Source organism: Lolium perenne, chromosome 3 (genome assembly GCF_019359855.2).
Source record: "Lolium perenne isolate Kyuss_39 chromosome 3, Kyuss_2.0, whole genome shotgun sequence".
Lineage (NCBI taxonomy): Eukaryota > Viridiplantae > Streptophyta > Magnoliopsida > Poales > Poaceae > Lolium > Lolium perenne.
In genome coordinates this window covers 328,971,366-329,043,454 of record NC_067246.2, presented here as the reverse complement: position 1 = coordinate 329,043,454, position 72,089 = coordinate 328,971,366, and the positions used below count along the sequence as shown (strand labels likewise).

The following is a 72,089-nucleotide window of genomic DNA, read 5'->3' as shown; positions in this document are numbered from 1 at the left end:
AACATGAACCACAACGTTGATACTAATGTTTTCGATAGAAGAGTAAATTGAATCTTCACTATAGTAGGAGAGACAGACACCCGCAAAGCCTCTTATGCAATACAAGTTGCATGTCGAACGAGGAACAAGTCTCATGAACGCGGTCATGTAAAGTTAGTCCGAGCCGCTTCATCCCACTATGCCACAAAGATGCAAAGTACTCAAACTAAAGATAACAAGAGCATCAACGCCCACAAACCATTGTGTTCTACTCGTGCAACCATCTATGCATAGACACGGCTCTGATACCACTGTAGGATAACGTTGCATAGAAAACAAAAATTTTCCTACCGCGAACACGCAATCCAAGCCAAGATGCAATCTAGAAGACGGTAGCAACGAGGGGGTATCGAGTCTCACCCTTGAAGAGATTCCAAAGCCTACAAGAGGAGGCTCTTGTTGCTGCGGTAGACGATCACTTGCCGCTTGCAAAAGCGCGTAGAAGATCTTGATCACGATCGGTTCCGGCGCCACGAACGGGCAGCACCTCCGTACTCGGTCACACGTTCGGTTGTTGATGAAGACGACGTCCACCTCCCCGTTCCAGCGGGCAGCGGAAGTAGTAGCTCCTCTTGAATCCGATAGCACGACGGCGTGGTGTCGGTGGCGGTGAAGAAGTCCGGCGGAGCTTCGCTAAGCTACGCGGGAGATATGGAGGAGAGGGGGGCGGCTAGGGTTTGGGAGGGGGTGGCCGGCCACTTCAATGGGGCGGCCAGCTTGTGGTCTTGGGGTGGCCGGCCCCCTCCCTTGGCCCCTCATTATATAGGTGGATCCCCAAGGGTTGGTGTCCAAGTCTTCGAATAAGACCCGAACCAAAAACCTTCCATAAGAGGGGGAAACCTAGCCCATCTAGGACTCCCACCAAAGGTGGGGTTTCCACCTCCCATATGGGGGGGTGGCCGGCCCCCTAAGGGGGAGTCCACTTGGGACTCCTCCCCCACTAGGGTTGGTCGGCCATGGAGGTGGAGTCCCATGTGGACTCCACCTTCCTTGGTGGTTTCTTCCGGACTTTTCTAGAACCTTCTAGAACCTTCCATAGAACCTTCCGCGACATTTTAATTCACATAAAATGACATCCTATATATGAATCTTATTTTCCGGACCATTCCGGAACTCCTCGTGATGTCCGGGATCTCATCCGGGACTCCGAACAAATATTCGAACTCCATTCCATATTCAAGTACTACCATTTCAACATCCAACTTTAAGTGTGTCACCCTACGGTTCGTGAACTATGCGGACATGGTTGAGTAGTCACTCCGACCAATAACCAATAGCGGGATCTGGAGATCCATAATGGCTCCCACATATTCAACGATGACATTAGTGATCGAATGAACCATTCACATACATTACCAATTCCCTTTGTCTCTTGATATTTTACTTGTCCGAGGTTTGATCTTCGGTATCACTCTATACCTTGTTCAACCTCGTCTCCTGACAAGTACTCTTTACTCGTACCGTGATATGTGGTCTCTTATGAACTCATTCATATGCTTGCAAGACATTTAGACGACATTCCACCGAGAGGGCCCAGAGTATATCTATCCGTCATCGGGATGGACAAATCCCACTGTTGATCCATATGCCTCAACTCATACTTTCCGGATACTTAATCCCACCTTTATAGCCACCCATTTACGCAGTGGTGTTTGGTGTAATCAAAGTACCTTTCCGGTATAAGTGATTTACATGATCTCATGGTCATAAGGACTAGGTAACTATGTATCGAAAGCTTATAGCAAATAACTTAATGACGAGATCTTTATGCTACGCTTAATTGGGTGTGTCCATTATATCATTCATACAATGACATAACCTTGTTATTAATAACATCCAATGTTCATGATTATGAAACTAATCATCCATTAATCAACAAGCTAGTTTAAGAGGCATACTAGAGACTTCTTGTTTGTCTACATATCACACATGTACTAATGTTTCGGTTAATACAATTCTAGCATGATATATAAACATTTATCATAAACATAAAGATATAAATAATAACCACTTTATTATTGCCTCTAGGGCATATCTCCTTCAGGAACCCCAAGAGGAAGGTGTGATGCGTACACCAGTAAGTTTCCCTCAGTAAGAAACCAAGGTTTATCGAACCAGTAGGAGCCAAGAAGCACGTTGAAGGTTGATGGCGGCGGAGTGTAGTGCGGCGCAACACTAGGGATTCCGGCGCCAACGTGGAACCTGCACAACACAACCAAATTACTTTGCCCCAACGTGACAGTGAGGTTGTCAATCTCACCGGCTTGCCTTAACAAAGGATTAGATGTATAGTGTGGAAGATGATGTTTGCAGAAAACAGTAGAACGAGTATTGCCGTAGATTGTATTCGATGTAAAAGAATGGACCGGGGTCCACAGTTCACTAGTGGTGTCTCTCCCATAAGAAATAGCATATTGTGTAAACAAATTACAGTTGGGCAATTGACAAATAAAGAGAGCATAACAATGCACATACATGTTATGATGAGTAGTGTGAGATTTAATTGGGCATTACGACAGAGTACATAGACCGCTATCCAGCATGCATCTATGCCTAAAAAGTCCACCTTCAGGTTATCATCCGAACCCCCTCCAGTATTAAGTTGCAAACAACAGACAATTGCATTAAGTATGGTGCATAATGTAATCAACAAATACATCCTTAGATATAGAATTGATGTTTTATCCCTAGTGGCAACAGCACATCCACAACCTTAGAGGTTGCTGTCACTCCCCCAGATTTAATGGAGGCATGAACCCACTATCGAGCATAAATACTCCCTCTTGGAGTTATAAGCAATGACTTGGCCAGAGCCTCTACTAGCAACGGAGAGCATGCAAGATCTTAAACAACACATAGATAATAGATTGATAATCAACATAGCATAGTATTCCTTATTCATCGGATCCCAACAAACGCACATGTAGCATTACAGATAGATGATCTTGATCATGTTAGGCAGCTCACAAGATCTAACAATGATAGCACAATGAGGAGAAGACGACCATCTAGCTACTACTATGGACCCATAGTCCAGGGGTGAACTACTCACACATCAATCCGGAGGCGACCATGGCGGTGTAGAGTCCTCCGGGAGATGATTCCCCTCTCCGGCAGGGTGCCGAAGGCGATCTCCTGAATCCCCCGAGATGGGATTGGCGGCGGCGGCGTCTCTGGAAGGTTTTCCGTATCGTGGCTCTCGGTACTGGGGCTATCTTCGACGAAGGCTTAAGTAGGCGGAAGGGCGGAGTCGGGGGGCTCACGGGGGCCCCACACGCTAGGGCCGCGCGGGCCCCCCTTGGGCTGCGCCGCCCTAGTGTGGCGGCGCCCCGTGGCCCCACTTCGTCTCTCCCTAGGTCTTCTGGAAGCTTCGTGGAAAAATAGGCCCCTGGGCGTTGATTTCGTCCAATTCCGAGAATATTTCCTTACTAGGATTTTTGAAACCAAAAACAGCAGAAAACAGCAACTGGCTCTTCGGCATCTCGTTAATAGGTTAGTGCCGGAAAAATGCATAATAATGACATATAATGTGTATAAAACATGTGAGTATCATCATAAAAGTAGCATGGAACATAAGAAATTATAGATACGTTTGAGACGTATCAGACAGTAGTTTTCCTTTCCAACATCCCAATTTGCTTTCAAACCAGGACTCCACTAGATACCAATCAGTTCCGAGTTTTCTGTAATGGATAGGAATACCTAGGTACCTAAAGGGTAAGGAACCATCGTCCCATCCAAATATCTGCTTATACTGATAAACCTCATCCTTTACCTTACCAAAACAAAAAATCTAAATTTTATGGAAGTTAATTTTAAGGCCCGAGAGCTCTTCAAACAGACACAGAATTAATTTTATATTAACAGCTTTTAAGAGGTCATGCTCCAAAAAAAAGGATTGTATCATCAGCATATTGTAATATAGAGATGCCACCCTCAAGAAGATGAGGAATAAGCCCCCAACTTGGCCATCATCTTTTGCTCGTTCAATTATGATGGCTAGCATATCCACTACAATATTAAAAAGCATTCGAGACAACGTATTTCCTTGCCTCAACCTTTTTTTGTCTGAAAATAATGACCAATGCTATCATTTACTTTTACTCCAACACTCCCCCCTTGAACAAATTTTAGAACTATTCTACACCATTATGGAATAAATCCCTTCATTCTCAAAGTCTGTTGTAAAAAGGCCATTTCACTTTGTCGTATGCCTTTTCAAAATAAATTTTAAACAAAACCCCATCCATTTTCTTAGTATGTAACTCATGAATGGTTTCATGAAGAATGACCAGCCCCTCTAAGATATTCCTCCCCGGCATAAAAGCGGACTGTGTAGGTTTTATAACTCTTGGGGCAAACCCCGTTATACGATTTGTACCCGCTTTAGTAAATATTTTGAAACAAACATTAAGTAGACAAATTGTTCTATATTGTTCTATTTGAACCGCATCCTCTTTCTTGGGTAATAATGTGATTATGCCAAAATTCAGCTTATAAAGAGGCAAGTCCCCATTACTAAACTGATGAAAAAGCACCATCAAGTCCTCTTTTATTACCACCAAAAATTTTGATAAAAAATCAGCTGGGAAACCGTCAGGACATGGAGCTTTATTATGCTCCATCTGTGATATCGCTTCATAAACCTTTTCCTCGGAAAAAGGAGATGTCAAAATGTCATTCTCGACATCTGATATCTGAGGAATGTCCTGCACCTCCTCTTCAACTAAAGAAATATTATTTCGCTGGTGCCCCAAACAATTTCTTATACAATTCAGTAATATATACCTTCAAATTATCCTCACCAACAATGGTTCCTTCTTGTTGCTTTAACTGGAAATTTTTATTTTTTTTGATGCTTCCCATTTGCAATCAAGTGGAAGTATCTCGTATTATTTCCCCCTTCTTGAACATGTTTAACTTTCGCTCGTTGAGCCCACTTAGACTCCTCGTCTTCTTAACTTATTTAGATTAGCATTTGCATGTTTTAGAACTTCTCTTTCCGACAAAGTAAAAATATTTGTTTCAGCTTTGACATCTAAATGCTCAATAATACCTAGTAGTACTTGTTTCTCTTTTTTATACTTCCCAGTTTGATTTTTTGCACAGCCTTTAAGAAATTTTCTTATGTGCCTAAGTTTATTCAAACAAACATCCATCGGATTCAATCCCACCATAACCGAATTCCATTCTATTTCAATCATATAAAAAAACATTCTTGTCGCAACCAATGCAATTCGAAGCAGAATTTTGGCTTATTATCAAGTGTGCTTTCACCCCTGAATCAATAAGAATCGGCGTATGATCGGAATTGTTGGAGATATGCCCAAGAGGCAATAATAAAAGTGGTTATTATATATCTTTGTGTTTATGATAAATGTTTATATACCATGCTATAATTGTATTAACCGAAACATTGATACATGTGTGTTATGTAAACAACAATGAGTCCCTAGTATGCCTCTTAACTAGCTTGTTGATTAATAGATGATTAGTTTCATAATCATGAACATTGGATGTTATTAATAACAAGGTTATATCATTATATGAATGATGTAATGGACACACCGAAATTAAGCGTAGCATAAGATCACGTCATTAAGTTATTTGCTATAAGCTTTCGATACATAGTTACCTAGTCCTTATGACCATGAGATCATGTAAATCACTTATACTGGAAAGGTACTTTGATTACATCAAACGCCACTGCGTAAATGGATGGTTATAAAGGTGGGATTAAGTATCCGGAAAGTATGAGTTGAGGCATATGGATCAACAGTGGGATATGTCCATCCCGATGAAGGATAGATATACTCTGGGCCCTCTCGGTGGAATGTCGTCTAATGTCTTGCAAGCATATGAATAAGTTCATAAGAGACCACATACCACGGTACGAGTAAAGAGTACTTGTCAGGAGACGAGGTTGAACAAGGTATAGAGTGATACCGATGATCAAACCTCGGACAAGTAAAATATCGCGTGACAAAGGGAATTGGTATCGTATGTGAATGGTTCATTCGATCACTAAAGTCATCGTTGAATATGTGGGAGCCATTATGGATCTCCAGATCCCGCTATTGGTTATTGGTCGGAGAGAGTTCTCAACCATGTCCACATAGTTCGCGAACCGTAGGGTGATACACTTAAGGTTTGATGTTGTAATAGTAGAACTTGAATATGGAATGGAGTTCGAAGTATTGTTCGAAGTCTCGGATGGGATCCCGGACATCACGAGGAGTTTCGGAATGGTCCGGAGAATAAGATTCATATATAGGAAGTCATATTCCAAGTTTGGAAATGATCCGGTGCATTTATGGAAGGTTCTAGAAGGTTCTAGAAAAGTCCGGAAGAAATCACTTTGGAAGGCGGAGTCCCGAAGGGACTCCACCACCCATGGCCGGCCAACCCTAGGGGTGGAGTCCCAGGTGGACTCCACCTAAGGTGGCCGGCCACCTCTCCCTCATGGAAGGGTGGGAGTCCCACTTGAGGTGGGAATCCCACCTTGGGTAGGTTTCCCTACACATGGAAGGTTTTGGGTTGGGGTCTTATTCGAAGACTTGTAGTCCAACACTTGGGGGTTCCACCTATATAATGAGGAGCAAGGGGAGGGGGCCGGCCACACCAAAGCCATTGTGGCCGCACCCCCCATAGTGGCCGGCCACCTCCCTCTCTCCCAAACCCTAGCCGCCCCCTCTCCTCCACCTCTCCCGCAACGCTTAGCAAAGCTCCGCCGGAGATCTCCATCGACACCGCCACCACGCCGTCGTGCTTCCGGATTCAAGGAGGAGCTACTACTTCCGCTGCTCGCTGGAACGGGGAGAAGGACGTCGTCTTCATCAACATCGAACGTGTGACCGAGTACGGAGGTGCTGCCCGATTGTGGCACCGAGATCAAGATCTTCTACGCGCTTTTGCAAGCCGCAAGTGATCGTCTACCGCAGCAACAAGAGCCTCATCTTGTAGGCTTTGGAATTCTTCAAGGGTGAGACTCGTTCATCCCCTCGTTGCTCCCGTCTTTTCTAGATTGCATCTTGGCTTGGATTGCGTTCTCGCGGTAGGAAATTTTTTGTTTTCTATGCAACGTATCCCTACAGGAATCCACCCATGTCAATGCACGAACAGTGACTAAGGGAAATTTTTGTTCCCAAAAGGTGGAAGCTAGAACTCTATCTAGCTTCTCATAAGTTGGTTCCTCTTGATGAATCGCCCACGTAAACCGTCTCCCCGATAGAGCAATTTCACACAGGTTCAAATGTTTAATGATTGCATTAAAAACAAAAGGCCAACGAGCCTTAAAATTATCATTATTTTTTTTCTTCTCGCTTCCGTATAATATTAAAATCACCACCTACCAATATATGTAATATTTCAGTCTCACAAGTTCTTACTAATTCCGCCAAAAATTGAGCTTTATGCGCGTCTTGGGCCTCCCCATAGACTGTCACTAGAATCCATTCAAATCCATCTGTTTTGCACTTAATATGGAGCTTTACACAAAAATCTCCAGTACTCACTTTTAACACCTCAGGAGTATCTGAATTGATTTCAACTATAATACCTCCAGATCGATCATGAGGTGGTAAACAGAACCAAGAGTAATTGTACCCCGCAGCAAGTTGATTCAAAAAAGGAATATAGAAATTAGATTTTGACAAACAAATGGTTAGCAGTATCACCAAAACCACCAGGATTCCAATTTATTCCTTTTAAATTATGCATTATGAAAACTGTTTTTTAAATTCTTCTCCTAGTACTTTTGCGAATATTATTGGTATCACATATTTTCCTGGTCCTAGTTTTCTTTTCCTTGACTACCGGCTTTAGATGTTCCAAATGATCATCTAATTCCAGTGGGATGCCATCATCCTCAATCAAATCCTCACACAAAGTAGATACTTTTGACATCACAAGAGTCGAAGGGCCTTCTTCCTTATTCACATTGTCATCCACATTTTTTTGCAAAATCGTTAAAATTCATTCCTCTTCTAACAATTTAATTCCTTTAATAAATTTTACTACGTCCTTTTAGATTGTCCTAAAGATATGCCTAAACGATCCGCCATATGAATAATTTCAGAATCCGGGATATACTTATATCTAAAAACCCATAAAACTTAGTATGGCAACAAAGAAGCTTGGGGATTTTGCAACTCCAAATCATGATTACTTGTGTGCACACATCACTCAGCGAGTTGTAGATGTGGAGAACTATGAAATTAAACCTCATATTCTAACTTTGGTCCAACAAAACCATTTTGGAGGTTCTGAGGATGCATGTATGCACTTGAATACTTTCACAAAGACATGTGATATGATGCTAATTAAGGATGTTAATCCAAATGTTGTATATATGCGCTTATTCCCTTTTCACTTAGAGGAAAAAGAAAAATAATGGTTGTTATCACTTCCTTCAGAAACTATTACTTCATGGGAATTTTTTCCAACATATTCATGAGTAAAAGTTTTCCACCTGCAAAAACTATGCAACTATGTTCTAACATCACATGTTCTAGAAAAGAAGATCATGAGACACTGACGCTCATGTGGGATAGGGTGAAGGAATCCTTAAGAAAATGTCCCAACCACAGGTTGGAAGAGTGGCTCATTCTACATTTATTTTAGCATGCTTTAAAACTGGATTCTGTGGCGCATGGGAGCTGCGCCACAGAAACGTCGCCACAAAAATAAGGTTTCTGTGGCGCACCTTCCCGTGCGCCACAGAATTAAGGTTTCTGTGGCGCACTTGTTCTTAGGTGCGCCACAGAAAAGCGTGCGCCACAGAATTGGTTTTTAGTGCGCCACAGAATTTGCTTGTATTATACACGATTTTGTTCTGCCTGCTATACACATGCAGTTTATAGACAGCAATACAGATACACAGGTTATATACAGCAACATTCAGATATAATATAAATATCATGTACATTGCACAGATATAACATAGACATCATCATCACATTACTTAGAACCCGATCGAGATACATATATAGTGGCAAGTGTCAAATGTTTTGCATACAACTCTTAATTCATACAAAATTCACAATTTCAAGATACAAAGTAGTCTTCATCCGGTTCCTCCTTTGCTCCGTCATCTCTACCCACCAGGCTCGCTTGCATCGGGGTCCTTCATCCAGTTCCTACTATGATGAAAATGGAAGAAAGTGAGACCAACAAGTCCGATGCACAAGAGAAATGGAATAAATGCCTCATACATTGTTGGTCAACACAAATATTAACATTCAGGGACGGTGTAAGTGAGACCAAGTCCGATGCACAAGAGATTGATATTTGTGCTATCTTACCAGGCTCACTTACGCCGCCCCCGAGTGTACGGTGACCAAACATTTTAATCATCGGCATTTTGAAAATCTCAAAGCAAATGGAATGACAAAATGGAATAAGTGCCTCATACATTGTTGGTCAACACAAATATTAACATTTAGGGATGGCGTAAGTGAGACCAAGTCCGATGCACAAGAGATTGATATTTGTGCTATCATACCAGGCTCACTTACGCCACCCCCGAGTGTACGGTGACCAAACATTTTAATCATCGGCATTTTGAAAATCTCAAAGCAAATGGAATGGCAAAATGGAATAAGTGCCTCATACATTGTTGGTCAACACAAATATTAACATTTAGGGATGGTGTAAGCGAGACCAAGTCCGATGCACAAGAGATTGATATTTGTGCTATCTTACCAGGCTCACTTACGCCACCCCCAAGTGTACGGTGACCAAACATTTTAATCATCGGCATTTTGAAAATCTCAAAGCAAATGGAATGGCAAAATGGAATAAGTGCCTCATACATTGTTGGTCAACACAAATACTATGGTCAGAAACCATAGTTGCAGTATACACCGCCGTATACTTTGCAGAAGGGCCCCCTTTCCCCGGTCGGCGTTCCGTCAACGGGTGCTTGACGACACAACAACGCCGATCTGCATCTCCGGCGCAGAACCACGCCAGTCCCTCGCTGTCCAGTACGTGAACGAGTCCTTGATGCAAAGACCGTGCCGGCCTGCCCAGCATTATGCCGGGCCGTGTTGCCGCGCTTCAAACCGTGTGTCCGGTGATCGACACGGCCTGAAGCGCGACAACAGGGTCGGCATGATGCTAGGGAGGCTGGCACCGTCTTCGCATTAAGGACTCGTTCACGCATCGACGGGCGAGAGAAGAAAAGTGGTGCTGCGCCGGAGAGGCATGTCGGCGTTGTTGTCTCGTCAAGGACTCGTTCACGGAACGGCGGCTAGGGAAAGGGGAGCTCGTCTACAAAGTATATTGCGGCGTATAGGTGACCAAACATTCTAATCATCGGCACTAAAATGGAAGAAAGAGCCAAGTGGTATCTCAACTAGATATCATATGCCTCATACTTTGTTGGTCGAAAGAAATATTAACATTCTGGGATGGGGTCGGTGAGGCCGGGTAGGATGCACAAGAGATTGATATTTGTGCCATCGCACCGTGCTCACCGGCCCCACCCCGAGTGTACAAGTGACCAAACAATTTAATCATCGGCACTAGAATGGAAGAAAGGCCAATGCAATTAAGAAGTAGCTAGTATGAACTAAATGGAATGCCTCATACTTTGTTGGTCGAAACAAATATGAACATCCCGGGATGGCGTTAGTGAGGCCAGGTAGGATGCACAAGAGATTGATATTTGTGCCATCACACCAGGCTCACTAGCGACACCCCGGAGTGTACAGTTGACCGAACATTCTAATCATCGGCACTAAAATGGAAGAAAGAGCCAAGTGGAGCACACATAGCATGCATGGAGCAGATGCTCCAAAGGGATTATTCATCACTTGGTATATAGACCAAGTGATGCTGGCAAAAGAGAGGCCAATCAAGAACCAGTAAATCCAGTAAGTGATAGATATGCCTAAACAAGCAACAACACATAGCATATCCCAACTAACCGAGATGAGACAAGTCTTGGTAGCCAACTGAATCACCTAGCACCACCTAGCCTTTTAAAACCATCGAAAGCTTGATCCTTTTCTTCAAAGGATACCACAGTGGCATTCATTTACATGATCCCCTACTGTGGATATCTCTATTTTCATCAAAGCCAACAAGAAAAGGATACCACAGTGGCATTCATTTACATGATTCCCTAATGTGAATATCTCTATAGTAGCATACCATAAGCTCACAAGAATCCATCAAGTAAATCTTCACAAGGATACCATAGTAGCATAGTAGCATACCATAAGCTCACAAGAATCCATCATTTTCTTCACAAGGATACCACAGTAGCATACCATAGTAGCATTTCATGCATTTAAATGAACCAGTAGCATCAAAACCAACCAAATGTCCAACTAGCAAGTAATACCAAGTGAGCAAATCTTCATAACCTTGTACAGGTTCAGACATGGATTTATTTCCAACAAAGGATGGAAATCAAATTAACATCATTGAATTAAATTGAATCATTACCATCACATGGTTCATCAATAACAAGTGGCAGTAAACCTCCACAAACAACAGGTACATATGATCCAGTAAGCCACACAGGCATAGCAAGTGATATAAGTTGACAATAACCACTAGCAATCCAGGCTCCAAATGGAACCTTTGGAGCAGATATATATAGAGCCAATATAGCATGTCACTGCTAGTAGCTGGTGTTCATATAGCATGTCCATTTAGTACCAAGCATAGCACCAATTTAGTACCAAGCATAGCACCAATTAATCAAGCAATATAGCAGCATCAGTAAGAAGCATAGCACCTTTTAATCAAGAAATATAGCAGCATCGATAACAAGCATAGCACCAATTAATCAACTATAGCTCCATCGGTAACAAGCATAGCACCAATTAATCAAGCAATAGCAGCATGACCTGCACATGACACTTCACTAAAGCCAAAGCTTCAGTAAAGCACTTAATCAAGGCTTTCATGCAGTGCTAAACAGGCAACAACTGCAAGCAATGGGATCATAATTCAATCCATGTGCACATACCAGATAAATGGCATCAATGGGATCATAATTCAATCCATGTAATTAGCCAAGTTATACATAATAAGAAAAGGGGAGCACAACAGCATTTCATCGAGCACAACAGCAGTAGAAAATCACAGCAGCATTTCATCGAGCACTTTGTGCTCCGCGAGAGGAAGAGGAGGGAGGGGAGGGAGGAGCTCACCGACGACGACGGCGATTGTGGAGGAGCTCACCGACGACGACGGCAGGGGTGGAGGTCACGGCGGCTCCTCCACCTTGACGCGGCGGCGGCTCCTCCACCTTGACGCCGCGCCGGCCCCTCCTCCTCCACGCCGCAGCGGCTTGTGCTGCTGGTGGCGGGGATGGGTGGAGCGTGGCGGCATGCGGCCCTCGCGGAGGAAGGCGGCGGCGACGGCGACGGCAGCGCTCGCCATGGAAGGCGGCGGCGCGGGGAGAGGGGAGAGGGGGAGAGAGTGGTACACGGGCGAGGGAGGGGTACGGCCATGATATAGGACACGTTATTTCTGTGGCGCACCGAGGCCAGTGCGCCACAGAACAAGTCATTTCTGTGGCGCACCTAGGCCAGTGCGCCACAGAATAGGTTATTTCTGTGGCGCACCAAGTGCAGTGCGCCGTAGAAAAAGTGAAACCAATGTTTGGGCGTGACAGGGTGTGGGCCCCACAAAGTTTTTGTGGCGCAGTGTTCCATGGTGCGCCACAAAATTAAGCTATTTCTGTGGCGCACCTTGCCTGGTGCGCCACAAAATAAATTTCTGTGGCGCATTTTTAACGGTGCGCCACAGAACTAAGCTTCGCCTATAAGGGTTTTCCTACTAGTGCTAAGTTTATTCAAACAAACATCCATCGGATTCAATCCCACCATAACCGAATTCCATTCTATTTCAATCATATAAAAAAACATTCTTGTCGCAACCAATGCAATTCGAAGCAGAATTTTGGCTTATTATCAAGTGTGCTTTCACCCCTGAATCAATAAGAATCGGCGTATGATCGGAATTGTTGGAGATATGCCCAAGAGGCAATAATAAAAGTGGTTATTATATATCTTTGTGTTTATGATAAATGTTTATATACCATGCTATAATTGTATTAACCGAAACATTGATACATGTGTGTTGTGTAAACAACAATGAGTCCCTAGTATGCCTCTTAACTAGCTTGTTGATTAATAGATGATTAGTTTCATAATCATGAACATTGGATGTTATTAATAACAAGGTTATATCATTATATGAATGATGTAATGGACACACCGAAATTAAGCGTAGCATAAGATCACGTCATTAAGTTATTTTCTATAAGCTTTCGATACATAGTTACCTAGTACTTATGACCATGAGATCATGTAAATCACTTATACTGGAAAGGTACTTTGATTACATCAAACACCACTGCGTAAATGGATGGTTATAAAGGTGGGATTAAGTATCCGGAAAGTATGAGTTGAGGCATATGGATCAACAGTGGGATATGTCCATCCCGATGACGGATAGATATACTCTGGGCCCTCTCGGTGGAATGTCGTCTAATGTCTTGCAAGCATATGAATAAGTTCATAAGAGACCACATACCACGGTACGAGTAAAGAGTACTTATCAGGAGACGAGGTTGAACAAGGTATAGAGTGATACCGATGATCAAACCTTGGACAAGTAAAATATCGCGTGACAAAGGGAATTGGTATCGTATGTGAATGGTTCATTCGATCACTAAAGTCATCGTTGAATATGTGGGAGCCATTATGGATCTCCAGATCCCGCTATTGGTTATTGGTCGGAGAGAGTTCTCAACCATGTCCACATAGTTCGCGAACCGTAGGGTGATACACTTAAGGTTTGATGTTGTAATAGTAGAACTTGAATATGGAATGGAGTTCGAAGTATTGTTCGAAGTCTCGGATGGGATCCCGGACATCACGAGGAGTTCCGGAATGGTCCGGAGAATAAGATTCATATATAGGAAGTCATATTCCAAGTTTGGAAATGATCCGGTGCATTTATGGAAGGTTCTAGAAGGTTCTAGAATAGTCCGGAAGAAATCACTTTGGAAGGCGGAGTCCCGAAGGGACTCCACCACCCATGGCCGGCCAACCCTAGGGGTGGAGTCCCAGGTGGACTCCACCTAAGGTGGCCGGCCACCTCTCCCTCATGGAAGGGTGGGAGTCCCACTTGAGGTGGGAATCCCACCTTGGGTAGGTTTCCCTACACATGGAAGGTTTTGGGTTGGGGTCTTATTCGAAGACTTGTAGTCCAACACTTGGGGGTTCCACCTATATAATGAGGAGCAAGGGGAGGGGGCCGGCCACACCAAAGCCATTGTGGCCGCACCCCCCATAGTGGCCGGCCACCTCCCTCTCTCCCAAACCCTAGCCGCCCCCTCTCCTCCACCTCTCCCGCAACGCTTAGCGAAGCTCCGCCGGAGATCTCCATCGACACCGCCACCACGCCGTCGTGCTTCCGGATTCAAGGAGGAGCTACTACTTCCGCTGCCCGCTGGAACGGGGAGAAGGACGTCGTCTTCATCAACATCGAACGTGTGACCGAGTACGGAGGTGCTGCCCGATTGTGGCACCGAGATCAAGATCTTCTACGCGCTTTTGCAAGCCGCAAGTGATCGTCTACCGCAGCAACAAGAGCCTCATCTTGTAGGCTTTGGAATTCTTCAAGGGTGAGACTCGTTCATCCCCTCGTTGCTCCCGTCTTTTCTAGATTGCATCTTGGCTTGGATTGCGTTCTCGCGGTAGGAAATTTTTTGTTTTCTATGCAACGTATCCCTACAGGAATCCACCCATGTCAATGCACGAACAGTGACTAAGGGAAATTTTTGTTCCGAAAAGGTGGAAGCTAGAACTCTATCTAGCTTCTCATAAGTTGGTTCCTCTTGATGAATCGCCCACGTAAACCGTCTCCCCGATAGAGCAATTTCACACAAGTTCAAATGTTTAATGATTGCATTAAAAACAAAAGGCCAACGAGCCTTAAAATTATCATTATTTTTTTTCTTCTCGCTTCCGTATAATATTAAAATCACCACCTACCAATATATGTAATATTTCAGTCTCACAAGTTCTTACTAATTCCGCCAAAAATTGAGCTTTATGCGCGTCTTGGGCCTCCCCATAGACTGTCACTAGAATCCATTCAAATCCATCTGTTTTGCACTTAATATGGAGCTTTACACAAAAATCTCCAGTACTCACTTTTAACACCTCAGGAGTATCTGAATTGATTTCAACTATAATACCTCCAGATCGATCATGAGGTGGTAAACAGAACCAAGAGTAATTGTACCCCGCAGCAAGTTGATTCAAAAAAGGAATATAGAAATTAGATTTTGACAAACAAATGGTTAGCAGTATCACCAAAACCACCAGGATTCCAATTTATTCCTTTTAAATTATGCATTATGAAAACTGTTTTTTAAATTCTTCTCCTAGTACTTTTGCGAATATTATTGGTATCACATATTTTCCTGGTCCTAGTTTTCTTTTCCTTGACTACCGGCTTTAGATGTTCCAAATGATCATCTAATTCCAGTGGGATGCCATCATCCTCAATCAAATCCTCACACAAAGTAGATACTTTTGACATCACAAGAGTCAAAGGGCCTTCTTCCTTATTCACATTGTCATCCACATTTTTTTGCAAAATCGTTAAAATTCATTCCTCTTCTAACAATTTAATTCCTTTAATAAATTTTACTACGTCCTTTTAGATTGTCCTAAAGATATGCCTAAACGATCCGCCATATGAATAATTTCAGAATCCGGGATATACTTATATCTAAAAACCCATAAAACTTAGTATGGCAACAAAGAAGCTTGGGGATTTTGCAACTCCAAATCATGATTACTTGTGTGCACACATCACTCAGCGAGTTGTAGATGTGGAGAACTATGAAATTAAACCTCATATTCTAACTTTGGTCCAACAAAACCATTTTGGAGGTTCTGAGGAGCATGTATGCACTTGAATACTTTCACAAAGACATGTGATATGATGCTAATTAAGGATGTTAATCCAAATGTTGTATATATGCGCTTATTCCCTTTTCACTTAGAGGAAAAAGCAAAATAACGGTTGTTATCACTTCCTTCAGAAACTATTACTTCATGGGAATTTTTTCCAACATATTCATGAGTAAAAGTTTTCCACCTGCAAAAACTATGCAACTATGTTCTAACATCACATGTTCTAGAAAAGAAGATCATGAGACACTGACGCTCATGTGGGACAGGGTGAAGGAATCCTTAAGAAAATGTCCCAACCACAGGTTGGAAGAGTGGCTCATTCTACATTTATTTTAGCATGCTTTAAAACCACCGTCTAAGTCTATGCTTGATACCGGAGCTGGAAGAACATTCACGGAAAGGAGATCGCCATTGCCACAAAACATGTGAATGATATGCAAGACAATCATTCACAATGGCACGTAGAACAATCCTCCTTGAGGAAGGTGAACTCCGTCACCAAAGAAAATAATGAAGGTCTGACCGCAATGGTAGGTGAGCTCATATGCATGATTAACGATAATGAATCCCAAGGTAATGCCATCACTGATGCTAAGGTTGAAGAGGTAGATTGCATGGCACATAACAATCCTTACCCTACTTGGATGAACAAAATTTATAGCTCAAACTTTCAAAAACCATATCCTAATCCTGCGTGAGCTCACCTACAACGCATGTAATAACAATGGCAACCGCCAATCTCTTGAAGATTCACTTAAAGCTTTTATGCAAGATCATGATCCGATGCTATGCTCAAGTGACAACATTTATAGGTCGGTAGTGTGGCTATATTCTAGGGAGTGACTGTGACATATCACTGATTCTAATGATATTGATGTTTTATCTTAATACCAAGTCTCCATGTGCTGCGTAGGAATTCGAGGTGGATAATCGATCCATAAAGACTGCGGCCAGTAGCATTATGATGGTTTTAGGACACATTGCCCACATTATATGTAGTATCTTTATTTCAGTATATTGCCACATGTGAGTTTTATTTTATTTTTAAATTCCATTTACTAATGCACACCTGCAAGTGAAACCTTAAGCCCTGGCCTATCTCCAAATCATTGATACACAACATGACAAGAAAGCGTTTGTTCGGTAAGCAAACACTAAGCAAAAACTATAGGTTTTGTTCGAGTGATCTTACATCAAAAACAATCTTCCGGTGGATTCAATAACCTATGTCTCTAGGGAAAAAACTTCAAGTGCTACAATCCGTAATTTAGAATGACTATATCAACCCGCACCGGTGGCAAGAGGAGCCCGACTGTCGTGAGGCTCTCCACGTCGGGGAAGTTCATCTCCGCCCACGGGTGGTCGGACATCCACGTGTCAAATTCATCTGCGTGCGGCGAGCTCCGGTGACGCAAACGTGCCGAGCCACTAGCGCACGCTGTCGACGGTGATCTCCACGGTGCAGCGGGCAGACTGCCGCAGCCTCACGACGAGGAAGCCGACCGACGACTTGGGGGCGGTGGCGCCGCGGCATCCCGATGTGGCAGAGCGATTCAGCCTCGATTTAGCGTGAAACAGAAGGGGGGACATCGGAGTGAGCCTCCACGGTAGATCTAGTGGTTTTGAGGTGGGAAGGCGGTGGTAACAACGTGAATCGGAAACGGGAACAACATGAATTGGTGACGGCGCAGCTGCAAGAAGAAGACGCACGGACGATTGCAGCGTGGCAGTCGACGTCTCGCGCGGTGATCTATTTTGTTTTACATCATACATGGGGCAAAAATATACATTACAAAGGAAACATTACATCACAAAATCAGTTTTTACATCATCTCTCTCTCGAAATAGGCTTTCGCCCCGCTTTACAAATAAAGCCAACACAGTCATACAAGATTCAGGTCCAACACGATGAGCACAACACACACAACAACAACAGTCTGCTGGGACAACAGCACAACATGCCCAGAAGAACAAGAAAAGCGATACAGTTTTTTTACATCATCTAGCCAATTCTAGGTTTTAGACATGCTCACGTAAAAAAAAAAGGTTTTAGAAGAAGAAGATTGGGGATAGGTAAAAAGGTTAAGGTCAACTCAATATTTTCGACAGACAGAACAACCTAACATGATTATCATAGCCTTAAATCTGAGAATAGCTCACAAAATACATGGAGGGAAACCGAACTCAAATTAGAACCGCGATCTCCATACAAAGCTTTGCCACAAAAAATCCACCGAACACACCAATGCCCCACAGAACCATGTGCAGTCTGTCTTTGGCCTGAGTCATGGGATATACAGATGCAATGCAAACGAGGAGGAAGATGGCGCCGATGACGAATAACACGTAACTGCGCCAGCCACGCTTCACAGGCTTCGCTGCTGCGACGTCGGCGACGGTGTCGCTGCCAGCTACACCGGTGGGGTTCTTCCCTATCGATATCGTGTCGTCGTCGACCCTGTGGCCGTTAGGGGGCTTCGCTGTCTTGTCATCGCCATTACCGTCGCCAGCAGAGTTTCTGCAGAACGATGCGACGAGCCTTTCCTTGAATGTCCGGAGGCTGTTCCAGCTGGGCTGTGCGGCCGCGACGCAGCCATCAGGATGGGGGCTCTCGATGTCAGCTCCCATTGCTTACCTCTCGATGAATTGGCCGATCTTTTGGACTCGATCTAGTTTCGTGGGAGCTCGTTTGTTGGGAGATAATACCCGTGATCTGAAAGGCAGTTGCGTTGCGAGTATAGGCAGGCCGGCCGAGAGACCTACCTCTACGTAGGGTGGGTCCATACTCCATACGTATAGGTCGGTCGATCTCTCCAAGCAAACTATCCGATTCGAGTACGTTTTAGATCAAGTCAAAAAGTAGAAAATAGTGTTATAGTGTCTCGGCCGACTGGCTCAACCTCTGAACAAACAGCATCCTCCTATATCTATACCTAATAATAAAGGAGCTAACGTTTCCTTGGTTTGGTCCGTCAAAGTGCGCTTTCGTCCAACGCGAAAGGCGCCTTCGTCCGTGGTTTCGTCTGTCATATTATGCTTTCGTCCGTCCGAAAAGATGCCTTCGCCTTCGTAGGTCTCCCTGCCGTGCCGCAGTGTTTGGAGTAAACCGTGTCCTACTCGAACTGAGTCGGCAGTGTCCTACTCGAACTGATTAGGCTTCATGAGTATAAACATACAGGCCACGTGTTCCAGACAATAGAGGCAAGTTTGTTTTTCGTCTCCACGTTGCTAGACGGCAAAATTAGCAGCAGAAGCATCGGAGCCGAGGTCCTCCATCAAGAGGATCAGCGTCAGCGCTGATTGAGAAGGCGCGGGAGGGGGTGGTTCGTGCGTCGATGAGTGCGCCGACTTTGGCTGCCTTGAGGACTTCTCGGTCTCTGCGGCAAACAGCCGATTTCGGTGCATGGGAAGGGCAGCAGATCTCCTTGGTCTTTCCGTTTCCAAAGGCTCACAAAGGTCTACTGCTAGCTATATGTATGTTTCTTCCAGAACGATCAACTGAAATCGTTTGCATCAACCAAGTGGTGCTACGATTGATCTGGTTCATCATGGCTCCACAGTCCACCTACGTGCAGGGCTAATATGTCATCGCTGGTTGCCAGTTTAACTGCGTTTGTGTGTTCAGATAATCTCTCTATGTTCAGATATTATTATATTTCATTTTTTTTTACACGAAGGTAAAAGATTTACCTTATCTACTAATTAAGAATAAGATGCCCAGTTTTTAAGGGAAACCGGGCAAAACCCGATATAGACATGGCCAAGCCCACCCAACAACAACTCCATAGAGCCATGCCCACCCTCATCAACGACACATCAGATACCACAAAAGAATGCCAATCACACAAACACAACCAACGGTGAACCGCTTCACCAAACTAGCAAAACACCCAACATTGTTGAAGAGAAGAAGCCACATCTGCTATGGGAGGAGTAGACCTAGGACGTCCGAGAAAGGTGAAGAAGCCTTCTTCACGAGACCATGCGCCGAAAGTGGTGCCCGAAACACTGATGACCAACACTGAGAGTCACCTTATCTCCCACACGACACAAGGTCGAACACCCTCAAAGTTGACGATCACTCGAACCCGTCGCCCCGACATTCCGCTGCTCCGCCACGTCCTGCGCAGCCAACCATGACAACCACCTTCCGGGGCCGCTGACCCGACGTACCACCGCTTGCTCTCGAGCTGCAATGCCGCACGAACCAATAACCCGTATCCCAAGCTACTCATGGTAGGTGACCGCAGACCACGGCCATCACACCAACTCATCCGGGGCCACCGCCCCGACATAAAGTCCCACCCCCTTTGGGACGCGTCGACTGAGTCGACAATGCCGCCGCACTAGCCGCAGAACATTGCCACCCAAGCCATGACGAACCGCGACCCAACCTCATAGGGCTACCACTCGCGGTGATTCCGGAGGCCGCCGCCTTGGCGCACAAGCACAACCTCTCGGGGCCTCTGCCCCGACGTCCACCACCTCATCGACAAGCGAGACCAAGCGAGCGACCACATGCTGACTCTCCAAGGAGATACCTCCAACGAGGTAGTGGCTATCTGTCACCATTGCCCGCTTTGGCAAACCAAAGCTAGGGTTTCTCCCGGAGAGCCACAACCCCACGAGGGAGAGAAACAAAGCTCAACAACAATGCCTCCAAGAAGGTAAACGATGCCGAGGCACCATCGTTATCGGACCCAACCAAAGGCCGAGGTTGAGCTTTCTCCTAGAGCTCCTCCACGCCCTCATCGATGGGGTGAAAGTCTGGGCAGATCGTCAGCACCAAAGCATGTAGCAATCAGCAGGAACTCGCTCCGCAGACGACTGCCAAGCTCCACCTTGTGATTCACCAACTGCAGCACCTCCCGCCACAACAAGAGAAACCACATCCCCATGGGCAGCAGATCGGCGTGATGCCAAATCGACCCACCATGGGTGCCTCGCTGATGAGACCACCGACCGCAACCCGGGGCCGCCGCCCCGGCGTCCTCTATGCCCACATGTTTGAAGGAGAGCCGCACCCTGCAGCCTACCAGGGCGCCACCCCCGCCGACGGAGCAGCGCAGCCAACACACTCAACCAGGGCTAGGGCACATCCGCGCGCCCACTACCTGTTGGACCAGCATGGCCCATCACCTACGTCGCAGAAGGAGAACGATGACCGCCGGAGTAGCCAGCGGCGCTCGGCGCAGAAGCCGCATATCTGGTCGTCGTCGCCGCACATGGCAGACATCCGCCTTCACCTCCGCCCAACACTCACCACCTCGACCTCCTCACCACATCCTCCGCCTCCACGACTCGCTGGCGACGTACCGCAGCGCGTCGCGCGACAACGAGGTCCGGGGCCACCGCCCCGACTTGTTGGTTCTGCTGCGCGTGGGCGTGCAAGGTCCCTGCCCCCCTTTGGGACAGAAGGCCCACCGCCACGGCGGCAGGGGCCGGCGGCATGCATTATCCTCATACTTTTAAGATTAATGTTGTATTATATGTGGTGTCGTGTGTTTCTGAATTTTCCGTCCCGTTGCAACGCATGGGCAATTTTCCTAGTATAACAAAGAAAAACGCAAGCTCCTAGCTCGTTCCTTTTCCCAATATGCCATCTTGATCTTGGAGCATAGAACGGTTTGCCACGCCATCAAGCTTGGGACATTGAGAATCCGGAAAATGGATCATCAGAAAGATGAGGCTACAATGAGTTTGGGTTTGACGATTTGGAAATGTTTTTTCAATGCTGAAAAATTACTTTTGTGTTGAGGCATAGCGAAGGGAATCTTGAAGTTGCTATTCATATACAAGACCCCTAAATCCTTAATGTTTCAAAAAATAATGAGATACGTTATGGTATTTGAAACACATTCCTATATACTCGAATTTTGGTAGAGCGGCAATATATAATATATCGGCATATCTGGACCTCAGGCGATTTAGACTTAACTAAATCTCGATCGCGTGACGTCTTCTAGTCTCAGTTAAAATCTAGTTGTAACTTATATAGGCCAGCACGAATTTTTAAGGGAGCTTCGCGCCTGGAAAAATTTCCGCCCACGTGCACGCCAAGGTAAACCCGAACCTAATAGTTCCTCTCACGGAGTCTCAGGCACGAAGTGCTCAGGGCCAGCTGTTGCAGGGCACGTACAGGTGAGAGGCTGCACCTTACGCGGAGGTTCACGCAGCGACGTCCAGCCCGGCGACGCGAGCAGCCAGCTCCTCCCACCTCCTTCGCTACTCAACGGAGGAAGGCAACACACGTAGTCTGGAGATGCGAGCGGCCGGCCCCTGATCCCGCGCCTTGGTCGCTGCCGCTGCTGCTCCTTCCTAGCCCCACGCGATGGCCAGCGAGCTCACCATGCACAACGACAACGCTATGGACTATGGAGCCGCCGCCTCTTCTCCTGGACCAAGCCGAGCTTCGGCATCCCCATCTCCTCGCTCTACCCCGTCCGGCGCATGAAGCCCTCACGGCTCACGAAATTCGCCTACTTAACTAGATTGGACCATGAGGTTGTCCACCGGCACATAACGTCTGAGCAACATGAGTTGACCTGTGCAACATGAGTTCGTCCTAAAATTTATGCTAGTTAGTTATGTTGCACCTGAAATTTAATGATATCATTTGACTAGGAACCGTGAAAAATCAATTAGTACTCGAGTCCTGCTCCAGTGCTGCCCCTAACCGAAGTTGAGGGGTTATATTTGTTTTTTTCCTACCTTAGACCTGCTAAAACCCATAGCCAGCTCATATGTACCCGTTTGTATATATAAGGTATTTTTATTCCTGATTTGAGGAAAATAGGTGGGGCGACGCTAGGCGTAGACGTCCACGACCCTTTTATATGCCGTGCCTTTTTGGTACACGCATGTGACCGTAGTAATACATTATACGTACAGAAAATAATCATATACAACACAACACAGGTCATACGGGTCTCTAGAGGGGTTGTATGTACATATCCGATTTTCAAATTTTACGATCATGCTCTGTTTACGAAGGGGTATGGAAAGATATCCACCTTCCACCGTCCATATTTTTTACGCGGCCATACTTTTGCTAAGTGGGGAGCACCGGAGCAGAACTGTTCGTACTCTCATATATAGTCACCAAGACTTACGCGTGAATGATAATGTCATAAGCAGTGACGTGTACGTGCAGCCTGTCTTTGTTCCCGCTGGCAAAAAGCGAGGTATAGCTAGGCAGTCGCGTTGTAGAGGTGTAACACGTAATATCAGTGCGTTGAATTTTCGAACGAAATTTGCGAGATATGAGATTTTGCGGAAGGGACGAGAATATATAATCTCCGCCAAAAATTTCGTTTGAATTTAAATTCATCCGGCAAAGGTTATTTATAATAGGGCGGTACGTAGCGTCGCCACGATCGACACCGCTAGCTAGATGTATTTTTGTGCAATGTCACCTGACGATGGGCACGCTGGCGACGTTCTCTGCCTGCACAAGGTGATGGACTACCCCACCGGCCAGGTTTCAATTTCACGAGAGTATCCGACAACCTGTCCTGGGGCCTCAGCCTTCCCGGCCTCTACCTCCGTCCCGACTCCCGAGAGGTCCGGTCGACTCGCGGCTGGCGTGTGATGGCGGCAATGGTGGTGCTGGAGGAGGCGAGGAGCAAGCAGGCGGCCAGATGAGGGCAAGGAGGAGTATCGCAGGCGGGGGACCAGATTGGGGCCACGGCGGGTCGCAGCTAGCGCCTAGCGGCAGAGCGGCCGGCGTCATCGAGCCTCTGCTGTGCTGCTGGGAGCCTCTTTCTCCGAATCCGGAAGGGAGACGTTGTGACAGTCCGAGAAGGCAGATCGTTTGCTTCACCCTGCTCGTGAAAGTCAGAATGGATTGGTATGGGGCTGCCTCTGAGCAAGATCCTGTGTGAGCAGTGGGCTGTACTTGACCAGGTCTGTGGTGGAGGACGATGGACCGGCGGACCCGTCAAGATCCTGTGTGATGTAGATGCTGATAGGTGCCACCAATCAGCATCTACCTCCATTTCAAATCAACGCAGTAGGTTAGTACTTACAAATATCTAATCAAAAGTGTGTGTTTTCGTTTACTTGATCTTGATATGTCACACTCGAAAAAAAATCTTGATATGTAAGATCGTGATTTTGCATGCACTATCTATTAAAAACATTTTCTTGTTCATTACCCGTTTACCAAGAAATTATTTTTCTCTTGATTTTGTTAAACCCTGAAATAGTTACATCGAAGTCTAAAAATCCATATATCAAAATTATTGGTTTTGACTGCAGTATGTTCATAATTTAAATAAGCCATGTCATTACATGTATTTCATACATCTTCCTTATGTTCTACTTCTCTTCAGCGATTTTTGTTCCTCTGCTGTCATTTATAAGATATTATTTCTGATGTTTATTAAACAAGGAAAAAAGCTTTGCCCTTTTCCATTATTTAAGATAGAAGTCTACAAGTAACTAGAAACGAATAAAAATTGCAAAAAATCTACTCTCCCAGCTTCAAATTAGTGAAACGTTTAGCCCCCGCCAACAACCAAAGCCTCAACTCATTCTGATCTTTTCTAATATAACCAAGGAGGGGCTTGCTTGTTCTCGAAAACCTGCACGCTTCTCTCATTTTAAATTTCCCAAGAGATGAGGAGAGTGATGGAGGCTAGATCCTTGCGGTTAGTCATAATTTCCCACCATTGATAAATTGAGATTGTTTGCCAAGGTTGTAGGTCAATGAAGTGAAGGCCAAGAAAATCCTTGACAAGCCCCCAAAGGCGAATGGTGAAGCGGCAATTGGCAAAAAGATGGTTCCCAGACTCGGACACTCTCTTGCAAAGTAGGCAAACCTCACAATTTTGCACCCTCTTTTTCAAAGCGGTCGGCAGTCAAAAGCTATTTTGGGTGGAAAGCCACACGAAGAACTTCACTTTGGGAGGGGCCCAAATCTTCCAAACCTTGGTAGTAGCAGGCAACATCGTTTCCCAAGAAATTGGGCTTTGTAAGAGGATTTGGAGGAGTATTGTCCATAATCGGTAAGGTTCCAAGATATGCCAGCCGAAACTCCCTCATGTAGGTTGAAAATTCTAAATTGCGTAGAGAGGGATATATATTGGCAAATGTGCTCGAGTGATATGTCATTTCCATGTTGATCTTTGATATCCACTCGTTGTTGCGAAGATCCATCTTCACAAACCAGTCTTCCTCCTAGAAATTTTGTAGATTAGAGGGGCAATATGTTTAGGCTTCGCACCATTGAGCCAAGAGGCATCCCAAAGGAGGTCTTTTAACCATCTCCCAAGGTGATGATAGTGGTGGCATAGAAGAGGTCCAAATCAATCTCATTGTAAGGGTTTCCAAAGCACACCCAAATCTTACCCGGGGATTTCCATTCAAGCCAAGGGTAACACAACCTAAGGGCCCTCACAAAGAAGTCGACATTGAGAATACCAAGACTGCCAAGATTGTTGGGCCTACACACCAAGTCCCAACCCACCTTGCATTGACCACCGGAGACCTTGTCGGTGGCCACCCATAATAAAGCTCACTCAGTTTTCTTCATGTTTTGCATGGTGCCGGAAGGGACCATAAGAGGGGTCAAGTGCTAGATGGATTGAGATGCAAGGATGAACTTGGCAAGAGAGGTGTGCCTCGTTGTCTGTCAAGATGAATTTCCCATTCCATGTTGGGACTTTCCAAGACATTTTATCTTCAAGGTTTTGAAAGTCCGTACTTCAAAGGCACCTCACCGAGAGGGGCAGCACAAGATATTTGAGGGGGGAAGAAGCTCGTTCCACCGACATCCCATTGAGGATGCCGTCAAGGTCGACGTTGGCACAACAAATAGGAGCCTCATAGATCTTTTGAAAATTGGTGCGAAGGTCTGTGACCTTGCCAAATCCAACAAGAATGGACGCAAAATTTTGGATGCCTTTCTTGTAGGGAGCAACAGAGAGAGCCACATCATCCACATATACTGTGAGTTCCTCAAGATAGGTTCCTGCCCTTGAAGCTTTTGGAGGTGCCCATGCATGGTGGTAACCTCAAGAATTTGAGAAAGAGGGTCAATGGTCAGCATGAATAGAAGAGGAGAGAGATGGGCCCCTTTTCTCAACCCCCTACCATGCTTGATAAGGTGTTTGGCCACTCCATTGAGGAGGATCCTCGAAGATGAGGTGGTACACAACACACAAATCTAATTCTCGAACCAGATCGGGAAGCCAAGTTTTTGAAGGAGATCAAGAATGTGGTACCTGTAGGATAACGTAGCATAGAAAACAAAAAATTTCCTACCGCGAACACGAAATCCAAGCCAAGATGCAATCTAGAAGACGGTAGCAACGAGGGGATTGTCGAGTCTCACCCTTGAAGAGATTCCAAAGCCTACAAGATGAGGCTCTTGTTGCTGCAGTAGACGTTCACTTGCCGCTTGCAAAAGCGCGTAGAAGATCTTGATCACGGCGCCACGAACGGGCAGCACCTCCGTACTCGGTCACACGTTCGGTTGTTGATGAAGACGATGTCCACCTCCCCGTTCCAGCGGGCAGCGGAAGTAGTAGCTCCTCTTGAATCCGACAGCACGACGGCGTGGTGTCGGTGGCGGTGGAGAATCCCGGCGGAGCTTCGCTAAGCGTGCGGGGAAGAAGGAGGAGTGGGGCGGCTAGGGTTTGGGGAGAGGGGGTGGCCGGCCTCTATGGGGTGCGGCCAGCTTGTGGCTTTGTGGTGGCCGGCCCCCTCCCCTTGGCCCTCATTATATAGGTGGAACACCCAAGAGTTGGTCTACAAGTCTTCGAATAAGACCCCAAACCAAAACCTTCCATATCACATGAAACCTACCCAAGCTAGGACTCCCACTAGAGGTGGGATTCCCACCTTCCCTTGGGAGGGGGTGGCCGGCCACCTTAGGTGGAGTCCACCTGGGACTCCACCCCCTAGGGTTGGCCGGCCATGGTGGTGGCCTTCCAAAGTGACTTTCTTCCGGACTTTTCTAGAACCTTCTAGAACCTTCCATAAATGCACCGGATCATTTTCAAACACATAAAATGACATCCTATATATGAATCTTATTCTCCGGACCATTCCGGAACTCCTCGTGATGTCCGGGATCTCATCCGAGACTTCGAACAAATATTCGAACTCCATTCCATATTCAAGTTCTACCATTTCAACATCCAACTTTAAGTGTGTCACCCTACGGTTCGCGAACTATGCGGACATGGTTGAGTACTCACTCCGACCAATAACCAATAGCGGGATCTGGAGATCCATAATGGCTCCCACATATTCAACGATGACTTAGTGATCGAATGAACCATTCACATACGATACCAATTCCCTTTGTCACGCGATATTTTACTTGTCCGAGGTTTGATCATCGGTATCACTCTATACCTTGTTCAACCTCGTCTCCTGACAAGTACTCTTTACTCGTACCGTGGTATGTGGTCTCTTATGAACTTATTCATATGCTTGCAAGACATTAGACGACATTCCACCGAGAGGGTATCTATCCGTCATCGGGATGGACAAATCCCACTGTTGATCCATATGCCTCAACTCATACTTTCCGGATACTTAATCCCACCTTTATAACCACCCATTTACGCAGTGGCGTTTGATGTAATCAAAGTACCTTTCCGGTATAAGTGATTTATATGATCTCATGGTCATAAGGACTAGGTAACTATGTATCGAAAGCTTATAGCAAATAACTTAATGACGTGATCTTATGCTACGCTTAATTGGGTTTGTCCATTACATCATTCATATAATGATATAACCTTGTCATTAATAACATCCAATGTTCATGATTATGAAACTAATCATCTATTAATCAACAAGCTAGTTAAGAGGCTTACTAGGGACTCATTTGTTTGTTTATATAACACACATGTATCAATGTTTCGGTTAATACAATTATAGCATGGTATATAAACATTTATCATAAACATAAAGATATATAATAACCACTTTTATTATTGCCTCTTGGGCATATCTCCAACAGTCTCCCACTTGCACTAGAATCAATAATCTAGATTACATTGTAAGGTACCGAACACCCATGGCATTCTGGTGTTGGTCATGCTTTGCCCTAGGGAGAGCTTTAGTCAACGGATCTGCTACATTCAGATCAGTGTGTACTTTGCAAATCTTTACTTCTCCATCTTCGATGTACTCGCGAATCGAATGATAACGCAGCTTGATATGCTTCAGCCTCTTGTGTGACCTTGGTTCTTGTGCATTGGCGATGGCACCCATGTTGTCACAGTAGATGACTAATGGGTCCAATGCACTAGGAACCACACCGAGCTCTACAATGAACCTTTTCATCCATACCGCTTCTGATGAAGCCTCTGAAGCAGCTATGTACTCCGATTCTGTTGAGGATTTCGCCACCGTTCACTGCTTCGAGCTTGCCCAGCTTACTGCAGCACCATTCAATATAAACACGTACCCAGACTGTGACTTAGAGTCATCAGGATCAGTGTTCCAACTTGCATCGGTGTAACTTGTTACAACGAGCTCTTGGTCACCTCCATAACAAAGAAACATATCCTTAGTTCTTTTCAAGTACTTCAGGATATTCTTGACCGCTGTCCAGTGTTCCATTCCTGGATCACTTTGATATCTGCTAGTCAAACTAACAGCATGTGCTATATCCGGTCTTGTACATAGCATGGCATACATGATAGAGCCTATCGCCGAGGCATAGGGATCCGACTCATCCTTTCTCTTTCTTCTGCAGTAGCCGGACCTTGAGTCTTACTCAAGACCTTGCACAGTAACATAGGTAAGAATCCTTTCTTACTTTCGTCCATTCTAAACTTCTTTAGAATCTTGTCCAGGTATGTACTCTGTGATAGCCCTATTAGACGTCTTGATCTATCTCTATAAATCTTGATACCTAATATATACGATGCTTCACCAAGGTCTTTCATTGAAAAACTATTATTCAAATAACCCTTTACACTGCTTAATAGTTCTATATCATTCCCAATCAATAATATGTCATCTACATATAATATCAGGAATGCTACAGAGCTCCCACTCACTTTCTTGTAAATACAGGCCTCTCCATGACCTTTGTATAAACCGAAGTCTTTGATCACCTTATCAAAACGTCGGTTCCAACTTCTCGATGCTTGCTTCAGTCCATAGATTGAACGCTGAAGCTTGCATACTTTGTCAGCATTTTTTGGATCGACAAAACCTTTGGGTTGTACCATATACAACTCTTCCTCAATGTCTCCATTGAGGAACGCCGTTTTGACATCCATCTGCCAAATCTCATAATCGAAAAATGCAGCTATTGCTAACAAAATCCTCACAGATTTTAGCTTCGCTACAGGTGAGAAAGTCTCATCGTAGTCAACACCTTGAATTTATCGGAAACCCTTTGCGACAAGTCGAGCTTTATAGACAGTAATATTACCATCAGCATCTGTTTTTCTCTTGAAGATCCATTTATTCTCGACAGCCTTTCGGCTATCAGGTAAGTCTACCAAAGTCCATACTTTGTTATCATACATGGATCCCATTTCGGATTTCATGGCTTCTTGCCATTTGTTGGAATCTGGGCTCATCATCGCTTCTTCATATGTCGCAGGGTCTTCATCATTGTTGTCCACAATCATGACATTTAGACAAGGATCATACCAATCAGGAGTGGCACGTTCCCTTGTCGATCTGCGAGGTTCAGTAGTTGTCTCATTTGAAGTTTCATGATCATTATCATTAGCTTCCTCTGTTGCCGGTGTAGGCGGCACAGGAACATCTTCCGGTACTGTGCTACTCTGATCAACGAGCAGAGATTCTTCAATCTCATCGAGTTCTACTTTTCTTCCAGTCACTTCTTTAGTGAGAAATTCTTTCTCATGAAAGGTTCCGTTCTTAGCAACAAAGATCTTGCCTTCGGATCTGTGATAGAAAGTGTACCCTATAGTTTCCTTAGGGTATCCTATGAAGACGCATTTCTCCGCTTTGGGTTCTAGCTTGTCCGGTTGTAACTTTTTTACATAGGCTTCGCAACCCCAAACTTTCAGGAACGATAGCTTAGGTTTCTTATTAAACCATAATTCATACGGTGTCGTTTCAATGGATTTTGATGGTGCTCTATTTAAAGTGAATGCGGCTGTCTCTAATGCATAACTCCAAAATGATAACGGCAAATCAGTAAGAGACATCATAGAACGAACCATATCTAAGAGAGTTCAATTACGACGTTCGGACACACCGTTTCGTTGTGGTGTTCCTGGCGGTGTCAATTGTGAAAGTATTCCGCATTTCTTTAAATGCATGCCAAACTTATAACTTAGATATTCACCTCCGCGATCAGATCGTAGAAATTTAATCTTCTTGTTACGTTAATTTTCTACTTCACTTTGGAATTCCTTAAACTTCTCAAAAGTTTCGGATTTATGTTTCATGAAATAGATATACCCATATCTACTCAGATCATCTGTGAAGGTTAGAACATAACGATAACCACCGCGCGATGCTACACTCATTGGTCCGCACACATCGGTATGTATGATTTCCAATAAGTCAGTAGCTCGCTTCATAATACCAGAGAATGGAGTCTTAGTCATTTTTCCCATTAGACATGCTTCTCATCTATCAAGTGACTCAAAGTCAAGTGATTCAAGTAATCCATCGGTATGGAGTTTCTTCATGCGTTTCACTCCAATATGACCAAGGCAGCGATTACCACATATAAGTAGAATTATCATTCAATTTAATTCGCTTAGCATCAATGTTATGTATATGTGTATCACTACTATCGAGATCTAACAGAAATAAGCCATTCTTTTCAGGTGCTCGACCATAAAAGATATTATTCATAAAAATAGAACAACCATTATTCTCAGACTTGAATGAATAACCGTCTTGCATTAAACAAGATCCAGATATAATGTTCATGCTCAACGCGGGTACAAAATAACAATTATTGAGGCTTAAAACTAATCCCGAAGGTAGATGTAGAGGAAGTGTGCCGACAGCGATCACATCGACTTTGGATCCATTTCCAACGCGCATGGTCACTTCATCCTTTAGTAGTCTTCGTTTATTCTTTAGTTCCTGTTTTGAGTTACAAATATGAGCAACCGAACCAGTATCAAATACCCAGGTACTAGTACGAGAACCAGTAAGATAAACATCTATAACATGTATATCATGTATACCTTCTTTCTTCTTCTTGACAAGGCCGCTCTTCAGATCCGCCAAATACTTGGAGCAATTACGCTTCCAGTGTCCCTTCTCCTTGCAGTAATAACACTCAGCATCAGGCTTACGGCCAGTCTAAGGATTCACATGAGGCGTGGCAGCTTTCTTGCCACCCTTCTTGAATTTTCCCTTAGACTTGCCCTGTTTCTTGAAACTGGTGGTCTTGTTGACCATCAACACTTGGTGCTCTTTCTTGATCTCAATCTCAGCAGATTTTAGCATGGAGAAGAGTTCAGGTAACTCTTTGTTCATGTTCTGCATATTGTAGTTCATCACAAAGTTCTTGTAACTAGGTGGCAGTGATTGAAGGACACGATTAATCCCGATCATTAGGAATCACTATTCCCAAGTCACTGAGTTTCTTCGCATGCTCGGTCATGGCGAGCATGTGCTCACTAACGGAGCTGCCTTCTTCCATCATGCAGCTGAAGAAGTGTTTCGATGCTTCATAGCATTCCACGGCCGCATGAGTTTCAAAGATAGTCTTCAACTCATTGATTAACTCATGTGGATCGTGGTGCTCAAAACGTTTTTGAAGATCGGCTTCCAGACTACATAGGATGGCACACTGAACTTGAGAGTACCGAGTTTTCCGAGTCGCGTAAACATTCTTTACTTCATCGGTTTCAGTTTCTGCAGGAGGGTCACCTAGCGGTGCATCAAGCACATATTGCAGATTTCCGCCATTGAGGAAGATCCTCACATGATGGAACCAGTCGGTGAAGTTGCTACCGTTGCTCTTAAGCTTTTCTTTCTCTAGGAACTGGTTAAAATTGATTGAGGACGCCATATCTACAACATATTTGCAATAGTTTAGACTAATGTTTATGACAATTTGAGTTCAAATTTTAATTCAACATAATTAAAAACTAGGTGAACTTCCACTCAAAACAATATCCCTCGCATTGTCTTAGTGATTACACGAACCAAATCCACCACACCAAGTCCGATCATCACGAGACAAGATGTAACTTCAATGGCGAACACTCAAAGTGTTCATCATATCAATCATATGATTCATGCTCTACCTTTCGGTATCACGTGTTCCGAGACCATGTCTGTACATGCTAGGCTCGTCAAGGTCACCTTAGTATCCGCATGTGCAAAACTGTCTTGCACCCGTTGTATGCACTTGTTGAATCTATCACACCCGATCATCACGAGATGCTTCGAAACGACAAGTCTTGGCAACGGTGCTACTAAGGATGAACACTTTATTATCTTGATATTTTAGTGAGAGGGATCATCTTATAATGCTACCGTCGCGATCTAAGCAAAATAAGATGCATAAAAGGATTAACATCACATGCAGTTCATATGTGATATGATATGGCCCTTTTGTCTTTGCGCCTTTGATCTTCATCTCCAAAGCACGGACATGATCTCCATCATCAACGGGCATGATCTCCATCATCTTCGGCGAAGCACCAAGGTCAATGGCGCCGTCTTCATGATTGTCCTCCATGTAGCAACTATTACAACTACTTTGAAATACTACTCAACATGAAATTTAAAGACAACCATAAGGCTCCTGCCGGTTGCCACAATACAATAATGATCATCTCATACATAGTCATCATCACATTATGGCCATATCACATCACCAAACCCTGCAAAAACAAGTTAGACGTTCTCTAATTTGGTTTGCATATTTTACGTGGTTTAGGGTTTTCGAGTAAGATCCAATCTACCTACGAACATGAACCACAATGGTGATACTAGTGTTGTCAATAGAAGAGTAAATTGAATCTTCGCTATAGTAGGAGAGACAGACACCCGCAAAGCCACTTATGAAATACAAGTTGCATGTCGAGCGTGGAGCAAATCTCATGAACGCGGTCATGTAAAGTTAGCCCGAGCCGCTTCATCCCATTATGCCACAAAGATGCAAAGTACTCAAACTAAAGATAACAAAAGCATCAACGCCCACAAAACCATTGTGTTCTACTCGTGCAACCATCTATGCATAGACACGGCTCTGATACCACTGTAGGATAACGTAGCATAGAAAACAAAAAATTTCCTACCGCGAACACGAAATCCAAGCCAAGATGCAATCTAGAAGACGATAGCAACGAGGGGATTGTCGAGTCTCACCCTTGAAGAGATTCCAAAGCCTACAAGATGAGGCTCTTGTTTCTGCGGTAGACGTTCACTTTCCGCTTGCAAAAGCGCGTAGAAGATCTTGATCACGGCGCCACGAACGGGCAGCACCTCCGTACTCGGTCACACGTTCGGTTGTTGATGAAGACGACGTCCACCTCCCCGTTCCAGCAGGCAGCGGAAGTAGTAGCTCCTCTTGAATCCGACAGCACGACGGCGTGGTGTCGGTGGAGAATCCCGGCGGAGCTTCGCTAAGCGTGCGGGGAAGAAGGAGGAGTGGGGCGGCTAGGGTTTGGGGAGAGGGGGTGGCCGGCCTCTATGGGGTGCGGCCAGCTTGTGGCTTTGTGGTGGCCGGACCCCTCCCCTTGGCCCTCATTATATAGGTGGAACACCCAAGAGTTGGTCTACAAGTCTTCGAATAAGACCCCAAACCAAAACCTTCCATATCACATGAAACCTACCCAAGCTAGGACTCCCACTAGAGGTGGGATTCCCACCTTCCCTTGGGAGGGGGTGGCCGGCCACCTTAGGTGGAGTCCACCTGGGACTCCACCCCCTAGGGTTGGCCGGCCATGGTGGTGGCCTTCCAAAGTGACTTTCTTCCGGACTTTTCTAGAACCTTCTAGAACCTTCCATAAATGCACCGGATCATTTTCAAACACATAAAATGACATCCTATATATGAATCTTATTCTCCGGACCATTCCGGAACTCCTCGTGATGTCCAGGATCTCATCCGGGACTTCGAACAAATATTCGAACTCCATTCCATATTCAAGTTCTACCATTTCAACATCCAACTTTAAGTGTGTCAACCTACGGTTCGCGAACTATGCGGACATGGTTGAGTACTCACTCCGACCAATAACCAATAGCGGGATATGGAGATCCATAATGGCTCCCACATATTCAACGATGACTTAGTGATCGAATGAACCATTCACATACGATACCAATTCCCTTTGTCACGCGATATTTTACTTGCCCGAGGTTTGATCATCGGTATCACTCTATACCTTGTTCAACCTCGTCTCCTGACAAGTACTCTTTACTCGTACCGTGGTATGTGGTCTCTTATGAACTTATTCATATGCTTGCAAGACATTAGACGACATTCCACCGAGAGGGCCCAGAGTATATCTATCCGTCATCGGGATGGACAAATCCTAATCGTTGATCCATATGCCTCAACTCATACTTTCCGGATACTTAATCCCACCTTTATAACCACCCATTTACGCAGTGGCGTTTGATGTAATCAAAGTACCTTTCCGGTATAAGTGATTTATATGATCTCATGGTCATAAGGACTAGGTAACTATGTATCGAAAGCTTATAGCAAATAACTTAATGACGTGATCTTATGCTACGCTTAATTGGGTGTGTCCATTACATCATTCATATAATGATATAACCTTGTCATTAATAACATCCAATATTCATGATTATGAAACTAATCATCTATTAATCAACAAGCTAGTTAAGAGGCTTACTAGGGACTCATTTGTTTGTTTATATAACACACATGTATCAATGTTTCGGTTAATACAATTATAGCATGGTATATAAAAATTTATCATAAACATAAAGATATATAATAACCACTTTTATTATTGCCTCTTGGGCATATCTCCAACAGTACCATCTCATGCAGTCGAAAGCCTTACGGATATAAAGCTTCTGAATTAGTGTCGGCTCTTTGTTCTTGTGGAACCTAGTAGCAAGATTCTTGACATAAAGTAATTTTCCATGGATGCTCCGCTTTTTGATAAAAGTTGTTTGCACCTTGGTCACTAGATCATCCATGAGAGGACCAAGCCGTAGGGATAAAAACTTCGCAACAATCATAGAAATGCCATGAATTAGGATAATTGGGAGAAACTCGGAGATTTCCTCCGCTCTATCCTTCTTTGGGAGTACTGCGATGTTGGTGGAGTTGAGCTAGTGGATATTTTGTGCATGGAAGTCGCCAAAGAGGTTAATGGCTCTCATAAAATCTCCTTTTAATCTATCCGGGCCGGGGCCAAGTAATGTGTGACGTGAAAGCCGGGGTTTGATTCCACGAGCCAGTGGTGGCAACCCCACCCTCACGTGCCCACTCAACGGACGGCGCCCATTCGACCACGACTTCGGTGACCGCTTCCACTTCAATATCAACACACATACCCTCGTCGTCTACCACCCTTGCTTGCACCCTCAATCCCTCACTGTGTGGCATCGACTTTGTCTTCGCACTGCTAACCGCCTGCTAGACAGACTTGGAGCCGGAAGCGGAGGCAATCTAGTGCTAGTGACAACGGAGCCAAAAACGGGCCGGATGTCTTCGACATAAGGGCCTCCAAGTATGCGGAGAAGTAGTGTGTATCCTCTTGCCGTTCTAGTGGTGACCTCCCCTTGGCGTGTCCACCACGACGCCGACTACACATGCCATGCACGAGAGCACCCTTGACAGCGCGCCACCTATCATCTGTGCGATGTTATGTGCAGGAGGTGACCTCGGTACAGCGTCGTCATGGGCGACTTTGATGGTGGCTTTGGATCAATGGAGATTTTCATGTAATGCGAGCTTTGTACATTGGAGCCTACAAGTTACGCTCCGTAATATGCCATAACTTTGACTAACAATTTGATCACTGCAAGCTTATCGTTTGAAACCTCTTTCAAATTCAATTCAATGGTATACTTTTAGTGACATATAGTTCACATTATGTTGGTCAAACTATTAGTCAAAGTTTTATCTCGAAATGAGTTATGGCCTTACATATAAAAAGGGAGTATCATTCTTGCACCAGAAGCCCCCATGGTCGCATCTTTTCTCCAATCATTTCTACTAGTGAACTCAGGAGCAACATGAGGAATGTTTCTGAACGGTTACACACCTCCGGCATTTATTTCCAGTTGAATCTATTTGGTAGTCTGCAGGGCCGTCTCCAGAAATTGGGGGCCCTGGTGCGACTTGAAAATTGGGGCTTTAATTTTTTTCTCTTAAACTCAAAAGGTATAGTAATATTGAGAGCATTCTTTTACTGAGACTGAGCTATTCTATGTTTATGCACGAGTTTGATATTTTGTCTTTCTCATGATTTGTCCTGCTTCACAAATTAATAAATTAACCTAATAATGCAAACACTAAAACATGTATAGTCGAGTTGCAGCGGTCATACCTTGTCGCGTGATAGGCTGATCGCCGATCGACGATTCGCTGGTTGGTTAGATATGCCGGCTCGTTTGGCGAACGGCGAAGCGGGAGGCACGCGCCCACGCAGGCAAATACCTAGGTCGAGGAACAACGATCGGCGCTGGCGCAAGGCGAGTGAACAGCTGAACAGAGGAACTCGATGTTTTCGTCGGCCGATCGGGCTCTCGGGATGTGGCCGCGTCGCTCTCGAACCTCGACCGCAGACGGCGGAACGCAAGCGTCGAGCTAAAAGTCGATCGCATCTACTCCTGATTGGAACTGGCTGACTGGGCTCGTGCGGTGACATATTTCCATCGTGGCCTAATGCAGCGTATGCTTGGTCTGCAGGAGCAAAATATAAAAGGCCGTTCTAGCTGGGCTACTAGCAAATTGATTGACGCTTAATTAGTAGTAATAGGAAATTCGGGGCCCCTGGAATTTGGGGGCCCTGTTCTGTCGATCAACTCGATCATGGCCATCGACGGGGCTGGTAGTCTGGATCAAGGACGGTTGAAACGGTAATAGTATCTGTACAGTATCTTGTATGCTTCCACCTCTTTGTGGAATGGGTTTACTGCGTGATGGTTTTAATCAAGATTGGATTCTTTCCTCTCCCGTTGGGCACATTATTTGAATGGAAACAAGTTCTGGAATATAATTATTTCACATGGCACTACCGTAGCTACAAGGGGATCCTCTCTGGAAATGCCACACATTACGTTTCCGCATCCTTTACATCGTGCATTGCCTAGTTGCTCCTGGCACCATCTGGTGGTCATTCAAAATTTGGAGGAAGTGGGAGTCTCATCATGCAATTTCCTATCCAGACTATGGAAGTTCAGGTAACAAGAATTCTCTGTTACTGTCTACCACCTGCCAAGTCTCATGCCATTTATGACACGTGTAACCTTCTTTTGTGAGAGATGCAGGCAACTACTCTTGCATCAGCTCCAAATATTGTCGTTGGCAAATTCAAGCAGCTTGGTCAGATGCAACTTTTAACGGTGAGAGATAATTGTAATGCAATACTCTATTCTGAAACTGTGTATGTGTTTAGCTACAGGTTGCTTACAGTATGTAGAGATAACTTGTGAACAGCATTGATGAGTGCTAAGCAACTGATATGTGCAGATGTCTCTAGTCACCGGCAACCTTTGCTACACATCTACAGCTGAAACTTTTAGCAGCAATACAAACCGAGGAGATCGTTCAAGCAAACTTGATAGTCATCGTTGGTGTTGCTGCTCTGCATGCGTTTTGTGCAAGACTCAAACATAGAAGGGTTTGTTTTTCTTTCTTTAGACATGCAGCACAGCAACATTCATGAAATATTCCAAAATCTGATTCTAGCATTTGGTAAGATCCCGATTTCATTATTGGTGATTCTGTTTTTCGTTCGCTCTCCCTACACTGGGGTCTCAAACTATGGAGTTAGTCTGTTTCAACTACAGAAGTTTGTACTGTACAGAATTGTGTTGAGCACCACAAGGCTACAGAAACGAGTGGATTCCTCCTTGCTCTACTATAGCTACTTTGCATATAGGGTTAAGTCAATTCATGCAACTACTTAGAAATAGGGGACAATGCAATATCCTTGGTGAGCTCTATCTTTGTGTGTTCTCAGAATTGTTGGCTACTCCGAAGGGGATCGCAAAAATGTAGTAGTAGTAGAAGATAAAAAATGGGTGGATGTCAACCCTCATTCCTCTACTTCAAAGTCAGTCCTTTTATTTACCATGGATACTACCACAACTATAGAAATAATACTAAAAAGATCTGCTGGTAAGTCACAGGAAAGAAAATATGCTATATCTGGATTTTTTGAATGGCAATCATATGATGAGCAATGGTGAAAATGTTAGCCTAGCATGCAGAGCAATAATAATAACAGCACAGCAAACATGGGTTCAAATTTGTTACTACTAATAAGCAAAGAAATGTATAAGGTTTTAATCACTCAGGGGAATAAGAAGCCCTCCCTGCATCAGAACACACTCGCGGCTACTAAGGCTGACTTCTTTTAGGCTTCCTACGCGGCTTCGGGGTCGGGAACAGCCGAAGCTAAAAAGAAGTGTCTGGCTTCCTGCCAGCTTATTTTCACCGGAAAGCTACTTCGTAGTGCAATCGTAGAAACTGCCCGGCACCAGTTTCCCGAGCTTCTGGGTTAGCAAAGCGAAACGGTACAGGAAATTGCCCCTGTTTGCAATTCTATTTACAGCAGAATGTCCCTCCACCGGGTAACGATTCAGCCATCTCAAATCAATCAAAGAAAAAGAAAAAGAGAAATAACGCTACGAGGAAAACTGCTCCTGCATCGCACTCGCAGAGAGCGACTCCCGCATCGAAGACCTGGACATGGCGAGGTAGGGATCCTCGCTCCCGCCGCCGGATCTCTGCCGCTCCCCCTCGGCCGCCGCCGGATCTCCTCCGCCGCCACTCGCCCATAGCCGCGGCTTCCCTGCAGCCGCCGCTCCTCCGCCTCTCCACCCGCCAGCGCCCAAGCTCTCCGCTCCGCCTCCCACTGGAAGAACTCCGGCCTCTATCTCGTCTTCACCAATCGGCGACATCCAGCTCGTCCCCGACCTACCTCGTCCCCAAGCTACATACCCAGATCTTGACTTCACCGACCGGCAACATCTCATATTCTCATTACAACTGCAATTCACCCTTTTTAGTGCAGTTTAGGGGTATTATAGACTTTGCACGACTGAACCTAGAAAATAAGCCCATATTCCATAAGCTGAAAAGAATAGGGCAAACCGTTTCTCATAGCTTCACCCCACTGGAGTTTATCCCCACCGAATTCTATAAGCTAGCTTCTTCATAAGCTTAAGCCCAAAAGAAGTGTCCCTAAGCAAAGAAGCGTAAGGTCTTAATTACTCTGTCAGGGGAATAAGAACCCCTCCCTGCATCAAAACACTCGCGGCCAGACACCAATAGCTAAACATTTTAAGAACAGGGGAATGCATTGCCATCCCTGATCACAACAATCACTGCCACTTGTTGCGGGCCATTACCTATGGCAGAACCACCGGGAGCTCGATGACCTGCTCGTTCCGGTTCTGCTGAGGCGCGGCTGGCTGGTTCTCCTGAGGCGCGGCTGGCTGGTTCTGCAGTGGTTGCTGTGCCGGCGCGGCGTTCCGGTTGTTGAGCCAGACAGCCACCCACACCATCGTCTGAATCGCGGAAAGTGCTATCCCTCCACCGTTAGGATACTGTTTGCCAAGCACACATAGTTGGTTCAGAACTTCAGATAATATCATGATAGGTTGGTAGTCAGCAATCAGGTGGAATAAGATGTGATCCAGCCTACGAACCTGAATGAAGAGGTCCCTTGGCTTGATGGCATAAACTGTCCAGGCAGTGCAGTTCGCAAGCGCGGTGAGGAGGAGCAATATGTTCTGATTCTGGATGTTGTGGGTGGTGAAGACTGCCCACTATATTTTGTACAGTTAATGGATTAGCCGGGGTTTTGCAAAATTGGAAGTAGCAAGTATCAGAACAGAAGCGAGATGTACCGTATCAGGAATCATAGCCAAGTACATAGCACCAGACGTCACAGCTCCAAGGGTGCCGAAGAGCTTGACTCGCAGGTCCTCGCGGCGTCCACCAAAGAAGGCAGAGAAGTAGGCGGCCAGGACGATTGCACCCCAAAGGAGCTCCCCCAGAATCGCCCAGGTGGCGATAGTTTTTGCGCGCCCCTCTGCATAGTGGCGGTAGAAACACGAGTAGCCGAATTCTGCAAACACGGCCACGGCGTTGATGATGGCGAGAAAATACTGTTTGGTCGGCATCGTGTAGGCCACCATGCACACAGCGTTGGCGTAGGTAGCTACGTAGTTCAGAACCCAGCGATCGCCGACTGAATTGTCCCGTTTGATATCCTTCATTGTCTTCCTGAAACGAACAAATTTAATCCATTTTTCCATGAAAACAGAGCATAACTGCATCGCCTGTTCTGTTGAAGTAAACACAGTGACTCTAACCAGTACCATCCGCTTGCAAACTTGTATAAAGACGACCCATTTTTGAATTAACTCTGCGATCCTGCTAATACGCAAACAAACCATCTACCTTGGAAATCTTACAGAATAAAAAAAAAAAATCTTCTTTTGACCAAACTCTGCTGCTGATACCGAAACTTCTAGCAAAACCAGCACAGGAAGTGGCCGTGTTCTTTTATGGGGATAAATAGATCGAAACACCAACTTTTTTTTTGCGATCAAGATCGAAACACCAACTGGTTACTAAAAGCCCATGAATTGGAGTTCTGGCCCAAACTCTCGTCGTCACCACCCTTCTATCTAGTCTAAGAAAATACTGACCACGGCGAGACCACGCCGTCCATCTCGCCGTCGCCCGTCGAGCACAAAAACGCCAGCTTTTTGTCCCCAAAAACCTTTGACGCACGAGGAGGCACCAAAAACCTTGACACGGTTGCCGCCGGCGCGCGCTACCCGTACGTACGTACGCCGCTGCCGGCCGGCGGACACGAAACTACCCGCCCACCCGTACAACGGCGAGCACGTACGATGCGCCCGCGTGAGATACAGTTGTACGTCGAAAGAGCAAGAGAGGCAGAGGCTACTCACACCGGGGCGAGGATGAGCAGGGCTGCGAACGCGGCACCAAAGCCACCAGCGACGTTCCGAAGAGTCCCCATCGCCGGAAGCTGGAACTCCCCCTCACCGCCGCGCGCCCTTTCTCTTTCTCTTTCTCTCTAGTGCTGCTGGATTTGAAACGGGTCGCGAGGCCAATGTGGAGGCGATGTATAAATGGAGGGTGGCATGGAAGGGGAGGGGAGGCTGGCGCCGTGGAGCAAACACACCGTGGCCAACGTCACAAAGGTGTCGTCGATTTCTTTTGACCGTCAACTTGCAGCAGTATATTTCCTTTTCTAAAGCGGTATATATATGAACCAATCCATATGAACTTGGTTCATCTGTTTTCAAAACCAAACGCCTCACAATCAATTCACCAACAATAATATTTGCAAACTAATTCGTAAGTGTTTAAACACATGCAAATTAAGTAGACACCAAAACCGGGTACGTAGCTGATGGTGCTAACGGAAACTCCAAAACATGGACGCATTTCATGTCCACGTGTCCGTTTCTGTTCCAAGAGGGCGCAACGAAACACGGCACACCACAAGATTGCCATAACACTTGTGAAAGTACCAATCCACAAATATTACATCCCATAGAGTGGTACAACAGAAATATTACAGGTGTAAATAGTGAACACTTATTATTACAAGCTAAAAGTGTATAAATTCTTCGATATAATCATCGCTTCAGTGAGGTTATCACTCAAACTCAAGTTCAACTCTGAACAACTTAACAACTAGCGGAAGTAATAAAATAAACATCTTAGAGCTCAACAACTTAGGTTCTATGCTGCTCGGCTCAACGACCACTACTCGAGACTATCTACTGCTTAGTCTCGGCCTCGTCAACACCGTAGACTATGTTGTAGTCGACGCCTTCAACTCCTCCGGACACGTCAGGCTCCCCATACACGACTTCGTAGCTGCCTTCATGTGTGTCCGCGTAGTCTCCTCCATCGGCCAGGTTGAGTATGAGCGTGCTCAACAAGCTCAATTTAAAGAAAAAAGTGTTTGATGCACTAACTATGGCCTTTGATCAGCAAATCGTAGGCTAATACATGTTTCGCAAACATTTCTTTAATAGATTGATTTTATTCTAAAAAAAACTACGTCCATCAGCCTTCATCGGGTGTTTAGAACTCCATGAGTTCCTTTCCTATCATATTTGCAGTTCTTTCCTAGAACAAGGTGCATTACTTTTCCCATAAGAGATGCTTATGCTTGATACCAACTGGGTGCACCTTCCCGTCCATACTTCCCTAATGTGAGGCCCGGTATAAAATTCAAGCCGATCACCATCCTTCTCCACGACCACGCGTATCCACCCTTTTGTAAGTTTGTCCCCTTTATCATATAGGTAGACTATTCGTACAATGTGTATGCTCACACCAATACCATATAGTTAGACTGTTCGGGAAAAACCTTACATTCCCTCATAGACAATCTAGTAAGTGTGTCCTCACATATATCTATAGGCAGACTTTTCCGGGCCGAAGTCCTCACCTATACCACCCATTAAGCCTCGTTCGGTTATCACGATATTGAATCCAAGCTTGGATCCGATCCAGGCAGGGAATTGGTTTATCCAGAGCGGTCACCCAATCCCTTCTAAACCCCTTCCCCTGATCCATATTAATCCCTGACTCCAGGAATATGCTCGGTTAATATCTAACTCTGAGTCTTTCTCTCTTCGCGGCGTCGTGGATATTCTTCCACATGCATGTCCGGTGGGGAGAAAATTAATCCAGACCAAGCCAGAGGAGTTTGACGGGATGGGCTGGGCTTTATTTCCGCGCGGGGTGTAAACGAAGATGTTTAGTTTGCTGGTCTGGAAAATTTATCACGCCGGGCTGGGAGGCCGGGATTGGGCCATAATCCAGACCGATCCCTGAGTGTTCAGGATTAAACGAACGAGGCCTTAAAGATCTTATGGTTAACGCACAATATACGTTGCAAGAGTCAATAAACGGCATTAGTTATTAGTCTTAGGTGAACATATACCCACCTGCAATGGAACCTCCACCATTAACACAAATCATGATAATGAGTATAATACTTTGCAATCACTTGATATAAAATAATAAAAGACATGAGCAAGTATTTAACTTCCCTAGAAACAGCGAGGTAGAGCAGTTCAATGCTTCGTACTAACAAGGACCTCGGCTTATGAACCCATAGCATTATTTTCTGGTAAAACAATGTTTGGAGATCCACATGATGCTATTATGCATAGTAATGTCATGCATTTATTTTATTTGTGTATTTTACCCTATTACGTATTTGTGGTGATTTTGTAATGTTAACTACCATTTTTGGCAATTTAATAATGATTTATAGAATATTCAATTCATTTAAATAAGGTTTATTTAATTTCAATGAGTTATCTTGAATTTGTATTTGAATTTTGAAATCAAATAATGCTTTGGTAATTTTAAGATTTTTGTTGCTTGTTTTTGCATCAGAAAAATCTTTTTTGGAAAATGATTTATTTTCAAAGAATTGGAATAAACAAAGAATTTTATCAAAAGTCACTATCTTCTCTTGGTTTATAATTTCTTTTTGATGAAATAATTCTCATAAGTATTTTGGGTGTTTTCATGAATTTATCTCATTGGAAAAGTGATTTTTAAATCATCTTCAAAGGTTTTCTAGATTTCTTTTTTCTACTTTAACTAAAACCCGTGGGAGTCTCACAAGTCAGACCCACATCCTAATGGGTTATGTCAGACTGATCGACTGGCTCGGGTTGTCGACCCGAGTTGCCCTCACCACTGTCCCCTCTCCCCTCTACTCGCTCTTGTGATGCCGATGGCGATTGTGTCATGATTTGGATTACTATTGCCCTTTGTCAATTTGTTGACAGTGAAAACAATTTATTGTTAATGAAAGCTTCTAATTGCTTTGCTATTATATACTACATGCAAATGAATTGCATTTCTCTATTGTTGTAACTAAAACTTGGTTCTATGGAAGTGTTGCGGTCAGAAACCCACCGGCGAGCAACGACGGGCAACACAGGAGAGCCGGGAGCAACTTAGGGCTGCGGCTGGGCATGGTCCCTCCGAGCGATGGCCCGCAAAGACTCCGGCACGCACGTCCGATGCTGGTGCAAGGGCGTGCCACCTGACCTATACCTGGTCAGGAAGGTGATGGAGATGCCTCGCTTAGTTTCCTGCATGGCATACACGTAAACATTAAATATGAGCCTCGATCGGCTCTCAGGTTGTCCTGTGAATCGGCTCAAAGAGCCGATCCACCCATGATTCGTACGAGGTGTACGAATATATGGTGGTCCTGCTTGATCAAGATAAAGCTAAAACGATCTACGACGATTTAGGGTTTTCACCGCATAATCGGAACGTCCTACTCGTGATTGGGCCTCGCGGCCGCGCACGGTGATCGTAAGCCGATCCTAGACAGGGCCTAAAAACCAACACGAGGTTGATCCCCGGAACATCCTGTCTAGGGCTAGCAAACTACACCCTACGCGCCGCTGGATCCTCCAACCCTTTGTAAGGCCTAACTATGCAGATATTAAACTAATCCTTGGAGAACAAGGAGCAATCATAACGGATTGGGTCTACTAAATAATGATCAAGCGGGGTGCCGCCCCTACGCCTAAGATAGGCGTAAGGGCGGCTAGATGTCTAAGGGTTGCACGACGATAGCATATGATACGAAGAACAATGCTAACCCTAACACATCTAAGATAACTACGTTGCTCGCCATCAAAAAGGCTTTAGTACGAGCAACGCATGAACAACGAATAAACTTGTACTGCCTAGATCGCAAGATGCGATCTAGGCAGCATGATGCTTACCCGGAAGAAACCCTCAAGACAAGGGAGTTGGCGATGCGCCTAGATTGGTTTGTGGTGAACGTGATTGTTGTTTATTTCATAAACCCTAGATACATATTTATAGTCCGTAGACTTTCTAACGTGGGAATAATCCCAACCGTGCACGAGCCAAACTCTAACTAACCGACACGTAATCTACTTATATTACAGATACACGGGCAAACTAGCCCAAACTTTGCATATAAGGCCGATTCACATATATTCTTCCATGTATATTCTTCAAGCCCATCTTGATCGCGGCCCACCTCTGACTCGGTCAAATTCTGGTGATAACACATGCCCCCCTGGTTTTGGAATTGATAATTCCAAAATCACTCTGCTTTTCTTCGTCGGGTCATGTCGTGGCAGAACCGTCACAGTATCCTTCATCATGATGCCTTGCCTTCTCAACTTCTCCGTGTGTCCTGGCAATTTTTTTTTGTTAAGCATCACTTCCTCGGAAACTGCTGTGGCATTGAATTTCCACTATATCCCCTTTTATTTAACCGCTCCAAACAGTTTGCTTCCGCATCCCCTTCGCATTAGCACTCCAAAAGCCCTCCTGCGCCACCATGTCTTCTTCCTCCTCTGCTTCATCGGATCTTTCCACCCAGTCCTCCTCTTCCCGCGAGCCGACGCCGGAGTGGAACCCGGAGGAGGCCCACGCGGCCAACATCCGCCGCGCCATCGAAGCCGGGGAGGAATCTAGCCATGATTTCTCCGTCTGGTCTGAGGACGACAAGTCCTCGACCGACGGGGAAAGTGACCTCCGCTTCCTCGCCGACGGGGAAACGGAGGAGGAGAGCGATGACGATCGCTTCTCCTGCGATGACTTCACCTCCCCCGAGGAGGAGGAGGAGGAGAAGGAGGAGGAGGAGGATGACACCTCCTCCGACGAGCCGCCGGCCAAGCGCTTCTGTCCCTGGCCGGGGAACCTCAGCGACTTCGACAGCGATGATGACGACGCTGACGAGGAGGATGAGGACAATGAAGGCCCGGCCGGCGGCCGCTGGAGCAGCGACGACGAGCCCGCCGGGAGTAGCGCCGACAGCGGCGACGACGGCGACGACGAGGGCAGCGACGGCCCGTAGATAGGACCTCTTAGCATAGGATCAGTAGTAGTAGATGGGGCAATGTATCCCCTAGTACTTCCTTTTGAGAGCAATCAGCTCTTTATGTAAGAAATCCTGCTTATCAATGAAGAACTTTCCCCAATTTGATTTTGCCGATTTCCCTTGAGCTAATTTAGCCGATTTCCCCTCATACTGATTTTACCAATTTGTCCCCTTAGCCAATGCTTAATGAGCCGATAGCAACGCATCGGTCCTTCACAAACCATCCTTCAATTCTTCAGCTGATGTCCTTGAGACCCGGTGGATAATGTAGAGTTTTCAAGGGAGCCCCTAAATTTCTCCCACCAGCTCCAGCGATCCTCTTCTGCGAGCACTCATCATTTTGTGAAGAAGGTTGCGACGAAGGATCAGCCGATGACACTCCAATCGGCTTCTAAAAAGCAGAGCATCTACCAAGCTAGCTGCCCCCCGAGCCTCAGTCATGGCGAGAATATTGGTGAGGATGCACAGATCAGACCAAGGGCTTTGAACTCAGGTAACTCTGAAACAGCCACCATTCCGAACCAGCCGAACTTGCCCCCATCGATTGCCTCTTCCTCCGTTGAAAGCCGATATTGTAGACGAAACACCAACGGCTTAACGAGCAAAAGGCCGCCTAGCACGCCCAAACTGACTTCTGACAGTACTGCTGCAATCGGCTCATTGCAGCTGAGGAAGCTCTCATTGTTTGCCCCCTCGAGGAAGTAGAGGGCCTCACAGATGAACTGGACTTGGTGAAAATCCGCGTCTTGAACACGCAGCAGGTAGATCCTGTGTAATTGTACTAGAGTCGATGGCTGTGCATCGGCTTTGTTTCTTAGTTCTAAAGTCGATGTCCGTACATCGGCTATATATCTTGATGCTGATTTTTTTTTTGCTGGCCGATTTTTCTATCGGCCCCCAACATTTCACTGCACACATGTTCATCTGCACATGTTCATCTGATTAGGTGCCCCCCGAGCCGAATCTGTCAGGTAACTGCAGATATCGGCTCTGTAGTTAGCCAAGGCACTGTATTTGCACGTCGGCTCCGGTAGGACCAATGTTGATTTTTCCTAACTCATCAGCCGACGTAAAACCGCTGCCCAATAGATCGATGTTGAACACAAGCAGAACATGTGGTGAGGATAATTTTGGCCGATTGCTGGAATCGGCCTCCATATTGATCGAAGCGCTCAATGAAGGTTTTGCAATGTCCCTCCATATATCTTTGGGGCCGATCCTAAGGATCGGCCTCGCCACGTTTGTCCATATGTTGGTTCTTGCTACACGGTCAGGCCGGTGGATAGGACCAGCCTAACCCCGTTCTTCGTTACATCGATGCGCTCGCAGTCGTCCAAATTGATACCTGAGAGTGGCTCTTGGCCTGCTGTTTCCCAAGCGTTCATGCCAGCCGTTGAAATCTCGGCTGAGTCATCGGCCTGGACGACCTCTACCTCATCTCCATCCCACTGTATTACGCATTGGTGCATCGTGGAGGGAATGCAACAGTTGGCGTGGATCCAATCTCTTACTAGCAGAACAGCATAGGTGCTCTTGCTGTCGACGATGAAGAACGTCGTAGGGATGGTTTTCCTTCCTACGGTCAGGTCCACGTTCAGAACACCTTGTGCGTCAGACGCTTGGCCGTTGAAGTCGCTCAATGTCACGTTGGTCTTGATCAGATCCGAGCTAGAGCGTCCCAACCGACGTAGCATAGAGTATGGCATAATGTTGACTGCCGCTCCGGTGTCCACCAGCATCTTGTTGACAGGCCTCCCATCGATATAACCTCGCAAGTACAGGGCCTTCAGATGTCTGTAGCTTCTTTCTCGTGGCTTCTCAAAGATAACCGGCCGTGGGCCGCAGTCAAGTTGTGCTACAGGTGCCTCGTCTAATCCTGGAGCGCTAAACTCCGTCGGAAGGATAAACACCATGTTTGTGCCAGCCGATGTCTCGTCATCGGCTTTCTTTTGCTTGGGGCGCCACTCCATTCTTTGTGGTCGACCCTCTTCATCCAGAGTTCGTTGAATTTTCGCGGCCAGGTCGGGCCGCGCCTTCCTTAGCGTGTACAGGTATAACCTTTCGGCTTCCTCCAAGCCGCGCAGTCGCTGAACCCTACGCTTTTGGGAACGGCTCAGTCCATCAGGGCACCACCTTGGCCGGTGGTACCTGTCTTTTTCTTCTTCATCATCGTCTTCCAAATCCTCGAGATCTTCCACCCGAGGTGACAAGGTATCAACTTGTCAATGCCTATGGATTGTAGGCTAGGGTTTAGTTGGAAGTAGAGGGTAAGTAGATCTCGAAGGTTTCAGCCGAAAAGTACTCGACGATTATGAAAACTAGGGTTTGTAGACAATGATTCGATTCTTTCTTCGTCCCTCGGCTCCCCCTTTATATAGGAGGTGGAGCCAAGGGATTCGTGCTATACAAGTTACAGAGTCCGGGACGGTTTCTAACTCATCCCGCCAGATTACAAATAACACTTCCTATTACAACTCTTGACTTTCCTTGGTATATCTTGGGCTCCCGAATCTTCTTATTCTTCGGGTAGTGGGCCTTCAGTAAACCCCGGGTACTATCTTCGGCAGGCCCATTTGGGATGCCTATGTCGATAGCCCCGAGATTTTGCTTGAATCGTAGAATCAGGGAAAATCTCCACTGTTTATTTTTACTCGAAAGCTTTAACTTTTTTTTATATTTCTTCACATAAAATTCTATATTGTACAGGGATAATGGTAGTTGGGGCTAGTTCATCTGACGGATCAGGTACTAGTTAACTGCTCTAGTGGCAATCCGCAAAAACCTACTTCAAAATCACGTCCCTGGACATGATCTCGGGATACTGGTGTAAACTTCAACAGGTGCCGCTTAAGGTCTTACCATTCTGTCGAGTCCCAGTCAAATTTATCGGGTACCTAACGCGTCCGTTAGGATTTTTCTTCGTATCTGTTGATACGGATAAAAGTAGCAGAGCGCAGTCTTCGGCGATGCCACGCCCAACAGAACGGATCTGGGGTCTTACCTTCGCAAATTTGCGGCATTCAGAAATTGATCGCAACTTCGGCGTTCTGAGAATATATTGTCGAGTGCTTTTCCGGCTGTTGGAATGGCACATTTTATCGAGTCAAATATGACTTATATTGCTCTCCCGATGGGAGTATATGTAGAGTTAATTATAACTCGAAATATACTCTCTTGCTTTTCTATTTTTCCTTTGTTAATTCCATCGGGCACGCGAACAGCGTTCCCGATGGGAGTAGCCCCCGAGGCTACAACCAAGAACTTGTGCTTGGTTGTAGGCTCAACATTTTAGTCCACCTTGTCGCTATATTGTCATTATTTCCCAATATGATCTCTTTCTTCTTTTTTTTTTATCTCTCGGGTGCGCGAACAGCGCTCCCGATGGGAGTAGCCCCCGAGGCTACAGCCAAGGACTTGTGCTTGGTTGTAGGCTCCCGCAATTTCTATATTGCCATACTCGAAATTTTACTTTTTGTCGAAGTAGCCCCCGAGCGTTTGGGCAAAAACTTGTATTTGATCAAAGGCTCCCGAAGTATTTAATAATTCCTCCTGTCGCCAATCTTTTTTTATTTTTCTTGTCGACATTCTTCCCTTAATGAAAAATGCTTCATCCCTGTTAGTAGTCTTGATTTTTCTGCCTTGTGGGTCCATTGTTTGTACCATGTTGACACGTCGGGCAAGTGGGGGACACACGTCCTCCGCTTTTTCTGGCGCACGTACGGTAACGCCTATCTCAGTAAAAATACCTTTTTACCCTTGTATCTAGGAGATCTTTTGCACCACACGATTTCTTCATCCAACGGCACACTGCTTCACCCGATTCTTATATAAACCTTTCTTCAACCTCCGTTCATCCCCTCGCTTGCGCCGCTCATCTGTTCCTCTTCGCAAAAGCTTCCCCTGCACCCAACTCTCTCTAATCTTCCGCACTTACGAGCATTGCTCTGCCCATTGCCGTTGATGCCACCGCGCACGCGACTCACTCGCCACAGTACTCCGGAATCCAAGATGGCCGCCGAGGATCTTGAGTGGGAGAGATCTAAAATCTCCAACCAGGACATCAACATGCTGAAGAGGCTTGGCCTCATGAAGAAGGAAGACGCCATCCGCTTTCCCAGCGAAGAAAGCTACCCCAAGCCTCCAATGGAGTACCGGGTTAGTTTTGTTGATCACCTCATCCGCGGCCTTTCGGCCCCAATTCACGATTTCCTCCGCGGCCTTCTTTTCGTTTATGGGATTCAACTGCACCAGTTGACCCCCAATTTCATCCTTCACATTTCTATTTTCATCACACTTTGCGAATGCTTCCTCGGAATCCCTCCCAATTGGGCTCTGTGGAAACGCATTTTCTGCCTCCGCCGCAATGGCTCCCACAACGTCACTTATAACATAGGTGGCGTTGTTATCTGTGTTCGTACTGATGTCGATTACTTCGACGTCAAATTTCCTGATTCTGTCCAAGGATGGCGCAAAAAGTGGCTCTACATTCACGAAGAAAGCGCCAACTCTGTTGAACACAACATAATTCCTTTCGACGGAAGTGCCAGAATTCAGCGTCGCCGCTCCTGGGATGCCGAAGCTTCCGAAGAAGAGAAAAAGGCTAGTGAGGCACTCATGTCTAGTATTCTTCAGCTTCAAAACACTCGAGGCAAAGAGCTGTCTGGTGTTCAAATCACGCCTACTTCCTTAGGATTAGAGTGCAGCCTCTTCGGAGCTCGCAAAAATCCCCTTTGGACGTACTCTGGCGAAAACGACGCCAACAGAATCTCCAGTGATCTTTCCTCAAAGGACTTGGAGAAGTTGATTCGAAGACTTTCTCGCCTGGGCAAGGACCCTATTCCTTCCTCTTGTCGCGTGGAACCATACAGCTCCGCCAATCCACTCCCCGAGGTATTTTGTCTTCCCGAGTTTTTATCTTGTTCCGCACTTTCTCTGCACCTCATTGTATTGTCATTTCTTTAATTTTCCTTTTGTCACTATTTTTTACAGAACCATCCTACTATGACTTCCCTTCCTCCTCTTCCGAGGGTGGAGAAGTCGAAGAACAGAGCTATCATTGCCGAAGATACTCAAGGTTCTGCTATTCCCGAAAGTGAAGTCGCGGGTTCTCACAAATCTGCGGCTTCCCGTGAAAAAGAAATTGAGTCTGAAGCCAGTGAGTCGACACAATCCCTTCCTCCTGCTGTTTCCCCAAGGAAGAAAAGGAAAAGGAATGATGCCGAGGATTCTGGCACCTCTAAGGCTGAAGAAGTTGTTCATTCCCATCCGAAGGCAGCTTATGATCCTTATATTGAATCCCTCGTCAGCTCGTAAGTCGTCTTTACTTCTCCCTCTTTTTGTACTCGAAATATTTATCTTGTCTTGTTTTTTATGCTGCCGATTTTTTTATCAACAGTGATGACGAGGAAGAAGTACCAACTGTTGACGTAGCTCCTCGAACGAGCACGTCACGCCCTGAACTTGCCACAGACACACGAGTTGAAGGAGAAGAATCTTCGCCTCCTCAACAAAATGTCGTCACCACTACTCCACCAACAAGCCCCCTTGCACCTACACCAAAAAGGTCAAGGGTTGAAAAGATTGTTGAACCTGCCCCTCAGTTGGGCAGTTCGTCGACTCTGCTCTTAGATGATGTAAGTTTGTCGATATCTATATTTTTTATTTTGCTTTTTTCACGCCTTCTCGCTCTTTTTCATGCCGATATTTCTCTTGCTGTGTTCGTCTTGAACAGCCCATGATCAAAGAGCTTCTCCGCATCGGATCCCAATTTATTGGGTACCGTGAATATGCGAACAGAGCCGAAGGTAACGACTTCTATGCTTGCCGTTTTTCCTTGGCTTTTTGCTCCAGTTGTTTGTCGCGATTTTTGATCTTTCTTCTCTCTCTTTTTCATATCTCGACAGAGAAACTTGCAGAGGCCAACGAACGTGCCGACGCACTTGCTCAAAAACTTGAGCAAAGTGAGGCGGCTCGCAAGAAAGCCGAACTCGCTGCTAGCGAAGCCAAGGCCGAAGCTGATGAAGCCAAGGCAAAAGCTGCTGGTGTCGAGGAACTGCAGAAAAAACTTGAGGATGCTACATCTGCCTTAAACGAGCACAAAGCTGCGCAAGCTTCTCGTGAACAAGGAATCCTCAAGCGCCTGAAAACTCAAAGTCGCCGCACTTTCAGTAATTTTGCTGATCCCTTCTATTTTTATGAGAATCGTTGCTTCTTGTCTTTTGACTAATGCTTTGTTTTCTTGACAGCCCAAACAAACCAGGATTTTGATCTGACGAATCCTGTCGATGACCCGCTCCTTGACGCACTTTCCTATACTGAGCTTCATGGGTCCGAGATTCGTGAAGGTGTGTCGAATGCTAACGCAAAGATTGTCGGGATTGTTCCCCTACTTCTTAACGAAGAAAGAGGATCTATCTACTTTACTTAACCTTGCCAAGATGTTCAATTCAGCGGAAGAGCTTGGACTTAAGATGCGCCAAGAAAATATGAAGGTTGCCGTTGAGAACAACATCGCGTTGGTTCTTTGACAGTCAACAGACTATTGACTGGATGAAAGTTGGCGACACCGAGCAGATAGAACAATCAAGGTGGAAGTCGCTGATTAACGCAGCCAAGCCCAACACAAAGAAGATCTTGGCCTATCTCGGGATTAAACCAGCGTCGACTCCTAGCTCGTCAAGGCCGGAGGTCTAGTTGCATGTCTCTGTTTTTCTTTCTGTTTCTTTTGCTCTTGTCGCCAAAGTAGTCATTTGGCGACACGTACTTCCTTAGCTCCACTGTAATGCCCTTGTAATTATTCCAAGAGATTAATGAGACCTCTGTCTTTGCTTGTTGTTTGATGTTGTCTTGTTTAAATTTCAGTTGATATTTGATAACTATACTCCATCTTCCGCTCCTTCCAATGTTTCGCCTTCTTCTTCTCGCGCGAGGAGAGCTTTTTGCGATCTCGCACTGTCGACGATACCTTGTCGCAAGAACTGGATGAACTTCGACAACTTCAGTATGCGAAGAAGCAAACACTTGTGATGATGGAGCAATCTCGTAAGTCATCTGAAGCCGAAAAAGTTGCTCTTCAGCAAGCTCGCGAGGCCGTGGCTGCTAAGGAAATTGCTGCTTCCGAGGCTGAAAAGGCGACTACTCGAGAAAATTTCATGCTCGAATTGATGAATGAAGCCAGCGCAGATATGTCGGGTATGCTTGTTTCATCCTCCGATATCTTTCATCTTCATGCTATGTCTCTTAAAGGTTTCTACTTCGTTGTTTTGATAGGTTCCTTTCGATGTCTTTGCTGCCGAGGAAGAGAGGGTAAATGCTAGGACGAACCTCCTTGTTAACCTTTCCCTGGACCATGGTTCTTTGTTTTGGGCTACCCCAGAGAGGACCCGCCAAATTGTCAGATTTCAGGATCGCACCTCTCAAACTCGTGATTTCCTTGACTTCTGTACCAAGACCTTGTCCATGGTTTATAACTCCATGTTTCCTCGGAACATTCAACCAAAAACTCTTCCTGAATTGATGGAAAGATTCAAGGATGCTCGCAGTATCCATGATTTTGTCAAAGCTCAATTGGTAGCTGGCGCGGATTTGCTCTTATCATGCTCCGAGATCTGCCACTCAAATCTTGACCTTACCCAAGTTGTCGCGAAGGTTCATCAGAAGGTAAAACGTCGAAGAGTTGGTATTGACCGAATTAACACGAAGGTTTCGCCTATAGCCGAAGAAATGATTGAAGACCTTCTTCGGATGGACGCCGACTTTTTTGCCGATGGTCACTATGCCGATTTTCTTGGCGCTGCTCCTGAAGAAAACAGAGTTACCCTTGATGACATACTGAATCGAGACTAGTTATTTTCCTCCTGTAGATAATTCTTCTTTGTGACCCATGACTGTGATTATATTGTGAAGCAATCATTATATTTGTATGTTTGTCTAGCCCCCGAGTATTTCGGTGACTCTTTACTGTATTTGCATATTGCGAGATTTTGAACCAAGGCATTTATGTATTTATGTCGGATATGAGCCCCCGAGCTTCTTTATTGAGTACTATTTTGTATTTTTACTGACTCACGAGGTATTTTAATACCAAGGCAAGGTTTTTTCTTTTTTGATGAACTATATTGAAATTTGTCGGAGCGAAGACTTTGAACATGTCGATAAAGAGAAAGGTATATTGACACTATCTTTATTATATTGCAGCACCGCGAGCCCGCCTCATTAAAAACCTTCTCCGGCCCCACTCGGTGCCCCGAAAAAGGAAAAGAGTGCGTCTGAAAACTCGCGGGCGTTTCAGTACATTGAAGTTTTACAAGGACTATATTTCGACTCTAGGCGTAGAACCGCCTGAGTTGCGCCACGTTCCAGGGGTTTGGCTCCTCCACCCCTGTCTTCTTGTCCTTTATCCTGAAAAGATCTTGGCCGCAAACGTCGACTGTGGTAATTCTTCAAGTCCTGTTGGTATTTGGTTACCCGAGATAATACTTCGTCTCGAGCTTCATCAAGTGCGTCGACGTCGTCTTCTAGCGCTTTTCTCGACACTTCTTCGTCATATTCGACGACGCGTGGAGAGTTGTGCTCTATCTCGATTGGTAGTACATCGCTCCATGAACCAAGAAAAACGGAGTTTCCTGTGTTCTTTGTGTTTGGTGTTGTTCGGATGCTCCACAACACACTTGGTAATTCTTACGGCCGGGTATGCCGAGCTTTTTCGTGTGGTCCTAACAAGCGTTTCTTGATGCCATTGCAGATGATGCCATTGGCTTTCTCGACTTGCCCATTGGTTTGAGGATGTGCAACTGACGCAAAGTGCAACTTGATACCCACCTCTTCGCAATAATCCTTGAATTCGTGGGATGTGAAGTTACTGCCGTTGTCTGTGACGATGCTGTGGGGCACTCCAAATCTGAAAACGAGGCCTTTTATGAATTTTACTGCGGATGCTCCGTCTGGTGAATTTATCGGCTTCGCTTCTATCCACTTTGTAAATTTGTCGACAGCTACTAGCATATACTCCTTTCCTCCTGGCCAGGATTTGTGTAACTTGCCCACCATATCAAGTCCCCATTGAGCAAAGGGCCATGACAATGGTATTGGTGCTAGCTCTGCTGCTGGAGAATGAGGTTTTGCGGCGAACCTTTGACACGCGTCGCAAGTTCTTACTATGTCCTTGGCGTCCTCGATTGCTGTCAACCAGTAGAATCCTGCCCGAAAAACCTTGGCTGCAATAGCTCGACTACTTGCGTGGTGGCCACATATTCCTTCGTGTACATCCTTCAGAATTATTCTTCCTTCTTCGGATGTGACACACCTTTGCAAGACGCCTGAAATACTTCGTTTATATAATTCTCCTTTGACCACCGTGAAAGCTTTGGAGCGTCGAATTACTCGCCTTGCCTCAACTGGATCGTCGGGTATTTCTTTCCTGAGGATGTATGATATGTACGGCTGCATCCACGGTATCTGTATCACCATGACCAGGTCCTGATCTTCTTCTTCTTCCTCTTGCTTTTCCTTGGTAGCCCCGAGGATTTCTTCTCCTTCTTTTTTGATTTTGTCGACTTAGTGGATCTTTACGTTATCTCTTCCCCGAATACACTCGCGGGACCGGCAAGGCATTGTGACCCGATGTTTGCAAGAACGTCGGCTTCGTCGTTGCTCAATCTACTAATATGATTTACTTCGCATCCATCGAACAACTTCTCGAGCTCGTTGTACACCTCCTTGTATGCCATCATGCTATCATTGACTGCGTCACATTGGTTCATAACTTGCTTGAGCCACCAAGCGTGAGTCGCCAAAGATTTTTAGTCGAGTTGCACCGCAGGCTTTCGCCATCTTCATCCCGTGTATGAGAGCCTCATATTCTGCTTCATTGTTAGATGCGTTAGGGAACGTCATCCGAAGGATGTACTTCAACTTGTCGCCTTCAGGTGATATGAGTACTACTCCTGCGCCAGCCCCTTCTAGTCTCTTGGACCCATCAAAGTTCATGGTCCAGGTTCTCGATAAGTCTGGGGGTCCTGTGTTTTGCAACTCCATCCACTCTGCGATGAAGTCCGGCAGTATTTGCGACTTGATTGCTTTTCTTTTTTCATACGTGATGTCCCGAGGGGAAAGTTCTATTCCCCAAAGGGAGACACGACCCGTAGCTTCTGGGTTATTCAATATATTTGACAAGGGAGCTTCATTGACCACTATGATCGGGTGTGCCGAAAAATAGTGGCGTAATTTTCGTGCTGTTGTGAACACTCCATATGCTATCTTTTGGTACTGAGGGTACCTTTGTTTTGAGGGTGATAAAACTTCGCTAACGAAGTATACTGGCCTTTGCACGCCGTGGAGTTTTCCTTCTTCTTCTCTTTCGACAACTAGCACCGTGCTCACCACTTGGGGCGTGGCTGCGATATACAGCAGGAGAGGTTCCCTTTCTTTTGGCGCCACCAAAATTGGTGGTGTCGAGATTGTGCGCTTTAAATCCTCGAGAGCTCTGTCGGCTTCTTCGTTCCATTGGAATTTATCTCCTTGCTTTATCAGAGCGTAGAATGGTAACGCTTTTTCACCCAGCCTAGCGATGAATCTGCTCAAAGCTGCGACTCACCCAGTTAGCTGTTGTATTTCTTTCAACTTTGTTGGCTTCCTCATTGTTACGATAGCTTGTATTTTATCGGGATTTGCTTCGATCCCTCTTGCTGAAACTAGAAACCCCAGAAGTTCTCCTGCTGGGACGCCGAAAGAACACTTCGTCGGGTTCAGTTTGAGGCAGAACTTATCAAGGTTGTCGAAGGTTTCCTTGAGATCCTCGATCAGCGTTGCCCCCTTTTTTGATGTTATGACGACATCATCGATGTATACTTGCACGTTCTTCCCAATCTGTGTCGCCAAACACTTCTGCATCATCCTCTGATATGTTGCTCCCGCATTTTTTAGACCAAAGGGCATTGTTCTGTAGCAAAACACGCCGTAAGGTGTAATAAACGAGGTCTTTACTTCATCTTCTTCTTTCAATCTGATCTGGTTATAACCAGAATATGCATCCAGGAAGGAAAGACGTTCACATCCAGCCGTGGAGTCGATAATTTGATCGATCCTCGGGAGGGGAAAGTGATCCTTTGGACAATGTTTATTGAGACACGTAAAGTCGACGCACATGCGAAGGACCTTAGTGTTTTTCTTCGGCACCGGACATGATTTGCTACCCATGTGGCTTCGTGAATATCTCTTTGATAAAACCAGCTTCTTGTAGTCGATTGATTTACGACGGCATGGCTTTGCGGTTTGGTTCAAACGCCGCAAAGGTTGTTTGATTGGTCTCGCTAGTGGATCCAAGTTTAGGTGGTGCTCGGCAAGTTCCCTGGTACTCCTGGCATGTCGGCTGGACACCAGGCGAAGAATTTCCCGTGCTCACGAAGGAACTCGCCGCGCGCGCTTACCTATGCGATCGCCCTGACGTTTGCGCTAGCTGTCGTCTTTTTCGGGTCTGTCGGGTGAATCGCACCTCTTTTGAATTTTTCTCGATCTTGAAAGTTGATTCTTTGTTTGGCCTTCCAACGTACGGCGACGTCGTAATCAGTCATGCTTTTTGACGCCAAGTACTCAGCTTGCATCCCGAAGGTTTCTGACAACCGGTGAAAATCCTTGTCGCACTTATCGGCTAAGGCAAAGCTTCCTTTGACTGTGATTGGTCCCTTTGGTCCAGGCATCCTCCACAACAGGTATGTATAGTGTGGCACCGCCATAAATCTAGCATATGCTGGTCGTCCCAACAGAGCGTGGTATTGCGACGGAAAATCCACGACTTCAAATTCGAGCCTCTCGATTCTATAATTTTCTCGGGTCCCAAACTGAACGTCGAGATTGATCTTTCCCAATGGATAACTTGGTTTCTCTGGTGTGATGCCGTGGAACCTTGTGTCTGTTGGTTTCAAGTTTACTAAGGATATGTTCATCTTCCTCAATGTATCTGCATACATAAGGTTTAAGCTGCTGCCGCCATCTATGAACACTCGAGAGACATCAAATCCCGCGATAAGCTGCTTTGGCGAGAATAAGTGCTGACTGCCCTGGTCGAGGAACTTGCTGCGGATGATCTGCTATTGTGAAGCCGATATCTGTCCTGACCAATTAAGGTACTCAACTGTTGGTGGAGGCATTTTCTCTGCCATAAACACCTGTCGTGAGATTACTTTCTGAGCTCTATTGGACGGCCTTCCTTTCTGAATCATCGACACTGCTCCGTTGGAGTTAGGATCAACATAAGGTGGTGGTGGAGGTGCTGCCGCTATTCTGAGCTGATGCCGATTGTCGTCTGTAATCGCGGGAGGAGGCGGCAAGTGAATCTCGCTTCTGGGTTCTCGAGGATTTCTCTGTGCTGCCCGCGCATTAGCGTTCTCTGCATACCGCAACATTGCTTGAAAATTTCGACAGTCTTTTACGCAAGTGCCACTGACTGTCTTTTACCGTTCTTTGTCGAGGAAAAAGTGCATCGGCACGGTCCATTCATCATCTCTTCGGGGACACGAAAGGCCTTGGGAACCTAGGCCCGCTATTTTACTGTTGCGTGAATCATCCACTGTTATCACCTCGCTATTCATTGCTTCTCTGGTAATCATCTCTATTGCTTCCTCCTGTATTTGTCAGAAATCCCGCCGAAATTTGTCCTGGAGCGTCGTAGTTACGAGTGCTGCCGAGGAAATCTTCGCCTCGGTTGATAGTTTCGACCACGGTCCTCCTCTGGCGACTGTGCCGTTTGTTGTGGACAGCGTCTTCTCCATCTGCCCATTTATTTGCTATCTCCATTAACGCGGATCGTCTTTGGATTGGTCCTTCCCAAGTCCTCGACAAAATCTCCACGCCTGACTCCTGCGACAAACGCATCTATTGCTCTCTCGTCAGATATATTTTCTGCCGAGTTTTTGATGATATTCCACCTTTGGATGTACTTTCTCATTGGCTCATCTGGCTTTTGTCGACATGCTCTCAACTCCTCTAACGACGCGGGTTTTTTGCACGTGGATCTGAAGTTCTTGACGAACACATCCTCGAAACTTTCCCACTCGATGGATCCTGGAGCGAGTTTCTTTATCCAAGATCGTGCGGCTCCACTTAAATGTACCTGGATGCTTTGCATAGCTGTTGCCCTGGTTCCTCCTGTCAGCTTCACCGTCTCCAGATAGTCGACTAGCCAATCCTCTGGATCTTGGAGGCCGTCGAACTTTTGAAATTATCGGGTAACTTGAATCCTGAGGGGACTCGAGTTTTTCGGACTCTCCTCGTGAAGCATGGTAAGCCGCACATATCCTCGTCATTAAGTTCTGGAGATTGCCGATGATCCCTTCTGCTTTGCCGCGCTCTGTCGACCCTTGCTTGTGCTTCTTTGTGTCTCTTGCTCCACTTGGTCCTTCGAGTGCTGCCGTGTTGCTGCCGCAGGTCGTGGACTATTTTGCCTTGCCGCTCCTTCGGGAGGCGTTGATACAAACGCTGTCCCCATAGCTCCAACTCCTGCTACCGCCATATTGTACAGTGTTTCCCTTGGATCACCTGGAGGTGGTTTAGATGCAAGGATAAAAGCATGTGTTGCCATATACCCAGCCTCTGGTGTCTTAGGGATGATGTTTCCTCTTGTATCTATCGACATAAAGGACATGTCGAGGTTTTGGACCAAGTGCTCTCTTTACGCCGGGTATGTGTTGCAGCCTTGATCTTGCTCTGTTCCGCGCCTCCCGGTGGCTATCACCCGTAGTTCTAGATTGTCGACTTAGATCTGCCCTTCTCCTGCTGGATGCAGAAGCTGCCTCCTTTCTCCTGTTCAAATCAGCTGTCTGTTTTTCCAATTCCCTGGCAGCTCGTGCGAGCCTATATTGATATGCTTGTAATTCCTCTGGTGTGGCCGTGGTAGCCATTGGTTCTGTACCGTTCATAGCTCTCGCGGCTCTGTCCCACGCTGCTTGCGAAAGTTGAACTCTATCTCGCGGCTCTGGCCCGACGTATTTGTTGCCCAGGCCTTGGCGCAGATTGGAGGGATCGACGTATGGATTTCCCAAACTGTCGAAAGCCTCAGATGTTTCCTCTTGATCTTCAATGGTATAAATCTGATGATACTTTGTACTCAGATCTATGTTGGGTTTGGTGACATCATCGTTGAGATTGATGAAGACCTTGCCCACTGTGAGAGATTTGTCGATGAAGTCGTGACTGTCGACATCGCTTAAGCCATCGCTTATATATGAGTCCGCAGATGACTCAAACGACATGTCGTTGAAGATCTTGGCGAGTTTCTCTCTTGCTGCGAGTGCGACGTAGCGTGTCGCCGAAGTTTCTTCTTCTCCTGACTCGGTTGACGATGCATAGCTTGAAAAATCAGAATCGACCGCCGACGATCCCGACGAAACCGGAATCTCGACACGATACGATCCTTCCTTCTCGACGCGAAAGTGAAACCTTCCGAACGTCATCTCCATGGGCTCCGCCAGATACGCATATGCATCCAAACGGGAGGGTGGGTGAGGAACAAAATCGACAAGACCAGCAGCGATCTGTTTACCTCGATCCATTGTGTTGCTTGCGGTTGATGATGTCGAAGATCTTGAACGTGCCATCGAGATCAGATCCTTACGCCTCTAGTTCCCACAGACGGCGCCAATTGACAAGGTATCAACTTGTCAATGCCTATGGATTGTAGGCTAGGGTTTAGTTGGAAGTAGAGGGTAAGTAGATCTCGAAGGTTTCAGCCGAAAAGTACTCGACGATTATGAAAACTAGGGTTTGTAGACAATGATTCGATTCTTTCTTCGTCCCTCGGCTCCCCCTTTATATAGGAGGTGGAGCCAAGGGATTCGTGCTATACAAGTTACAGAGTCCGGGACGGTTTCTAACTCATCCCGCCAGATTACAAATAACACTTCCTATTACAACTCTTGACTTTCCTTGGTATATCTTGGGCTCCCGAATCTTCTTATTCTTCGGGTAGTGGGCCTTCAGTAAACCCCGGGTACTATCTTCGGCAGGCCCATTTGGGATGCCTATGTCACGAGGGGACTCAGCGTGCTTGTTCCGAGGTGGGAGAGGCCCTAGACGTTTGAATACGGACACGTTAGCTGCATCCTTCCTCTTCTGTCTACATTCTGGGCAGTTGCCGATTGTAGGCAATCGGCTCATTCCTGAATCCCAGCAGTGTCTGAAGAAGGGGCAGTCCCAGTGCCTATCCTCATCGTTTTGCTCCCTCGATTCTTCCTTGGCACATCGCTCGTACTCCTCCTCATCGCAATCATGCCGACGATGTCTCCTGGCGTCCCTAGCCAGACGGTCTCTATCATCATCGTCGCTGGATCATCTGCGTTGGCTATATTGACTCACATACTTGTTGAGGAGGTGATCAGAGAGAGGTCGCTGATATCTTACGTTCCTCACTTCTCCCTCTGTGATGTAGCGCTTGCCATCGTGCCGGAGCCGATCGCGTGGAACGGCTTCCTCTGTGTCCTTGCTACGAGAGCAGCTGCCCTCGTCTCCGTCCTTACCAGAGTGGTGTCCAAGTCCTATCATGTTGATGTTGAACGAGAAACTTGGCTGGCACCCTTCAGGGTAAGTGCACTCCACCATGTTAACGGCGGGGAAGGGGTGGGTGTCGACCTTCATGGCGTACTGGTTGAAAATTAGACGTCCTTGTTCTATCGCCATTTGGATCTGCTGATGCCACACCCTGCAGTCGTTGGTGATATGGGAGAACGAGTTATGCCATTTGCAGTATGGCTTTCCGTTCAGCTCCTGTACCGTGGGGATTTTGAGGCCTTCGGGTAACTTCAACTGCTTCTCCTTGAGTAAGAGGTCGAAGATTTGCTCAGTTTTAGTCACGTCAAAATCAAACCCTCTGGGCGGACCTGGTGGCTTAACCCATTTGCAGGACACGGGGGTTGCCCCCCGAGTCCATTCAGCCACTGCTACTTCTTGATCTCCCGCAGAGCCTTCGTCTTCATCTGCCTCAACCAGGACTACCGCACGCTTGAATTTGTCCTGGTACAAGTCCGGGTGGCGCTGTTCATATAACGACAGTTTCTGAACCATGTGCGCCAGTGAAGGGTAGTCTGCTTGGGAGGCCGCATCCTTGATTTGTGACGCAAGGCGCACCACTGCCAACTCGATTGCTTCCTTTTCAGTCACACGAGCCGAATAACATCGGTTCCTAAGATTTCTGAAGCGCTGGACGTATTCTGCCACAGTTTCCCCGCGCTTCTGACGTACTTGAGCTAGATCGGCAATGCCGGCCTCGGAAGCCTCTGAGTGATACTGCATGTGGAACTGTTCTTCCAACTGCTTTCAAGTCCAGATCGAGTCTGGTGGCAGCGAAGTGTACCACCCGAAAGCCGATCCTGTGAGGGACTGTGCGAAGAACCTCACGCGTAGTGGATCCGATGCCGAGACCGTTCCTAGCTGTGCCAAATATCGGCTCACATGCTCGATGGAGCTGGAACCATCTGATCCATTAAATTTGGAGAAATCAGGGAGCCGATATTTGGGTGGTAGCGGGATCAACTCGTACTCGTTGGGGTACGGCTTGGAATAGCCGATTGTCCTCCTTTTCGGCACCATGCCGAACTGGTCTCTCAGTATAGTACTGATTTGATCCGCGGTCTTTGGCTGCCGGGAGTCGAACTACGAAGATTCGCCGGAGTGGCATACTTAGCCAGCCATGCTTGCTTTTCCAGCTCGGAGCCAACTGCAGGAGCTGAGCTCTGGAGGTTTGTCGGAGTGGCATATTTAGCTAGCCACGTCTGCTTCTCAAGATCCGTTCCCGAAGTTCCTCCTGTCGTTCCAGAAATCCCTGCTGTTGCGGTCTGGTTTGTGAGCGCCCAGTTACCGCAGTCTGGCACGTATGTGCACGTGTACCCGTGAGGGATCTCCTTAGGCGCCTCGTGCAAGAACTGATAGTCACTAGGATCACCACCGATCTTGTAGACGATGAATGCCGGTGAATTCGGCACTTCTGGTGCTGCCAACGCGAATGGCAGCGGTGGACGGGACTGGAGTGGCATCTCTCCTTGGTATGTCCCGAGAGCTGGTCCTGACGGAGAGTACTGGTGCCTCATGATTTCCTGGATCACCCGAAGAGCAACACGCTCCAAAGTGTTCACCAGGTTCTCAGAGTGGCGGTGTAGCGAATGAGCTACCATGAAGTTAATCTACTGACGCAGGGACCTGGTGCGTTCTTCGGACGGGCGGACAGGTCCACTCCATCGAGCGCGCCTTCAGGTGAGAACCCTTTCCACCTGATGCCATGTGAGCGGGTTCTGTGAAAGGAGCCGATGAGGTCGGCTTCGAGGATCGCTTTGACCTCGTCATACTTCTTCTTGAGCTCCTCAGTCAGATCCTCGTACGTGACTGGAGTGCCGTCCGCCATCTCAGATGTAGATGGCGATGTGGTTGATGTCGAAGATGGTCCCACCGAGCGTGCCAGAATGTGTTACGGTCAGAAACCCACCGGCGAGCAACGACGGGCAACACAGGAGAGCCGGGAGCAACTTAGGGCTGCGGCTGGCCCTGGTCCCTCCGAGCGACGGCCCGCAAAGACTCCGGCACGCACGTCCGATGCTGGTGCAAGGGCGTGCCACCTGACCTATACCTGGTCAGGAAGGTGATGGAGATGCCCTCGCTTAGTTTCCTGCATGGCATACACGTAAACATTAAATACGAGCCTCGATCGGCTCTCAGGTTGTCCTGTGAATCGGCTCAAAGAGCCGATCCACCCATGATTCGTACGAGGTGTACGAATATATGGTGGTCCTGCTTGATCAAGATAAAGCTAAAACGATCTACGACGATTTAGGGTTTTCACCGCATAATCGGAACGTCCTACTCGTGATTGGGCCTCGCGGCCGCGCACGGTTATCGTAAGCCGATCCTAGACAGGGCCTAAAAACCAACACGAGGTTGATCCCCGGAACATCCTGTCTAGGGCTAGCAAACTACACCCTACGCGCCGCTGGATCCTCCAACCCTTTGTAAGGCCTAACTATGCAGATATTAAACTAATCCTTGGAGAACAAGGAGCAATCATAACGGATCGGGTCTACTAAATAATGATCAAGCGGGGTGCCGCCCCTACGCCTAAGATAGGCGTAAGGGTGGCTAGATGTCTAAGGGTTGCACGACGATAGCATATGATACGAAGAACAATGCTAACCCTAACACATCTAAGATAACTACGTTGCTCGCCATCAAAAAGGCTTCAGTACGAGCAACGCATGAACAACGAAAAAACTTGTACTGCCTAGATCGCAAGATGCGATCTAGGCAGCATGATGCTTACCCGGAAGAAACCCTCAAGACAAGGGAGTTGGCGATGCGCCTAGATTGGTTTGTGGTGAACGTGATTGTTGTTTATTTCATAAACCCTAGATACATATTTATAGTCCGTAGACTTTCTAACGTGGGAATAATCCCAACCGTGCACGAGCCAAACTCTAACTAACCGACACGTAATCTACTTATATTACAGATACACGGGCACACTAGCCCAAACTTTGGATATAAGGCCGATTCACATATATTCTTCCATGTATATTCTTCAAGCCCATCTTGATCGCGGCCCACCTCTGACTCGGTCAAATTCTGGTGATAACAGGAAGATTTCCAGACATTATTTTAGTTATTGTCCCTTGATATAATCTTGACTAGTAGCTAGTAATATGGGTGCTTTATTATTACTATTTTCAGATGATGCTATCACTCAACTACAAGTTTGTTAACATGTCAAATATTATTTGGATATTTTATACCTTCTCTTCTTTAATCAATTACTAAGGAAGGGAAGTAGCGAATATTTGAATGTATCTTTGACTAAAGTAACGATGGAACATGTCAAAGATTGCAACATCCCAGTTGCCAAGCGTGTTGCATATAGGTTGGCGAAATCCTTTGGAGATCCTTCAAAGGGGCCAGACCCTAAGAAAGGCTCCGCGGAAGACGTGCAAGAAAAGATGAAGACATTTATGCGGGTGCGCAAGAAGCCTTCCTCGCCTCTGGAGACACAGGCTATTCGTGAGTTGATCTTGGCTAATGTCTAGTCGATGTCTTCCTTTGGTTAGGCGCAAGTGATCTCCTTGTTGCAAGAGTTCTCTTGAGGTGGCGAGGACTGTCTTGGTTGGGTATGTAGTGTTTCCGATGGTCCTCGGCTTTGGGACACTTATATTTGGATCATATGATGTCCCCTAAATTCTAGTAGGGTGTGGGTGTGGTTTTTCGCCGGTTTCCCTTAATTAACCGTGTGTTGTATGGTTTTCAGGTTGGGTTTCCCTTATTAACTGGACCATTTTCCCTCTTCCTATAATGCATTGCGGGAGCTCCCCGCCCTCTTGACGAGGTTCCGTAAAAAAAACTGTGGGTAATGTATCTAGTTGTTCCTAGTTTGTGCCATCAAGCGGTTTCCATTGGTTTGGTATAGTCTTAGTAATATTGCTTGGTAAACTAGTTGGTGGCTTTGATGGTTTAAAATTGTTCTGTAGTAGTGATCTAATGTTGATTGCCACTGCAGCTTACTAAAAATTTATAGATGGATTCAGATATGAACCATTTTGGTTTAACTAGTCCAAAAAACTATGATTTTGTTTTTAGATTTCAATAGGTGGTTTTCCCTCTTATTTGAGTGTTCCATTTTCTAATCTTGGGTAGTTTTAGACTTGGTTGTGGTACCTTCGTGATAAGGATGCATAGGTGATAGTTTTTATTTAACAAGATTTGGTGTTGGAGATGTTTTGATATAGTTAAAAATGCCAGTGGTCTAAGGACTATAATCAAGTGATGTTAAAAATATTCAAACAATTTTTATTTGATGATTATTTTATTATGATGATCTGTTGCTTTTGGAACTTATATCACAAAGGTCTATTCCAAGATTTTGGGCATACCTTACTCCAGCTTCAAGACAACAAAGTGTGTGTGTGGGTCTTGATCTGCTTCTTCTTGATGTTCTTTGTTTCTATGTCACCATGATCCTTGCTTCAGCTTCTGGTTGGTTTTACTGGTGATTTGGGTGGATGAACAATGGTGTGTTCTTGTTGTTCTTGAGGTGGTCGATGTGAATGGATGTGTGCTGCCATGCAGTGCTTTCGCTGCAAGAAAATGCATTATATGGTGTCCTAATGTTTCCTTTGGTCGACAGCACATCCATGCATCATGTGTGTGTTGGTGCTTGCTAGGATGCTACAGTACATCCTGATGCATCTCCCCTTGATGATCAACACGGCGGTGAAAATGTCTGCCACCATTTTATTTTTGTTTGTTTGGCATTACCATTCTTTTATTTTTGTTTGTTTTGCAGGTCATCAAGTACTGAGAGGATGATGCAGATGATAATATATTCATAGTTTAGTTTAGATTTTATTTTCATTTTCTCAATCTTGTACTTCGTAATTATAACCTTTTTTCCCTTCTGTCCTATTGTAAAGACATTGCATAGGTGTGCATGAATCAATAAATCTAAATGTTTCCTTATTGATATATGTCTTATAATTATTTGTTGATTGTATTCAAATGACTTGGTCAAATTAAAATCCAAATTCAAATTCAAATGAGTAACTAATTCAATATTCAAAGGAGGGGAGGTTTGGAGACGGTTTTTGGGTGGCGGCGCGGGGATGCCTCGGAGTCGCCCGGGAGCGACCCAAAGGCATTAGGGTTATAATTTTTGGGGACCCTCCTATGTCAATAGTGAAAAAGATTGTCGAGCGAGAACACGTACGTAATGTAATGGTCGTGTAGGGATGTGATGCCACCTGGTAAACTATGTGATGTGACGTAGTCCACAGGCGGCACTCACAAAACTGCCCCCTTGGTCGTCCGCCTGGGTTACTCCGGAAGCTCCAAGATCTCATCCTTGAGCTCCCTCCGATCCTACCCTTTCCCAGCCGTTGCCGTCGTCAGTGCCGCGGTGGTGGCGGTGCCCGCTTGTCAAGGACGGGTGAGAGGGGAGGTGCATCCTAGCGGTCGTCCCTTCGCGAGGAGCGACGCCGGTTTGGGGGCTGCGCTGATCTGAGCGTGCTGGCGCTAGGCAGCGGGACGAGGCGGCGGGGCTTGCCATGGTGGCACGGCGGTGCCGCAGTGTGTGAGACTCTGGCAAGGCCTGTGCGGGCCTGATCTGGGGCCATTTCCAGGCTGGCACACGGCATGGTTCGTCGGCCTGCTCTGCGTATGGTGACCGTGAGTCTCCTGTTCGGCATCCTGACAGCTCGTCTCCTCCTCGACATGTCGACTGGTGGCGTGTGGGCTACTAGCATGGCTTTGAATAAAGGTGGTTGTCCTAGGGTTTCAACTCACGCCAAGACGATGATCAGTCGAATGTGAGTCCCCGAATCTGACTGGAATGTCGTGTTCTGGAGGCTCCGTCGGCAAACTCCATTGGGCAACTTATGCCTGGAGATTGCTGGTTCGAGTGGGATTCGGTCGCACCCATGTGTTTCTCTTGCCGCATGATTTTAGTTGGAGCGTTGTGAAGCTCCATGGAACACGATTTGTCGTTCCATGGTGAAGTTAGCCGACGGAAAATGTGGAGAATGTCATTTGTGGCGATGAGGAATTTTCTTGTTTTTTGTGACTTGGAGTAGGGGATAGTAAGTGGGGACGTCAGCACAGGAGAAGTTCAAAGTCTTACCTCTCAGGGTGAAAATCCAAGGTCTAGCCTTAATTGGTTGTGACTGGCAATGACATTGTTGAAAGCATTGTTTGCGAGCGAGGATTTTCTCCAGGGTGAAATCTAAGATCTTTGATCAGGCGAAGACGGTGCTTGTGCATTGTTTTCTTCTTGGAGGTGTCGCTTTGGGAGGAGCTGGACTTTTGGTGCTATCTTGGTGGTGCTAGCGTTATTGCTTCAAGAAATAGATCACTAGACTTCTTTTTATTGTAATTCTTCTTTTTTTTACATTGTGTACATCCGTAATGTCGCTAGGACAATGCGTTGTTGCAACTAGATATAATTGGTATCTTTACGATATTAATATATACTCGAAAAAAGTACTCCCTCCGATTCATATTAATTGACTTTAATATGGATGTATGTAGAACTAAAATGTGTCTAGATACATCCATATTAGAGTCAATTAATATGAACCGGAGGGAGTATGTGATTTTTGCGACACATAGGAATTAAATATGCGAACGGTTTTCACTATACAATGAACCATATTATTCGCCACTACTCAGGATAATGGGAACGGATCGAATTTAGAGTAGTAGATCTAAAAATCTTTGTAACAGATGAAACTCTTCAAGACAGGCTAGGGTGAGATAGACGACAATGGTCAGCAAACAGCATGCGATGATCAGACATATAAGTCCCACAACTTTGGCGGCGACACGCAGTGGTCGGGCCATCCGCCATTGGTCTTCGATCACCAGGAGAAACACGGATATGGCTAGGACTAAGAGGGTGATCACGCCCAAGAAGCATAGGTAGATGCGTCTGCTCCGCTGGACAGGCTCCGCTCGCGCCACCTCGGCGTCAGCGCCGTTACGGGGGTTTCCGTCGTAGATGAGAAACCTTTCGTACCAAGCCCGGAACGGATGCCGGCTGGGCTCCGCCGCCGCGGCGACGATTGAGCTGGGGTTCTCGATGTCAGCCATTGATGGCTGATGGATTTGATGCGCAGGCACAGCTCGATCGATCTACAGGGAAATTTGGTTGATAGGGTAGTTGCAGCTAAGCATATATATACGGATATACAGACGTAGGGGCTTGGCCGGGTGGGAACTGACAAGGGGCTCGCCGGTATACGTTTTCATCGATCTCCAGCTTGGATTCGATTCGGTCAGTGCTATATTGTTAGCCTGGCCGGTTTGAGTAGCGTATCTCCAGCACGTACGTTTTCTTAACAAATCCTGGATTTTTACATAAACTGCATGCAGGCATTATGCAAGGTTTAAATTAATAAAGCCACAAACCACTATAAGTTATAGGTGCTGATAAGGTCATCTTACATGAAAGAGCGGGAAAAAAGCAAACAAGAAGATATACAATGCACGCCGCTAGCCACAACAATCTCTTGATCAAAGAAGAGAGGCTTGTGCACAAACTTAATGTGGAAGATGACCAGCCGAAGATGAAGCCAGGCCTCCGCAACTCCATAAGTCTCTACTTTCAAAGAGGGACCCATATGCCCCTTCGCTCTGGCTCGAAGAAGAGCGCCGTACCGTTAGAAGTTGGAGAAGCTCACCTTAGAGCACGAATGAAGACACAACGACACAACTGCCAATACCGGAGAGACAGGTGAGCTCGACCATCCAAGTACAGCCAAGACCACAACAAGAGGGCAACGGCAATGACGACCGTCAGAAAACCACACCTCGATGGCCGATAGACTCTAGACATTGCCTTCAAGAATTGGACGTCGCCGTCTTATCCGAACGCCCAGCACACAAGGAAAAAATACATACCACAACCCCTCCAAGGAGGGCTGCGGCGTCCAAAGATATTGCCGTAGCCTGCACAGAAAACTTTCTGACAAGGCTTTCACCTAGATAATGTAGTCATCGTCCGCATAAAGTCACCAACATATGATGATTGGAAGGCAAGGTCTACAGATCTAGACAACAGCAGGCCAGGTCCCATCCCACGACCGACCGACGAAGGTAACCACCCCGTCCGCTACTGGAGTACTCACGATACACCCATGGGAACGGATCGAATTTAGAGTAGTAGATCTAAAATTCTTTGTAACAGATGAAACTCTTCAAGACAGGCTAGGGTGAGAAAGGTGACAATGTTCAGCAAACAGCCTGCGATGATCAGACCTATAATTCCCAACACATTGGCGGCGACACGCAGAGGTCGGACCATCCGCCGTTGGTCATCGATCACCAGGAGAATCACGGAGATGGCTAGGACTAAGAGGGTGATCACGCCCAACAAGCATATGCAAATGCGTCTGCTGCTCCGCTGGACAGGCTCCGCTCGCGCCACCTCGGCGTCGGCGCCGTTGCGGGGGTTTCCGTCGTAGATGAGAAATCTTTCGTACCACGCCCGGAAAGGATGCCGGCTGGGCTCCGCCGTCGCCGCCGCCACGATTGGGCTGGGGTTCTCAATGTCGGCCATTGATGGCTGATGGATTTGTTGCCCAGGTAGAGCTCGATCGATCTACAGGGAAATTCGCTTAATATAGGGTATAGTTTGTTGCAGCTTAATAGGTATACAAAGTACAAAGTATATATACGTCGAGGCTGGCTGGCTTACCGGCTTAATTGGATATGTTGCTGGGATTCTGTCGGTCGTTGCTTGGTAGTTAGCTAAGGAGGTTTTAGGGTGTGTTCGGTTTGGGTATGGGGTGGAATGGAATGGAACCATTCCATTCCACTAGCACGGAACCGTTTCATCTCTGTGTTCGGTTTGGACAAAAAAATTGTCACGGAACGATTCCATTCTTGTGTTCGGTTTTGGAATGGGATGAGAATGGAATGGAATGGGTGAGATAATCACCCGATTAATTATTCTAAACTCGATTAATTATTTGCTAAACTTGATTAAGTAGTGCTAAACTTGATTAATTATTGCTAAACTTGGTTAATTATTGCTAAACTTAATTAATTAGCATGTGATAGTCACCCGTTCCACTTGGTCCGGCCGAATCGGCCGAACGGGTTGGTTCCGCATCTAGAGGGAATATGCCATTCCAAGGAACCGTTCCATTCCATTCCATCCCAAACCGAACGCAAGAATGGGTTCTAGGAATGGAACGGTTCCATTCCATTCCAGTCTATCCCAGAACCGAACAGACCCTTAGTGGTTCCGTGCATGCATGGGATGAGATCGACGGTTGCAGTATTCAGGCACGCGATCATTGGGACTATGCTAAACAAATACAGTATATGCTGGGTGATTCTCGTCGTTCACGATCACCAGTTCAGTCGTCACGCTCCTCCTCCGCCCTAACCCTAGCTGCCGTCTAATGCAGTCCTCTCCATCCCTCCTCCTCCTCCTCCTCCTCTCGCCACCGTGGGAGGCAACCTCCCTCTCTTTGCCAGTTGCCGCGCCGGTGAAGGCATCTAATGCACGGTGCTGCGGCCTTTCAGCGACGATCCTAGCATGTCAACAATGGACGTGGAGCTCCTCCGCCTGGTGGTGGTGCCCCACTGCCCCCATGGCTAAGGCGGACGGATCTAGATCCGCCCGGATCTAGTACCACAGTTATGGAAGTAATTTGTATCTTCGTGATATCAATATATTCTCTTTGTTAAAAAAAAATTGGGTGAGATCGATGGAGGCATGCTATGTGTCACACGTAGGATACCTCTATTAGGTCGAGCTGACCTGCCAAGGCCACCTCGTTATGTCATGGCGTCAATCCAGTCGTCGTGTGCGTGATGAAGTGGCCACGTGGCACTTGCCTTTGCCGAGTGTCATGAAGGGACTCTCGGCAAAGAGCCGTGTGCAATTATTAGCCGAGTATATTTTATACACTTTGTCGTGTGTTGTTTGTTTGCCGAGTGTCGCAAAATGATTAAAATTTACGTGTATGCCGATTAGGTGAGGTGTGTTGAGGCTAATTTAGCATGAGCACGTTTATTTTGGGCTCAAATGGCCGGGGCTCCAAAGGCGTACCCATGCGGCCACAGCTACGAACGGAACGGGCCACAGGAGCGGCGGACTCACCGATGGTGGCTTTGGAGGTGACGGCAGGTGACGGCTTCAAAGCTTCCTTGTCGGACACCAAAAGACAAATATGTTTTCTAGTGTAACTGGAGAGACACAAGCTCAAGAACTGAGGACTGGGATTGGATGTTCCTGACGTTAATAGTAGTGTGGTTTTGTTTCACCGGTATGGAAATCAACATGCACTTACTCCAACCGATTATATTGCCCTGCTTTCAGTCAAACAAAACAAGGGACACAGGTTCGCTACAAGTCCATAAAGCTCCACAAGACCGTGAGTTTTATCTTCTACTGTACCAAAATATTGATTTCAAGGGCCTATGAACAGACAAACAAACAAAAGAATTCCAAGCCAAACCTAGCTAGTTCGTCTTGTTGGAGCCTTTCACAAAGCTGAGTTTCGCCAGATAGCTGCTTTCGGCGAAATCA

The 72,089-nt window shown here is 46.1% G+C and overlaps 2 protein-coding genes across 2 annotated transcripts in view; both read right to left on the bottom strand.

Annotated features, from left to right (window-relative positions):
- Positions 1 to 39,491: 39,491 nt before the first annotated feature.
- On the bottom strand, positions 39,492 to 41,137 carry LOC127340423 (bidirectional sugar transporter SWEET2b-like). Its single transcript, XM_051366174.1, has 4 exons — positions 41,067 to 41,137; positions 39,993 to 40,371; positions 39,792 to 39,911; positions 39,492 to 39,689 (listed from the first exon to the last, which is right to left on the bottom strand). The coding sequence occupies exons 1-4, from the start codon at positions 41,135 to 41,137 to the stop codon at positions 39,492 to 39,494; spliced, it is 768 nt and encodes a 255-aa protein (XP_051222134.1).
- A 30,709-nt stretch (positions 41,138 to 71,846) lies between these two features.
- LOC127345789 (F-box protein At3g54460) overlaps positions 71,847 to 72,089 on the bottom strand; it is a 6,150-nt gene continuing 5,907 nt past the window's right edge. Inside the window, exon 8 of the mRNA XM_051372310.2 lies at positions 71,847 to 72,089. This exon is cut by the window's right edge and continues 83 nt beyond it. Coding sequence (XP_051228270.1) covers positions 72,023 to 72,089 — 67 coding nt within the window. The 3' untranslated portion in view covers positions 71,847 to 72,022.

Excerpts from the sequence above, each read along its gene's own strand:
- LOC127340423 (XM_051366174.1), bottom strand. The coding sequence starts at position 41,137 with ATGGGGACTCTTCGGAACGTCGCTGGTGGCTTTGGTGCCGCGTTCGCA. Across the intron at positions 40,372-41,066 it reads CTGCTCATCCTCGCCCCGGT|GAAGACAATGAAGGATATCA; the intron begins GTGAGTAGCCTC and ends TGTTCGTTTCAG. Across the intron at positions 39,912-39,992 it reads TGGCTATGATTCCTGATACG|TGGGCAGTCTTCACCACCCA; the intron begins GTACATCTCGCT and ends TACAAAATATAG.